This window comes from Chionomys nivalis, chromosome X, assembly GCF_950005125.1.
Source record: "Chionomys nivalis chromosome X, mChiNiv1.1, whole genome shotgun sequence".
Classification (NCBI taxonomy): domain Eukaryota; kingdom Metazoa; phylum Chordata; class Mammalia; order Rodentia; family Cricetidae; genus Chionomys; species Chionomys nivalis.
In genome coordinates this window covers 88,184,614-88,256,702 of record NC_080112.1, presented here as the reverse complement: position 1 = coordinate 88,256,702, position 72,089 = coordinate 88,184,614, and the positions used below count along the sequence as shown (strand labels likewise).

General features: G+C 37.4%; 1 pseudogene; it reads left to right on the top strand.

The window, feature by feature from the left end:
* Positions 1-59,562: 59,562 nt before the first annotated feature.
* On the top strand, positions 59,563-60,120 carry LOC130868516 (DNA oxidative demethylase ALKBH2-like; annotated as a pseudogene).
* The last annotated feature ends 11,969 nt before the right edge of the window (positions 60,121-72,089 follow it).

Genomic DNA, 72,089 nt, shown 5'->3' with positions numbered 1-72,089 from the left:
ATTATTAGAGATGGGTTGATTGGGATATCAGAATCAGCCAGTAAGGGCTAGAGCTAATGGGCCAAGCAGTGTTTAAAAGAATACAGTTTGTGTGTTGTTATTTTGGGGCATAAGCTAGCCAGGCGGCCCAGGAGCTGGGGCAGCAGGAACGCAGCCCGGAGCTCCCACTACAGAATGGAGCCCACGTGGATAACTGCATCCACAGAAAGCCTGAGAAAGCTTGGGAAAGAATAGAGTAAAGCATGTTTTCTTGGTAGCAGCAATTTCTCAGGTCTGCCCTGCTTGGGAGAGGCAAGCAAGAACTCTCATCTAAGAGAGGCTTCCTGACTCAGCTTTAGCTGCAAAACCCTACAGCTCATTAAGAGGCCCTGCCACAAAACACTTAAATGGTATTGATAAAAGCTGACTGAATGCTTGTTTGTTTTCAGCCGTAGCAGGAAAAAAAAGTTGTGCTGTTTTAAAATGCTGGCTTTCTGGGCCGTCCTGCCAGGGCAAACTCTGACTCTTTGAGGCAGGAGGGCCAGCTACAGAGAGAGTACTTGAGTGTTGTCTGTGGATATACTGTTGAAGCTTGCTTGCTGGCAGGGACCTTGAAATGCCATAGAGTTGTGGCAATAAAGATGGCTACAGCCAGTACCGCAGCCATGAGGCTGGAAAGATAAGGAATGGGCTGGATCCAGCTGCCAAAGCCATGGCTTTAATCCTGCCCATATTGCTGAGTAATTTAAAGGCTCGTGTGGTCAAAAAAAGAGAGATATACAGTAAAGAGATTGAAAGACAAAGAAAATTTCTAAATGATTTACAGTGTGTTTAAAAAATATATGCAAGCTAAAAGTTAAAATTTTTAAAAGTAAAAAAGGAAGAAAGAGAGTAGTTGGGTGTGGTAGTACACACCTTTAATCCCAACACTTGGGAAGCAGAGGGAGATTGACCTCTGTGACTTCAAGGTGTGGTAGCACACACCTTTAATCCCAGTGCCTAAAAGGCAGAGACAAACAGATCTCTGTGAGTTCAAGGTGTAGTAGCATATACCTTTAATCCCAATGCCTGGGAGGCAGAGACAGGTGGATCTCTGAGAGGTCAAGGACAGCCTGGTCTACAGAGTTATTTCAGGTCAAAGATACGAGAACCTGTCTCAAAAAGCAAAAAATAAAAGTAAAAATAAACAAAATAGAGGTCAAAATAAAGTGCACAAAGATGGAAAATACACAGAGAATCTTGATACTGTATGCTATTATGCTCTCTTTGAATTGTTTAAATGCTGAGGAAGGAGCAACAGCTACTAAAAGATATTTGTTTATAAATGCTGCTGAACTAATCCAACATAGATATTTGGAAAATACCTTGACTTCAGAATTTGGATCTAAGGATATGATACTTTGGAAAAGAGTTTCTTCTTTTGTTTTCACAGAGGATGAAACCCTGTGGATTGTTTCTATCCCGATATGGTATGATAGACCACGCCCTCCTGAAAGGTTGCTGTGAACACCTTCAAAAAATTGCTTCGCTCAACTGCCAACTGAGATGAAACTAGCACACAGGTTATACCATGAAAGACCTAAATAACAGTGCCCCCATTCAACAGGAAGCAGTTTGGAGAGAAATGACTGCGCCCATATTCCCAAATATTGTTTATAAATGTTCTTTTACATTTAAAGGGGGATATGATATAGGTATGAATAATTTACATTGATATGGATTTTGCTTTAGTGATTTAAATTTAAGGTGAATTTTGTTATATGTATATGTGTTTCTGATATTGATTAAGGTATTGTGATTGTGTAGTTTATTTCAAAATGTAATGTATATAGGTTGTTAATGGATAATCATTAATAATAGTCAAGTTTGTAATCATGTTAGTTAGATTTTCTAGATGTACATAGATATATTTTAGATAGGCATTCTTCATATCTTTCAAAGATTATAGAATATGGCATTTTAAGTGTTTTAATAACTTAGGGTTTTTCATGACAATGAGACACGTCTGCTCCTGGCAGCACCAATCTACTTCAAGAAGAAAGAAGATGGGCATCGAAGAGGCACCTTATGGAGTTTGATAGCCATTTGGGCAAGAAACTGCTCTTGCCTGGACTATTGTATAAACTGGACACAGAGAACCCATAGAGAGAGGACTACTGAACTTGCCTAAAGGTGAGATGATCTTTCAGGGTTCCTAATTCATGAAAGAGTCTGCGAGACATTCTGCAGGACACAGCAGATAGTGACTGAACTGCCTTTGAAATTTCCTGCTTCATGGAAATGTCTGCTGGAAACTATGGGCCTATAGGCTGAAGATGGATGCCCCAACGGTTCAGAGAAACTTTGGGTGACTGTCAAGGCAGCGAGATGTCTCTGTCATTTCTAGAGTTTGAAAGTTGCTTATTTTTTGTTTGCTTGGGTAATATTGTATCCTTCTCAAGTCTTTGATGGAGTTGAAGAATAGATAGTTAGTTATAGTTATAGTTTTCCTTAGTTATGATAAAGATAAAATAGATGTAAATATTGTAATTTTTAGTTGATAACTGTTTTGTTATATGTAATTTTGCTATGTTAAAGTTAAAGCCTTCCTCTTTTTTTGTTTAAACAGAAAAAGGGGAAATGATGGAGGAAGGTCATTGGTTAAAAAATAAAGAAACTGCTTGGCCCTCATAGGTTAGAACATAGGTGGGTGGAGTAAACAGAACAGAGGAAGTGAGCTCAGATGCCATGCTACCCTCTCCTGGGCAGATGCAGGGCAGCTCCTCTCAGAGGCAGACACAATGAAGCAAGCCGCCACGTCAGACATGCTGAATCTTTCCTGGTAAGACTGGTGCTACACAGATTATTAGAGATGGGTTGATCGGGATATGAGGATTAGCCAGTAAGGGCTAGAGCTAATGGGCCAAGCAGTGTTTAAAAGAATACAGTTTGTGTGTTGTTATTTTGGGGCATAAGCTAGCCAGGTGGCCCAGGAGCTGGGGCAGCAGGAACGCAGCCCGGAACTCCCACTACAGAATGGTGCCCAACGTGGGGCTTGAACCCACGACCCTGAGATTAAGAGTCTCATGCTCTACCGACTTATCAAAACTGATCTCCTCAAAGTTTGCAGTGACCTCAGCAATAGTAGCCACAATGACCGAGTCAGTTTCAAGTCCTGTGATTCCTTCCTTGATCAGTAAGTGTATTTGGCATATTCCATCTTCCACTTCTTTTTGAAAGCATTCTTTACCTTAAGTCTAGATATCAGGAATTTTAGTCACCCTGGGAAATTTTGTCACTCTCCCTTACCTTTCTGTCTCGGCATCTCTTATTTTCCTTAACCTTTTAATGTTGGATAGGTCAACATTTTCATGTTTTCTGAGTTCTAAAAGGAGAGATCATCGAATCTGAGTTGTTGACAAAAAATTTACCAATTTTTAAGTTCTTGAGAGGTCTACATTCCCCCAAATAATACATATTAATTGTTCACAAGTAACTTCATTTTGCAAACTCTGAGTGGGTTCTAACACTTACAGTAGCCTAAGAAGTGATGCTTTAAATCCTTAGAGCAGAGCTGGAGACTATTTTATATAAATTAGAGTGGAGCACAAGAATGAACATTCTGCCATTATAACACTCATTTTATTTGTTCTGCCAAGATCATTCCAGACAGACGTGCATATGTACATTATTACTATGTGAAAGTTTTGATTATAAAAAACAATACTTGCTGCAATTCGATGTCTCCTTGATATCAGAGTAGTCCTCATTGCACCTGTGGCTATCTACATAAGACTGGACTAGCCAACATTCCATCATGCTTGAGAGAGGTGTTCAGGGGGCCCTACCCCTCCCAGAGGGAATACTTGCAATTAATGGTCTCTGGACTACAGAGTGTCTCTTTCTTCAGTGCCATAATGACTAATAAGTTGTCTATGCTCCAGTAAATCACCTCCCACCCATACTGATGCAAGCATCTTTAATTAAACTCAGTGGGTCACACACAAAGGGAGGACATAACAGAAAGGATGGATGCTTTTCAAAAAGAAGAGCTTTCAGCCTTGGTGCAGCGGGGGGGGGGTATCATTGGTCCTGCCTCAACACAATGTGCCAGGATTTGTTGACTCCTCATGGGAGGCCTTACCATTGGAGTGGATGGATGGGGTGAGTTGGAGGAAAGGAGGGAGAGGAAACTGTGGTTGGTATGCAGAATGAATAAAAATTTTAAAATAAAAATTAAAAATAAATAAAACCCACAGCTTTTTGCAACAAAAAATAAAAGGAAAGCTTTGTGAGAGGTGTAACAAAAGAAGGGTATTGGAAGCAAAAACATTATCAAATATATGGCCTGGATCTTACTGTACAACCCAGGATGACCTCAAACAGAACAGTAGTCCGCTGGCCACAGCTTTCTACACTGCAATGGCAAGAATGAACCAACTGCATTTAAGTGTTGCTGTTATGACAGCAGTGGGATCCTAGTGGGTCCCATTGCAGATGAGCACTGCATAGATGAGGGAGAGACAAATGAGAGTTTAAGTGTGAAATTTATTGAGATAAAGGATAGAAAGGAAAGAGAGAATGAGAGAGAAACAGAGAGACAGAGAGGGGGGAAGACAGAAAGCTGTCTTCTCAGAGAGAATGGCAGAAAGGAAGAGAGAAGGGAATGGGTGGAGCTTATCTCTTAAAGGGACCTTTGCACCTGCATACAAACTAGGACCCTGCCCTGGCTAGAGTACAGCCTGGGTACATCCTGCCAGATGACAGAGCAGGCCAGAATTCTCACATTTAGCATTTTTTCAGTGTTTCACTAAACTTTATAGTCCAAAAGATTTTTAAACTAGCAGACTATAAGTCTCTGCAGATACACCAAACAAAGAACAAAACTGTTTCATTTCACTGCATAAAATGATAAATGTACATACCATATTCATCTTTATGGGTCTCCCCAGGTGTCCACGGGGATGTCTCCGTCTAAGTCCTTGGGCAGCAGAGGAGAGGGTGGTTAACTGACCTTGCCCCACTATCACACTGATGATTATCTCGAATATCACCATAGAAGCTTCATCTGGCGAAGGATGGTGATAGAGACAGAGACCATCATCAGAGCAACGGACTGAGCTCCCAAGGTCCAGTTGAAGAGCAGAAGGAGGGAGAAGATGAGCAAGTAAGTCAGGACCATGAGAGATTGATCCACCCACTGAGACAGTGTGCCTGTTCTAATGGGAGCTCACCAAACCCAGCTGTACGGGGACCGAAAGAGTATGTGATCAAACTGGACTCTGAATGCAGCTGACAATGGGGGCTGACTGAGAAACCATTGATAAAGGCACTGGGACTTGTTTCTACTACATGTACTGTTTTTTTGGGACCCTAGTCTATTTGGACGTAAAGCTTCCTAGGCCTAGATGTAGGGGTGGAGGGTCTTGGACTTCCCACAGTGCAAGGTTCCCTGCCCTCTCTTAAGGAGGGAGGGGAAGGGAGGAGAGTGAATGGGGGAGTGGGAGAGGAATGGGAGGAGGGAAGGAAGTGTAATTTTTTGAATGGAAAAATAAAAAAAATATAAAACAATCAAACAAACAAAAAACCAAAACATGATAAATGTATCTATTGTTAGTTTTTAAAATATATTTGATTGAAAATTTTATACATAATTACTGTTATGTCCAGATTACAGACCCCCCCTAAAAAGAACAGCATGGAATCTGCACTCATGCATAAAAGGAAAACCTAGAAACACAGCCTGCTACTACACAGAGAGGACCAAGAGGTGAGTGACCAGCCACTGGTGGGAGACATCACTTTCTAGGCCCTCCATACTGGGTCAAAACCCTGGCCATCCCCCTCACTAGCCTCAGCTTCTCAATGGAGAAAACAAGATATCCTATGAAAAAATCAGATTTAAATAATACTTATCTACAAAACCATCCCTACAGAAAGTACTAGAAGAAAAACTACAATCCAAGGAAGCTAATTGCACCCACAAAAAGATAGGCAACAGGTAACTTCACACCAATAAAACCCAAAGAAGGGAAATACACATACTACCACAGAAAATAACAGGAATTAGCAATCACTGGTCATTAATATCTCCTAATATCAATGGACTCAATTCACTTATAAAAAGACACAGGCTAAGAGAGTCAATACAAAAGCAGGATCCATCCTTCTGTTATATACAAGAAACACACCTCAACCTCAAAAGCAGACATTACCTCATAGTAAAAGGGTTGGGAAAAAAATTCCAACCAAATGGACCTAAGAAATAAGTGGGTGCAGCTAATCTAATATCTAACAAAATAGACTCCAAACTAAAATCAATCAGAAGAGATGGGGAAGGAGACTTTATACTCATAACAGGAACAAACTATCAAGATGAAGTCTCAATCCTGAAAAATCTATGCCCCTAATACAAGAGCAATCACATATGTAAAAGAAACATTACTAAAGATTAAATCACACAACAAACCCCACAGACTAATAGTAGGAGACTTCAACACTCTACTCTCCCCAATGGACAGGTCAACAAGAAAGAAAACTAGAAAAGAAATAAGAGAAGTAACTGATGTCATGATTCAGATGGAATTAACAGACATCTACAGAACATTCCAGCCTAATGCAAAAGAATATACCTTCCTCTCAGTACCTCATGGAACCATCTCTAAAAATAAACACATACTCAGTAACAAAGCAAACATCAACAGACACAAAAATAATTGGAGTAATCCCCTGGATCTTATCAGATCACAAGGGTTTAAAATCAGAATTCAACAGCAACACTAATTTCAGAAAGCCCACAAACAAATGGAAATTAAACAGTGCTTTATTTAACCACCCCTGGGACAAGGAAGAAATAAAGAAAGAAATTTAAAACTTCCTGGAATTCAACAAAAATGAAGGCACAATGTATCCAAATCTATGGGACACTTTGATAGCAGTGCTAAAAGGAAAGTTCGTAGCACTAAGTGCTTACATAAAGAAAGTGGAGAAAGTTCACACTAGTAACTTAATAGCACAATTGAAAGCTCTAGAACAAAAAGAAGCAGACTCACCCAGGAGAAATAGAGGACAGGAAATAATCAAATTGAGGGCTGAAATCAATAAAATAGAAACAAAGGAAACAATACAAAGAACCAATGAAAAAAGAACTGGTTCTTCGAGAAAATCAACCAGATAGACAAACCCTTATCCAAACTAATCAAAATGCAAAGAGAGAACATCCAAATTAACAATCTCATAAGGAAAAATGGGGAATATAACAACAGACACTGAGGAAATCATTAAGTCATACTACATAAATCTGTACTCCACAAAATTAAAAAATGTAAAAGAAATGGACAATTTTCTGGATAGGAACCACATACCAAAATTATATCAAGACAAGGTAAATAATTTAAATAGACCTCTAACCTGCAAGGAAATAGAAGCTGTCATCAAAAGCCTCCCCACAAAAGAAAAAGTGGAGTGGATGGTTTTAGTGCACAATTTTACCAGAACTTCCAAGAAGAGCTAATACCTATACTTCTCAAAGTGTTCCACATGACAGAAATAGAAGGAACCCTGCCAAACTCTTTGTATGAAGCTACAGTTACTCTGATACCAAAACCACACAAAGACTCAACTGAGAAAGAGAATTACAGACCAATTTCACTCATGAACATAGATGCAAAAATACTCAATAGAATATTGGTAAACCAAATACAAGAACACATTTTTAAAAATACACCATGATCAAGTCGGCTTCATCCCAGAGGTGCAGGGATGGTTCAACATATGAAAATCTATCAATGTAATCTACCATATAAATAAACTGGAAGGAAAAAAACACATAATGATCTCATTATATGCTAAAAAAAAGCATTTAACAAAATCCAACACCCCTAAATGAGAAAGTTCTTGGAGAGATCAGGGATACAAGGAACATACTTAAATATAATAAAAAGCAATATACAACAAGCCAACAGCCAGCATGAAATTAAATGGAGATGAACTCAAAGTGATTGCACTAAAATCAGGAACAAGATAAGGCTGTCTATCTATATCTCTTCAACATAGTTCTCGAAGTTCTGGCTGTAGCAATAAGAAAACAAAAGGAGATCAACGGGATTCAAATTGGAAAGAAAGAAGTCCAACTTTTGTTATTTGCAGAACATAAGTGACCCCTAAAATTCTACTAGGGTACTTCTACAACTGATAAATGCCTTCAGTAATGAAGCAGGATACAAGATCAGCTAAAAAAACAACAACAACAACAACAACAACTCAGTAGCACTCCTATATACAAATGATAAAGAAGTTAAGAAAGAAATCAGAGAAATATCACCCTTCATAATAGCCACAAATAACATAAAATAACTTGAGATAACACTAACCAAAGTATTCAACAAGAACTTTAACTCTCTGAAGAAAGAAACTGAAGAAGATACCAGAAAATGGAAAAATCTCCCATGTTCTTGGATAGGTAGGATCGGCATAATAAAAATGGCAATCTTATCAAAAGCAATCTATAGATTCAATGCAACCTCAAACTATCCCAACACAATTCTCCACAGATCTTGAAAGAACAATACTCAACTTCATATGGAAAAACAAAAAATCCAGGATAGCCATAACAATTCTGTACAACAAAGGAATTTGCAGAGGCATCATGATTCCTGATATCAAGTTCTATTATAGAGCTACAGTAATGAAAACAGCTTGGTATTGGCATAAAAACAGAGGGGATGATCAATGGAATTGAATCAAAGACCTGGATATTAATCTACATACCTATGAATACTTGATTTTTGACAAACAAGCTAAAATTAGACATTCCAAACATTCCTGGTTAATTTTAAATTTAAATTATATTTTGTTTACATAATTTTTAAGCTGTAAAAATTTCACTTTATAGTCAAATTTTTCCATTGTTTGTCTTTCAGATGTAGGTGTTTCAATGAAAGTCATCTAGCTTAAAAAAATGTCTTGAAAATGTACTTTGTTGAAATTCATTCTCAAATTTTTAAGTTATAGGATTTTAAAACATGAACCTTAGGTTTAATTAATCTTTCTGACAAAATAACACAGTACTGTCTCTAAAAGTATAATGTGCACCATAAAACTGTCTTGAATAAAAGATTATAAACCTTCTTTTAATTGTGCATTTTTAAACTCACCATTCACCATAACCATGTGGGAAGCTTTTAAAAACTAGAGTTTCTCATTGTCAATTTTGAATATTTGAATTTAGTTAGTTTGGAAGTTGCTTATTTCTTATTTGCTTAAGTAATATTATGTCCTTCTGGAGTCTTTGATGGAGTTGAAGAATGGTTAGTTATAGCTATAGTTTTCCTTTGTTATGATAAAAGATAAAATAGATATAAATATTGTAACTGTAATTCTTACTTGATAACTGTTTTGTTATATGTAATTTTGCTATGTTAAAGTTAAAGCCTTCATTTCTGTTTAAACAGAAAAGGGGGAAATGATGTGGGAGAGTCTTCTGTTTTGTGTTGATTTCATTGGTTAATAAAGAAACTGCCTTGGCCATTTGATAGGTCAGCCCTTAGGTGGGTGGAGTAGATAGTACAGAATGCTGGGAGGAAGAGGAAATTGAGGCAATCGCCATGCCTTTCCTCTCTGAGACAGACACCATAGATTCAGCCACCAGGTCAAACATGCTGAATCTTTCCCAGTAAGCCACCACCTCATGGTGCTACACACATTAATAGAAATGAGTTAATCAAGATGTGAGAGTTAGCCAATAAGAGGCTGAAACTAATGAGCCAGGCAGTGTTTAAAAGAATACAGTTTGTGTGTTGTTATTTCAGGATATAAGCTAGCCAGGTGACCGGGAGCCAGGCAGCAGGAACACAGCCCGCCACTCCTTTCTACACTGGTATATCAGCGGCTATTGGCTGAAGGAGCGGAAGAAGCTCTAGCAAAAAAGCAGTTTCTTTATTCATTAACCAATGAAAGCAACACATGAACAGAAAAACCTCCTACACCACTCCCACTCTTCAACTGGACTCTGAGAGCTCAGTCCAGTGCTCCTATGCAGGTGTCTGCCTCTGTCTATATCAGTTGCTGGATGAAGGTTCTAAAGTCATGTTTAAGATATTCATCAGTCTGACTTTAGTGCAAGTCAAGATTGGACCCTCTCTCCTTTATTGCTTAGGGTCTTAGCTGGGGTCATCCCTGAGGATTTCTGGGAATTTCTCTAGAGCCAGGCTTCTTACTAACCCTATAATGGCTCCCTCAATCAAGGTATCTCTTTCCTTGTTCTGATCTCTGTCCTTCCTCCTTCTCAACTATCCCATTCCTGATGTGGGAGAATTGTCTGTAGTCTGTCAATCATGTTTTAAATAAATGCTGATTGGCCAGGCAGGGAATATAGGTGGGAAAACCAGACAGGAAGTAGAGTTGATGCAATGAGAACAGGAGAATTCTGGCAAGGAGGAAGCTGATTCCTCCCTTTCCTGCCCAAAACACCAAGAAGCAAGATGTAACCTACCCAGCTGATAAAGGTACTGAGCCATGTGGCTAACATAGATAAGAACAATTGGTTAATATAAGCTACAAGAGATAATAAGAAGAATGAGCTGATGTTCCAATCAGTTTTATAACATATAGAGATCTTTGTGTGATTTTCTTTGGGGCTTGCTGGCTGTGGGGAACTGGGCAGGACAGAAAACCCCAACTAGCAGGACCCTCATATTACAGAATGGTGCCCACATGGATAACTGCATCCACAGAAAGCCTGAGAAAGCTTGGGAAAGACTAGAGTAAAGCATTTCAGTTTTCAGCCATAGCAGGAAAAAAGCTGCACTGTTTTAAAATGCCGGATTTCTGGGCTGTCATGCCAGGGAAAACTCTGACTCTTTCAAGCAGGCAGTCCTGACTAGGAGCTTTTGAATGTTGTTTATGGATACACTGTTGCAGCTTGCTTTCTGGCAAGGACCTTGAAATGCCATAGGAGCTTTTGAGTGTTGTTTATGGACACCTTGTTGCAGCTTGCTTGCTGGCAGAGACCTTGAAATGCCATAGAGTTGTGGCAATAAACATGGCTCAGGCCAGTAACTCAGCCATGATTGCTTAGCAAATTAAAGGCTCATGTGGTCAGAAAAAGAGAGATATACAGTAAAGAGAGATTCAAAGAGGAAGAAAACCTCTAAATGTTTTACAGTGTGTTAAAAAAATATATACAGGCTAAAGGTTAAAGTTCTCAAAGTAAAAAAATAAAAAGAGTAGCCGGTTGTGGTGGCACATGCAGTTAGGATTTGTCTGGGAGGCAGAGACAGACAAATCTCTGTGAGTTTGTGAGTTCAAGGATAGCCTGGTTTACAGAGGGAGTTCTAGGACAAAGATACATAGAGAACCTGTCCCAAAAAGCCAAAAGTTAAAAGTAAAAATAAAAGAAATAGAGGTTAAAATAAAGCCACGTAAAGATGGAAAATACACAGAGAATCTTGATACTGTATGCTATTATGCTCTCTTTAAATTGTTTGAATGCTGAGGAAGGAGCAATAGCTGCTAAAAGATATTACTTATAAATGCTGCAGAATTAATCCAAGATAGGTATTTTGAAAATACCTTGGCTTCAAAATTGAAGTCAAAAAGTATGTTGCTTTGGAGAAGAGATTTTGCTTTTTGTTTCCACAGAAAATGAGAGGCTCTGGATTTATTCAGAGTTAAGAAAAATCAGTTTTGATCAAGGAAGACCACCTGAGAAATCTCCCACAGGAATGGATGGCCCAGATATCAGAGTTCTACATCCAAAACAGATTCAGGACTGCTGCCTGAGGTGATCAAGACTCACAGGATACTCCAATCAGGACTTGATGATAATTTTCTTTAGGTCCTCATAAGATTATTAGCGCCCCTTGCCAGCAGGGAGTAGCCTGGAATACTATGCCCACATTCCCCAAAAATGGACTATAGATATTTTCCTTTTTTTTTTAAAGAGGGGGAAGTGGTGCAGGAGAATTGTCTGTAATCTGTCAATCATGTTTTAAATAAACACTGATTGGCCAGGCAGGAAGTATAGGCGGGAAAGCAAGACAGGAAGTTTAGGTGATGCAATGAGAACAGGAGAATTCTGGGAAGGAGGAAGCTGATTCCTCCCAGTCCTGCGCAGACCACCGAGGAAGCAGGATGTGACCTGCCAGCTGAAAAAGGTACCAAGCCATATGGCAAAAATAGATCAGAATAATGGGTTAATATAAGTCACAAGAGCTAATAAGAAGCCTGAGCTAATGGGCCAGTTTTATAACCTCATGGAGATCTCTGTGTAATTTTCTTTGGGGCTAAACAGCTGTGGGAACCGGGCAGGACAGAAACCCCCAACAAGCAGATCCCTTCATGTTACACATTGCCTCAAGTTCTCTTCAGCCATGCCACTCTTCTTTTCTCTTTCCCTTCCAACCTCCCTTCACTCCCCAACCCAATGCTCCCAATACTGTTAGGCGATCTTGTCTGTTTCTACTTTCCAGATAGATCCATATATGTTTGCCTTAGGGTTCACCTTATTACTTAGCTTTTCAAGGATCATGAACTATAGGCTCAATGTCCTTTGTTTATAGCAAGTATCTATTTATGAGTACATACTATATTCATCTTTTGGGGTCTGAGTTACCTCACTCAGGAGAGTATTTTCTAATTCCATCAATTTGCATACAAATTCCAAGATGTCATCATTTTTTACTGCTGAGTAGTACTCTAATATGTAAATGTGCCACATTTTCTTGATCCATTCTTTGGTTGTGGGACATCTAGGTTGTTTTCCAGGTTCTGACTATTACAAATAATGCAGCTATAAACATAGTTGAACCAATGTCCTTGTAGTATGAATGAGCATCTTTCGGGTATATGCCCAAGAATGGTATTACTGGGTCTTGAGGTAGTTTGATTCCCAATTTTCTCAGAAATACTGATTTCCAAAGTGGTGGTACAAATTTGCATTTCCACTAGCAATAGAGGAGTATTCCATTTATTCCACATCCTCTCAGGCATAAGCTATCATTGGTGTTTTTTATCTTAGTCAGTCTTATAGGTGTAAGATGGTATCTCAGAGTTGTTTTGATTTGCATTACCCTGATGGCTAAGGTTGTTGTACATTTCCTTAAGTTTGTTTTGACCATTTGACAGTCTTCTGTTAAGAATTCTCTGTTTAGTTCTGTACCCCACTTTTTAAAATAGGGTTATTTAGAATTTCGATGTCAAATTTCTTGAATTCTTTACATATTTTGGAGATCAGTCCTTTGTCTGATGTGCGGTTGGTGAGGATATTATCCCATTCAGTAAGCTGTCTTTTTGTCTTATTGACTGTGTTCTTTGCTTTATAGATGCTTCTCAGATTCAGGAGGTCTCATTCGTTTATTGTTGTTCTCAGTGTCTGGTGCTACTGGGGTTATATTTAGGAAGTGGTTTACTGTGCCCATGCTTTGAAGACTACTTCCCACTTTATCTTCTGTCAGGTTCAATGTGGTCATATTTATACTGAGGTCTTTAATCCGTTTGGACTTGAGTTTTGTACATGGAGATAAGACAGATATGGATCTATTTTCATTCTTCTATATGTTGACATCCAATTATGCTAGCACCATTTATTGAAGATGCTTCCTTTTTCATTGTATAATTTTAGCTTCTCTGTCAAAAATCAGGTGTTCATAGGTGTGTGGATTAATATCTAGGTCTTCGATTTGATTGGTCAACCTTTCTGTTTTTATGCTAGTACCAAACTGTTTTCATTTTTGTAGCTCTATAATAAAACTTGATGTCAGTTTCTTTATTGTACAGATTTTTTTGATATACTGTTTGTTTTTTTTCCATATGAAGTTGAGTATTATTCTTCCAAGATCTGTGAAGAATTATGTTGGAATATTGATCGGGATTGCGTTGAATCTATAGATTGCTTTTGGTAGTATTGCCATATTTATGTTGATCCTACCTATCCAAGAACATGGGAGATTTTTCCATTTTCTGGTATTATCTTCAATTTCTTTTTTCAGAGCTGGCTGGGGTGGGGAGGGGCTTCAGGGTTTTGTCCCACTGTGGTTGTCCAAGAGACAGGTGTGTCCCACCAAGAAGCTGTTCACTCACCTCTTAAGTCTCCTCCACATATTTTCTTTAGAACTATATTTACGTGGTTATGCATTCTGACTCCTTTTATTGGTATCAAACTTTTCATGATTCCTGCCATTTGGGCATTCTGCCCTACATCGTAATGTTTATGACCCATTGATAAGGAATGAGGTAGTAGATGTGTGTGATGTTCTGCATCAGCAAGATACTATTTAGATGATTTTGTTTATAGTGTCAACAAGCAAAGGTCTATAAGGAAAGTAAAAAACATAGCCATAAGAATAATATTTATAGAAAATATGAATCACATAAAAGTACTTGAGTTGTCTTTATGAATTTTATTAAAATGCTATTCAGAAGCACAAAAGCTATGGATAATTAAAGACTTGGACAATAATTGCTAGACTACATCAAAGGGTTTAACAATTAACAAATCAATCTAGTTATTTTCATTGCATATAGCGTTCTAGTACTTCAGAAAACCAATGCTTTAATCCTTTTCACTACAAAAGTGGCACTGTTTGGATTGTGAAATCTTTGAAAGAATTTTGTGAATTGATTGTACTCATACAAGTTATGCCTAGCAAAGACACTTATAGTAATAATCTAATAAAATGACTTTCAATACACATTATTTCTTAGTATTTTGACTTTATTCTTTTTATCACAGTTTTCTTTTTTATTTTGCTTTTATCTTGGTTTGTTTTGTTTTTGAGGCTGGATCACATGTAACTGAGAGTGATGTGGAAGTCCATGTGGATCCAAGGATGGCCTTGAACCCCTCACCCTACTGTCAGCACCTTCCAAGGACTGAGAGTGCAGGTATGTATCTCCATATCTCACTTTAAATATTTCTGTAATTGTTTAAATAATATGCTTTTATATTTCAGCAAACTCATGCTTGAAAATCTCTATATATTAAGAAATTGTTACAAAGGAATTGTGTCATTTTCATCGTTTACATACCAGTTTGAAATATACTTGAGATGAATCTAGTTTGTTAGCAAATCACTTCATTTCCTCTCATTTTCTACTATCCTTGGGGATGCACAAAAGAAGTTGAAGAAAATTTAAGCTCCTTTTAGAACACCATTTTGGAGAAAATTCATATCAAAGTTTGGGTAGCCAATAGAAATTTGTAGAACATCAAATTTTCACTTGCCACTCAAAGAACTGGAGTGCATTCTTAGTAGGGTAAGCCTGCAGTAATTGTCCCTCAGGGTCACTGATTTAGTAGCAGCTTACGTATCATGCCCACAAAAATGTTACTAGAGATCTCTCAAAGAGTTATTCAGGCTGAAATACAAGCAAGTGAGTTTCCATATATTTATGCTTCTGAATCTTTATTTCACAACAACGCAGTACCTCAAGGCTAGTCAAGACTCAGATGGTAGAGATAATTTATTTCATGTCTTGGTGGTACTGAAAAGTGTTCAAACATGAGTCCAGATGACTTTCTGACCCCAAATGTGGAGTTGAAGATAACTGCATAGTCTAAACACATGAATGCCTAATCAGGTGACATAAAAATTAAAAATGATTACTCTGACTAACAAAATCAGAATGTTTTTGTCATGAAAGCAAACAACAACTAGTAAGGGGTTCACCTGAGTCTTTAAACTGGCAGACATTTCAATTGTGCCTTCTTTAGAACCTGGTATCAGGAACACAAAACAAACTAAGGTCTGGGCCATCAAATCCTACCAGAATCTCTCCAAATCAAACAACAACTAGAGTTTCCTTCACAAATTATACCAACTCAGAAGTTCTATTGTTCCTGAATTTATCAAACTGTATTTATAGGCAACCTGATACCCAACTATCAGAGAAACTGGGAAAGAACTATGAACTGGAAATCACCCTGCATTTCAACCATCATCACCATCACCTATTGTTGGGCACTTATAATATCAGTCATATGATGGCAAATAATGACCATCAACTTGACTTGGAGACAAATCTCTAAGTATATGTGTGAGGTAGTTTTTAGATTGGAAAACTGAGATGGAATTACCCACCCTGAATGTGGGTGACATTGCCCAATGCATTTGGAGTCCTGGAATGATATAAGAAGAAAATTGAGAACCAGCATTACATTCATGTCTCTGTTTCATGACTGCACATGTAATGTGTCTCTCTTAATCCCTTCTTCCCTACTAGTTCCCCCTCCCATTTTGATTTCTTTCTGTGTATGTTTTATGACCCATTGAATTTACTTACAGTTGCCTTATTTGGGTACTGACATTCTCAATGCCAAGTTCTTAAAGGAGAAAATATAAAGATCTCCTAATATTGACAAATTCTCCTAAAAACTAGACCTTATTTACTTATTTATTTTTGTTTGAACTTTTAATTCTAAACCAGAAACCAAGAAAGGAAGAGTACAAGGAAAAGTGATTCAATGTATTGTGTCATTACAGAAAAATTTATTTTCTTTGCTGAATTCTTTTGAGAATTATTCTAGTACTTGGATTACCCTATTCCCCAATAAAAGTCAACTTCACTTCCCTGAAAGAAATGACCGTGACTATTTAGGAATGAAGTTCACTAAGGCCTTAGTTTAGATTGGCTTGTCCCGTGTGTTTGTACTTTCCAAAACTGTTTGACATATAATCTTACTTTGAAGAATAGTTTGTAAGAATAAGTAGACAGTATTGTCAGGCACTAAATTAGATAAGAACTTGCTGGAACAGTATATACTCTAGGTTCTATGCATTCAACATTTGCTCATCACTTAAGTTAATTATTCTAAGTCCTCTACCTTTTCACTCTATTGTTGAGTGGCAGGAAACAATTTCTCTGACAAAACTGGTTACAGCTCTGCTTATCAGTCCCAGGCACCTTTCTACTGATTGTTTCAAGACAAAATTATTTCTTTACTATGTGAATACATTCTCCATTAAATGGAAATTAGGGAAATTGCCATTCAGAAGTCTAGAAGGAATTGATTTCACTCTTTATCCTCCAAAAAATCCCAGGCAAGCAGCATGCTTCAAGGGCCATATCTTTAGATACAATGAGAAAAAGCAATGGAAACAGTCCAGAGCAGTGAATCTCAAATGCCTATGTACAACCTGTTCTGGATCAGTGCTTTCATGACCACAGGAGAATTTGTTTTTAAAAGAACCAGTATAGCTGGAATCCTGTTCCCTATACTAATCACTCATTCCAGTAGATAGTCATTTACTAGGGTTGGTGTTTATGATTCAGTAATCTCCTGTTTCTGGTACTAAGTCAAACACGAGCAAGAACATTCCAGTATATTTCATACAGTGGTCAGATCATCTTAGTTTATTTTACAGTCATTGTCAGGGTCAAAGCAAAGTTAATTTTCCATATATAGGATAAATGCTTTAAAAAACATTCAAGTAATGAAAGAATGTATCATACTGACTTAAAACATCAATAATTCAAGGTATTATTTGGGTGTGAATTTATGGAAACAGTATATCATTTATTTTTAAAATTGTGGTCAATATAAAGCTATTCTAAAATAAGTAGGTTTATTTTAAAATTGGAGTTGTGAATAGAATAGCATAGAGATTATTAAATACCTAAACTAACATTAATCACTTTAAATTTCCCAAATCATATATGATAATTGGACTGTTTTCCAAATGAGGATGGAAAAAGAACTCAAATGACCTGACTGATTCTGTAGTCAATCAATTCCAGAACAGACCTTTTCTCAAACTCCAATCCAATTTCTTTTCTTATTAATGTTTTCATTGAGTATGCCATATTGGTGCCAATAAATAAGTCATTATTGATATAATATTATTAACTAGGGTTATATTTTTTCAAATTTCCTTGCATTTTCCTTAATACTTTCTAATACCTTTTCTCTGTTATAATTTAAAGATTAAATTTAGTCATCATATCTTTTTTGAACACAATTTGATTTGATTACATCTCCAAAGATGAAATTCCTAATTAATGTCATAATTATAAGTTCTTCTTGGACATGAGTTGAGGAAGCCAATAATAACCCCACCACAAAGCCTGTATTTTTAAGATGTATGTAGTCATTCTAGCTTTTATTTTCATAGTCTCTTCTTTCAACATATTTATGTCTGTGAGTCTAAGGTGTCTTGTAGAGGAATACCATAGGATCATGTTTCTTTTATCATTTGTTAATATCAGCCACTTAAATGAGTTTACAGCCCCTATGCACTTAAATTGCTGATAACTTAGCCTATACATGTACCAGTCTACAATTGGTTTTCTCATTCTTATTTTCTCCTCTGATCTATTCCTCCAGTATCATTGTTTCTGATTACATAGGTACATTTTTTTAAATGACATCTTAATTAATGTGCTTCTTTTACTTTAATTTACTTTAGCTATTTTCTTCATAGTAACCTGGAGGAATACAATCAATTGATTACTATTTTATTATTATCTAAATCTAATTGATTTAGATTAATCTGTTATTAATCTGTTTTGATTAATACCACTTTCATTTCAATAGTAAACAAAATGTTCCTCATATTGAGTTTCATTACTTCTCTTCTCTATGCTGTAATTGTCAAATTGCATTCATATAAATTCAATGGCCAAAATATAAGATTTTATAATTATATTTTTATAATATAATTAACTTAAATTATATTTAACTTAATTCATAAAAATACTGCGAATAGAAACAACAAAATTTATTTTAATTTCATTTACATTTACCCTTACTGCCATTATGTTTATCTCTTTCTGTGTGGCTTTGAGCTACTGTTAGTTCTGTTCTAAAGATGTCTTTTATTATTTTGTATAGAAAAGTATGCAAGGGAATATTAATCTTGAATTTTTCTACATTTGGTAATATCTTAATTACTGTTTTACTTTTTACTTGCTTTTTGAAAAAGTTTTCTCAGTTATGGTATTCTTCCTGGATTTTTTTTAATAACTCTATGACATATGACTTCTTCTTGGCCTCCATTTTTTACCTTGGAAAATTGGTTAATTCTTATGAGGATCTCTTTCTTCTATATCACTTCTTTTCATAATTTTCAAGATTTGATCCCTTTGTTTTTCAACAGTTTGACTGTTTTATGTGTTAGCCTCTTTATGTTTATCCTCTTAGCTGGTTGAGACTTTTGGATTAGTAGCTAAATGTCTTTTATCAAAGTTGTAGTGTTTGCAACAATGATTTCCTTGAGTATCTTCCCTTTGTTCTTCTCCCTGTTTCTTACATGCAGATATTCCTGGTAAGGTTACACAGGTTGATATAGAAGCATTCATATTTCTCTGCTTTATCTTCTGTGTTTCAACCCAACAAATGTTTTTTTAAATAGTTTCATTTCAGTTTGTTTGTTTGCTTATGCATGTGAATGTGTTTGCATGCCAGGACATGTACCTGTACTTTAGAGGACAACTTGTAGGAGTTGTTCCCTCCTTCCACCATGTGGGTCCCAGGGATTGAACTTGGGTTATTATGCTTGGCAGCAAGTATGTTTAATGGATGAACCATCTTGCTAGCCCTACTTCACTCCTTCATTCATGGCTTTCATTGTTATTTTACCATCTGAATTTAGTCTTGAGTTCTTTATGTTGAGAGGGGTCATGAGCAAAGACAACTATCCTTCATTGGCTGACATAAAATCAGGTGAGTTGTTTTAGTTGCAGTGGAGGGCAAATGAACACAGTGAGATGGTGAGAAGATGAGTCCAAAATGCATGAAATTTATCATTTAACATATCAGAAAGGATAAAGGCACTAGAGGAAAGTAACAGATAGTCTGGCCATTGCAGAAATTTCAACCAGAAAATAAGGTACAAAGAACCTATGAGTGTATGGCTTTATGCATTGTCCCTTACTTTTTCTTATTTCTTATAGTGATTTGGATTCTCTAATTTAAAGTAAACAGATGAAATAGAGTATCTGACTTACATGAGTCTAGTATCAACCATTAGATTTTATATCATCAGCAGCTGTGTGATATGTTAAATTTTGGATGAGGGAAAACAGGTCACATAATATCATCCACTTGGCAAGAAGTTTGAATTAGCCTGAAGACAATGAGGTATAACTAGATTTTTAGACAAATTATATGAGGTCTAAAAGAAGATGTGCAAACAACAACTCTACTAGGCAAACTTAAGACATCATTATATTCTTAAATACTTTCATCGCTCCCCTCACCACATATGCTGTTACGTCTTTTTCATGAATTATTCCAATTATTAGAATTTTAAAGTTCCAATTTTCAAATTTTCTGTTTTTTTTTCTCTGTATTAATGTTCTCTATTTGGTGTATCACCATTCTCACAATATTCTGTAATCCTTTATACATGCTTTCATTTAGTATTTTGAAACTATTTTAAAGTAACTTACAACTGGGACTGGAGAGAAAACTCAGGACAGCGAAGAGCTTTTACTTCTCTTGCAAGAGGACCTGTTTGATTCTCAGTACTAATACCGAGCAGCTCACAACCGCCTACCAGCAGTAATTCAAGTTCCAAGGAGATCTGACACCTCTAACTCCTACTAACTGCTGCACTTCACATGTTCATACATACCCATGAATAACTCACACACGTGGACATAATTCAAATAATAAAAATAAATTCTTGAACAACAACTAAACAGGCAACTGGGTATAATGGTGACCACCTGCAATCTCAGCATTTGGAAAGCTGAAGAAGAAGGATCATGGGTTCCAAGCCAGGTATAATGACCCAGAAATTTCAAGAGACTATATGCGAAAGCCCAGTTTTGTTTTGTTTTAAAAAGGTAATTACAAAACACACTAATGAGATAACTCTGGGTGCTGGGAACTGAAATCTCATCCTCTGCAGCAATAATACATACTCCTAACAATAGAGCCATGTCTCTTGCCCCTCTATTGGATATTTTTAAAATTTTATGTGTGATTCAAAATACAATCCAAGAAAGCTAACTGCACCCCAAAACACAGGCAACAGATAATCCCATGCCAACAAAACCCAAAGAAGGGAAACACACATACTACCACTGAAAAATAACAGGACTTAACAATCATTAGGCATTAATATCATACAAATTGTCAAATGTGTAAATCAGAACTCCTCGATATTTTCCACTACTCTTTTGTTTTATTACTTTCCTAGATTCTGTAAAATCTTTATTTTGGCATCTATGGCTACCACAAATGTCTACTTATGAATAATAGTTTAGAAGAATGGGTAGAACTAATAGATTGGATAGACTCTGTATCTACAATAACTTAGTTGATTGAATAGAATTTTCCCTAAATTTCTGATAGTATTTTAATTGCCTAAGACAGTCATGAAATAATTAAATCAGAAGAAATTAAATACTAAATAGGTGAGAAGCAGATAGCAAATGACAACATAAATTTAAATCAACAGAAGAATCATTTTCTTTATAAAAAATAGACTTTTCCATGCAGAGCATTCACAGTTTGCCCTGTCTCATTTCCCCCTAGTTCCTTCTCACCTCCCCATTCTTAAAGCTCTACACATTCTTTCTCTCTTTAGACAGCAAACTGGCAGGTAAAAACTGAATAAAATAAAACAAAGAAAAAAAACAGAAATACATATATATTCAAGCTCTCACACACTCTGTCGTCTCTATCACTCTCTCTCTCTCACACATACACAAACACATCATAAAGTCACAACACTGAAAAGCATCACATACAAGCAAAAGACGGTAAGGTTAAAAAAAATGCCCAAACAAAACAAGATGAGACAAAAATTATTCAAATTGCCTTTGAGTTCATTTTATTTTTAGCAATCTAGGGCTGGGTATGGGGCCATCTCAGACTGCATCTGAGCTCCTCCTGTCTCCTCCTGACTTATATTCCTATCTTTGTCCAGCCATATCACTCCTATCTCCAGCTCCCTAGTGCTGGGATTAAAGGCATGGGATTCTAGAGTACTGGAATCATCTTTGTGTGACCTCTGTTTCTCTTTTAGACAAATTCAATCTTGTGTAGCCCAGGGTAGCCTTGGACTCACAGAGATCTATCTGCCTCTGTCTCCTGAGTGCTGAGATTAAAGGTGTGTGCCATCACTGCCTGGCCACTAGCGGCTTAACTTGACTCTCTCTTCAAGCAAGCTTTTTTTGTTAGATTACAAACAAAATATCACCACATTGTTCCACAAACGAGAGAAAAAAAACTAACATTTCTGGGCCTGAGTTACCTGTCTTAAAATTATTGTTTCCAGTGTCATCCATTTACTTCTAAATTTCAGTTTCACTTTTTTTTTTCTGAGACAGGGTATTTTTTGGTAGCTTTGGAGCCTGTCCTTGGAACTAGCTCATGTAGACCAAGCTGGCCTCGAACTCACAGAGATCCACCTGCCTCTGCTTCCCAAGTGCTGGGATTAAAGGCGTGTGCCACCACCACCCAGCAATTTCACTTTTCTTAATAGAAATTCATATTTCATATGTTGAGAAATCCATGTAGTCCAACAATGACTTTCCCCTGACACAAGGATCTAGTAGTTGTTCAGTCCATATGGTTATAAACCTCTGCAGTGTTAATCTGGTGCAGGAGTCCCAGGGAAGTCCCAGAGAGCTATCAGTTCTCCTGTTTAAGTTGGAATCCTGAAGAAGCAGGTTCTAACACCAGTGAAGGAATGACACAAGAACAAGGGAGATGGACATGAGATTCTATCACTGTTGAGGAGGCTTGGAAATAGTTTTGGGGAAAGGAAGTGTCAATTGTCTCGAAGAGTATAGCCCGCGAAAATCAACTCCTCCCCAGTGGAAGGTCATATGCCCAAGAGTATCTGGACAGTACACATTGACCTTCATAACATTCTCCATTTCCAACCATTTTCTTTTTCCTTATGGTTAAAAGAAATCCCATGTACCACATTATATTTCTTTTTTAATTTAAAACTGACATCTTTCATTCAATATTTCAATCCTTATTTATTTACTGATTGACATCTAGGAAGAATCTATTTCCTTGCTGCTGTGAAGACATTTGTGAAAAGCATGGATGTTCAAGTATCTCTGTGTTAGGATGCAGTGGACTGTCAGCATATGGCAGCAGTGTTACAGTTTTAAAAGTCTGAAATCCAACAGTTCATCATTTGATGCTATATAAAAGTAAGTTTGAAATCAACAACAAAAAGATATCTAAAACAGTAATTGCTGACATATGGTATTTAAATAAGAACTTTGATTCTGAAGATTTCAAGCTCATTTTTAAACAAATCATAGAATTCTTTAGATAATAACAACCAAAGCAAAACAGTTCTGCAAACCCATGTATTGCATAATCCAAGTTAAATTATTTGAAAATTATGCACAGATGTGTGAAGTCTAAGAGAGGTGAGATCTAGAAGTCTCTCAATGTTAGAGAAATTAAGAAATACTGATTCCCACAGGCAGCCTGGACAAGAAAGATGTTGAAAAATTATATATCTAACATTAATTTATTGTGGATTGCTGCATGTTCTCCTCATGTTTCAACAAAATTTTAACACTTAGATAAATCAAGACATGTTTGGTATTCGTGAGCTGATAAAAATCACAAATTATACTGAACTAAACAGTTTGTAAGGCACAACCCTAAAACAGCATTATCATGTATGGCCTGGGAAACAGATGAAAACAAAGATAAATTATTTATGTTTCAGAGCTACTAGGTAATAGTCCACATACCATTCTGCTTACTCAGCCATCTTATCCTGCTTTCTTAGTGAAACATATCAGGTACGGACTATATAAGATGAAGTCCATGTGTGTGTACATGTGGAAAAGATAAAATTTATCTGCAGTTCACTGGTCATAAGTAATAGGATAATGCTTCTCACATAGTTTCAAAGCACAACCCTTCATTTAGACATGGGGCTGAACAAGTTATACTGCAGAGTCGTTTTATAAAAACAGTTCTTAGGACAGAAAGATTTTTACAATGCCTCATAAAAACAGTTCTTCCAACAATACTTTACACATCACATGCAATGTTCACTCTAATTCACAGGCTGACTGTAGACAGAAGTTTCTGTCCCACCTGATCCTGCAGCCGTTCAGTTCCAAATAACCACACTAAGGCTATATTAGTTACAAACTGTTTGACCTATCAGCTCAGGCTTATTATTAATTAGCTCTTACAACTTAAATTTACACATAATTCTTGTATATGTTTAGCCACAAGGCTTGGTACCTTTTCTGAGCAAGGCATTCTTATGCTTCCTCTCCGTCTGGCTGGTGACTGTGTTTCTGCCTTTCCTCTTCCCAGAATTCTCCTAGTCTGGTCATCCCACCTATACTTCCTGTCTGGCCACTCATCATTTTATTAATGCAATATGAGTAACAAACCATTACCGTGTACAAGAACATTATTCCACTGTAACTAACTATGGAATGGACAAATAATGTGGTGTTTCTTTTTCTTTTCTTTTCTTTTTTTTTTTGTTGTTGTTCATTTCTTTGTTTGGTTTTTCAGTACAGGGTTCTTCTTTGTAGTACTGGTTGTCTCTGTAGATGATGCTAATACTGAACTCACAGAGATCTGCTTGCGTCTACCTCTAAAGAGCTAGGACTAAAGGCATGTGAGACCACTGCCTGTGGTCTTCACATACTCTCTTCCACTACAAGTTGCTCCCTCTCCAAAGTTTTCTGATTTATTGTAGTGGGAGCTGCAGGCTGTGTTCCTGCCGCCCCAGCTTCTGGTTGCCTGGCTAGCTTATGCCCCGAAATAACAACACAAACTGTATTATTTTAAACACTGCTTGGCCCATTATATCTAGCCTCTTCTCGGCTAACTCTCGCAACTGGACTAGCCCATTTCTAATAATGTGTGTAGCACCCCAAGGTGCGTTTACTGGGAAGATTCTAGCCTACGTCCATCCTGGGTTGGAGCTTTATCGCATCTACCCTGGAGAGCAGAGGCATGGAGTCTGTCTCTGAGAGGAACTGCCCTGCATCTGCTCACTTCCTGTTGCTCCCAGCATTCTGTTCTGTTTACTCCACCCACCTATGTTCTAACCTATGAAGGCCAAGCAGTTTCTTTATTATTTAACCAATGACCTTCCTCCATCAATTTATACTGTTGAGGCAATAAAAGCTTTCTTATAAATAAGTATAGCAAGAAGAAGAGATCAAAGAAATCTGGCTTCCACGGGGCAAATTGTACCTCCAACTTTAGCCCTAAAATCTTTCACATCAGGGACTCAATCCCATTTGACCTTCAACACAGGACACAATGCAAAGCTCACAGATCATGGTAAACATGACCCAAATGGACACATATATATCACAACTCTTGTATCTATGGCTCAGGGAACAACTGAAAGGGAGTAGACAAATTGCAAGAGCAAGAATACCGGGAACTCTTCTATAAAACAGCCTCTCCTGGAAATAACATGAACAATAGTAACAACAATAGACTAACATTGATAAAAGTAATTTCACAGCATCCACCCCCAGATAAAGAACTATAGGCAACCAATGACTATGGAGAAAAGGAGATTTAGCCTCTCTCAGATATGAGGCACATCGTTGGTTATCCAATACAAAGGCACTTCACAATGTTGTGATGACTATGATGCCTCCTGATCCAGAGAATAAATTGATTACTTAGAGATCTCTAAAGACTGGATTACTAACAAAATTTTTCTCCAAGTATCTGGTTAGATATTAGCAAAATGCAAGTCGGAGAACTGCCAAATAACTGTACTTGGTGATCAGGGGTTAAAAGGCATACATTGCTGACACCCAGTGGAAAGCAGGTATAAAACAAGTTATTCCAAACCTCAGAGAGCTCTCTTACTACTACAGTTCATTTCATTTGCTTTCTTCCTATATTTTCTAATTTTATGTTTTATACACACAATACTCATCTAAAGAATGTTTAAAAGTATAAAAATTTCTTAGAAAATATGGCTCATTAGCCTTTCAACAAGAAGAAGCAGGGTTTGACCCAGACACTGGGGGTGGTAGAAAGGGGGGGTTATCAATTTTTTAGTGCAATTTTCAGCATAACTGAGGTTATAATAATAGTGTTATAGAAGTAATCTCTCTCACACACACACTGCAAGGTCATTTGTCTCCACCATGAAAAGCTATATTCATGTAATTATTGAAAGAATGAAAGAAGCAAAAGCAGGGAAGCAAGTAATTTTCCAATAGAACTGTATTTTGTGTTTTTTGTGGTGCATTAATCTTCCCAGACATTTTAAATGCCTTAAGAAACTTGAATGCAGAACAAGTTCTTGCCTTCTCTTCATTCTTTTTTACTGCTAAGATTAGCTTCCAAGAGTGTAACAGAATCAATATTCTTTTGCCTTAATTGTCTAACTACTAAAAGCACAGTAAGTCATAAAAACTCTTAAAGTGACAACTGGAGGTCACTGACACCATCACCATGAATCTTCTTGTCAAAGGTTTGAGCAAAACCTTTGCTGTGTTTAATGTCAAAGTGGCAGCTGCTCTGGGAAATTTGTCAACTGAAAACCAAAACCATGCTACAGGACAGCTGGAGGAAATATGTATTTGCGCTGGGAGTGAGCCAGGAGAAACAAGAAGTGTGGCTTTGAAGTTTCAATTTTAAGTTAATGGCAGAGTGATCACAGCCCTTAGCATGGTGGTTCTTTACATGCTTGATTTTTACAAGGCAGTGAAATTTTATAAAACAGCCAGCATTCTAGAATAGCTGTGGCACAGTTTTTCCAAGCACAAATTGTTCCTGAATCTTATGAATTGCTATAATTCTTTCAATCAAAATGTAAGATTCAAGTAATTGAGATAGTCAACATTTTATTTGGAAATGGGACTATTTTGGCTAACTGTAGGCTATGAAGGTATTCTGAGATTATTTAAGGTATTCCAGTTGAAGCTATAATGAAATGCTTGGTAAGTTAAATGTACTAACATGAAATGTTTTTTTTGGGTTTATTGGGTATGCTTTCTATCCCTTTTTGTAAATAGAGGAGCACCTGTATGGAGAATTCCAAAATAACACAGCAAAGCATTATGCCACATCCTTTCATTCTATTTTGGTTTTATATTTTGTTGTTTTTCACTGGTCTCTAATGTGTACTTCTCCTGCTTGTACTTTTATAGTGCTGGGTTACATGTGTGTGACACTGTCTCATTATGTTGTTCCTTAAAAGAGTACATTTTAATAATAAAAAAAAAACGGAGAAGTAATCTGTGTGCAAAGAGAATTCTGTTACAAGAAATTACAATGACAATTATCCTATCTTATTTTTTCCACTTACACTGTTTTGGGAAAAACACAATCAAGTACCATTAACTAGAGATCTACTCTCTAGAACATATTGTTAAATCTTTCCCTCTAACACTAGGAGGGAAATGTGGTTTCTATTTGAGAGGTTGTTTACTTCACCCACTGTGTATTTCAAAGAATAGGGAAAGAATTCTATGGAAATTGGAATATATTTATGTAGAAAATCTTTATTAATTACAATGAGATATGAAATTGAACAGCACGTCTTATTTGTCAAAATCCAGGAATTTTTTTTATTACTTAAAAAAAATACCAATCCAAGTTTCCACTTCCTCCCCTCCCCCCACTCCCCTCCCACTCTTTCCACACACACTCCTCCCCCATCCCCTCCAATCTTAAGAGAGGGCAAGGCACCCTGCCCTGTGGAAAGTCCAAGGCCCTTCTCACTACATCTAGGTTGAGCAAGGTATACATCCAAAGAGAATAGGATCCCCAAAAGCCAGTACATGCAGTAGAGACAAAAGCCAGGAATAGTACATTCATTAATTAATAGAACTGTATGAAATAAAAACTAATGATACTACCCCTATTATGTTTGTTAAAAACTGAGAAGCACAGTGTTTGAGCACATTCTCTAAAGTTACATATTCAACAAGGAGCCATGAAAGTATCTAAATGTAAGGAATGTGAAATCATAAATCACAATGTTAAGCAAAAATACTCTAACCTTAGTTTTGAGTAGTTCTTTTTTTCTTATTTTCACAGATAAAAAATACAAAACAGAGGGGAAAATTAAGCAGCTTTGGAAGAGTACTGCTAATTCATATTAGTTACATTGGAATTTAGTCCTCATCAAAGAACATATACCACATGTTTATAGAATAGGACACTGTTCAATCTCTAGCAAAAGCAGTGGAATGTGTGGGAGCTGTTCTCCATGGAGGATCACTTGCCAACCATGGAGGAAACCCTGGGCTCAGGCTACAGTACAGCCAAACAAACAACATATACATCTAATGACTTCATAAGCTTTTTCAAGGGATACAGAAATAGAATATCCCATTTTGTTTCTCGTTATTATGTAGAAAAACACGTCATAGTAATATATTGTAGGAGAGGGAGGGGAGAAACAGATAGAGTGAGGGGGAAAGAAAAAGAAAGAAGGAAAGGAAGAAAGGAAGAACTACATATCTGTACCACATCTTAGATTTGCTGTAAAGAAAACTCCAAGGATATTTGTTTTATTTATTTATTTATTTATTTATTTATTTATTTATTTATTTAAGATTTCTGCCTTCTCCCCGCCACCACCTCCCATTTCCCTCCCCCTCCCCCATCAAGTCCCCCTCCCTCATCATCCCTAAGAGTAATCCGCGTTTCCTGCCCTGTGGGAAGTCCAAGGACCACCCACCTCCATCCAGGTCCAGTAAGGTGAGCATCCAAACTGCCTAGGCTCCCACAAAGCCAGTACGTGCAGTAGGATCAAAAACCCATTGCCTTTGTTCTTGAGTTCTCAGTAGTCCTCATTGTCCATTATGTTCAGCAAGTCCTTGTGCAACCACTTTGGAAAACAGTGTCGCGGTTTCTCAGGAATTTTGGGATCCACCTACCCCTGGACCCAGCAATACCACTCTTGGGAATATACCCAAGAAATGCCCTATCATACAACAAAAGTATATGCTCAACTATGTTCATAGCAGCATTGTTTGTAATAGCCAGAACCTGGAAACAACCTAGATGCCCTTCAATGGAAAAATGGATGAAGAAAGTATGGAATATATACATATTAGAGTACTACTCAGCAGTAAAAAACAATGACTTCCTGAATTTTGCAGGCAAATGGACGGAAATAGAAAACACTATCCTGAGTGAGGTGAGCCAGACCCAAAAAGAGGAACATGGGATGTACTCACTCATATTTGGTTTCTAGCCATGAATAGGGAACGTTGAGCCTATTTTGCGTGGTCCTAGAGAAGCTAATTTAGAAGGTGAATCCAAGGATATTTGTATTTAGCAACTTCACGGTGTTTTGGGTTATCCAGGGCTGTGGAGCTGACCCTCTTGGGATCACCAAAAAGACTCTCTTCTGTCACTTACAACTCTTCTCTTTTCCAGATACTGTGAACTCCTACTAACTTTTGTTTCAAACAAAATCTCCCCAACCACAACAAAAAGTGGACAATATAAAGGCAAGATGGAATGAACCATGTAAAAACTTGCTAGGGTATATTGATATTGTTTTCAAGTGAACAATTATGTCTGAGGTCATAGCTCACTGGTAAAGGACTTATTAGCATGTGCAAGACCAGGGGTTCAATCCCCTTAACCACAGAAGCAAAATAAACACTTTCCAATTTTGACTATGAATTACTTTTACCAAAAAAGCAGAAATTTTTCAAAACCAGGTTCTAAAATGTGCTGAATTATTAACTCTAAGAAAAGCTTTTATCTATCTATCTATCTATCTATCTATCTATCTATCTATCTATCTATCTATCTTATCTATTCATTTATTTTGACAGTGGGTCTTCTTATATTGCCCAGGGCGGCCTGAACTTTATAAATCTGCCACAGTTTCTTGGAAAAATCGGATTATAGATAATAATATAAAGCTAAAAAAATCAGCAATTTTATTTATCTAATTTTACAATATCTTCATGGGTTCTGATAAAAAATCATCCACAGAACACAACAAGAGATCCACTGCATCCTAAAATTTGGTAGATATACTCCACCAATAAATTGCAGACTTGTTCCCAATTCAACCTTAATGGCTCTGCCCTTAAGACAACGATAATTTAATAAGAACAAGGGCTAGCACGCATTAATCACCATGAGCAAGGTACGGTACAAAGTAATTTACATTCACATCTGCAGCAAATCAGTGAAATGGATGCTCTATTTAGGTTCATGCCATTGAGGTGCAGAGAGGTTAGCTCATTTTATCATGTTAGTAAAATTCAGAAGGTGTAGACTAAGAATTTAAGTACAAGCTTAGTTTGGTGAATTGAAAGTCAATCATTTGTTTATACTAGCATGCTATCTATTAGTTAGAGATTCATGGAACCTTTGTGAAATCCTAGGTTTTGTCTTTCTTAGCATGGATCACACGGCCAAAAGGGAAAATAAGCTGAGGATGTAGGAAACTGAACAAACAAGAGAAATGAGACTGTTTCTGCCTGAAGTTTCATAGACTGGCTAAAAGAGATGAAGTGTGGGTGAGATAAAGCTAAATATTCACCATCCACTATCCAGGTAACCACGGTTAAGGAAGAAGAGGAATAAAACACCTCTTATTGTTTACAATTGGAAAAAGAGTACCCTATAGTAGACATATTCAGTTGAATTTAAACTCCTTTTAAATCCCTAAAGAAGAATTTACTATCTCTCATCTCAGCCTATTTTGTGTTATGCCACATAATACCATAGGCAGGGTAATTGACTATCAACTTACTGATTAAGTATTATAGGCTAGGAAGTTCAACATGCAGCATCTGGCATCTGGCAACAGACTTTTTAAGGTGCCTTCATGTGACAGAAGATGAATAAAGAAGAGGAAGCTGAGCCTACCACTTTATATGAAACCAATTCCACATGTTATTGTTGAGCCCTTGTTTCTTAATTATCTCTCTCTTTTTTGTTGTTTCTTGTTTTTGTTTATATGTTTGTTTTTTTTTGTTTTAGATTATTTTTTTTTAGACAGGGTTTCTCTGTGGCTTTAGAGCCTTTTCTGAAGCTAGCTCTTATAGATCAGGCTGGCCTCGAACTCACAAAGACCTGCCTGCCTCTGCCTCCTGAGTGCTAGGATTAAAGGCATGTGCACCACCGCCAGGCCTTAATCATTAATCTTTCACACCATTACACAGGTGTTTAAAACTCAGCATGAGTTTTTGAGAACACAAACACTCAAACCTAAGCACCCTTCAAAGAATGTTACTCTCCCCTAATTATCATATATAAGAAAATTTAAGTTATACACCATAGTTTAGTAGACAAGGGTAGAAGTATGGTAGCAACATGCTTGGATTCTTTTTAACATAACAGTGTGACTATGGTTTAGTCTTCGTGTGCCATATATATATATATATATATATATATATATATATATATATATATATGAATAATTGGGGTGGAGCAATAACTCAGAGGGTAAAGTGCTTGCATGCAAGTGTGAGGACCTGAGTTTGGATCCTCAGAGCTTGCGTAAAAGCCAAATGCAATGAGGTGTGCCTGCAATCCTAGTGATTTTGTGGTAAGATAGGAGGTGGGGACAGGAGGATCTAAGGAAGCTGTGGGGCACATAGCCTACTATGTATCAGTAAACATCAAAGAAATACGCATCAAACAAGAGGAAAGGTTTGGGCTGACAACTGAAGCTGTCCTTTCACATCCACATGTTTCCTGTGCTTCCCACGTGCCCATTTTCACACGTGAACATATATGGAAGCAGGAGGAGAAGAAGAAAGAAAATGAAATAAAAAAGAAATAATAGTTACTCCTCTTTTAATTACAAGGAGTAAAAAAGTAATATAAATAAAGTTATTCGAAAAGTTTCTGGCAAACAGTACCAACTTTTTACATCTTTTAAACTTCTGTGTCTGCATTACTTATATTTTGGAAGAAAACTTTATAGTAAAGAACAATAAATTTATAACTAGTTCCTTGTAGTCACCATATAAAAATGATTTATTTAAGACCATTAATAAAATAATTCTAACATTTTCTCTAGTGAGTCCTTTATGAATTGGTGCATTATAATTGATATTAATTTCAGATATGATGTTATTATATATTTGTATGCCCAAGGATGGTACCTTGTATTGTTTAGACATTTGTTATATCTTTAGTTTTTAAAAATAGAGAAAAGCACTTAACATGTAATTTCTACGCATTTTAGAACTTTTAATTTTTGTAATAAATTTTCTAGTCAGGCAGATAAATGTAAGTAACATATTTGGGTATATACTGTACTATCTACATATTACAAATCTACCAAATCTTCAAAGTCAAGAAGCAAATTTTTGCTCTTACTACAGTAAGATTTTTGCTTGTTTTATTTTCCGAGACAGAATTTCTTTGCACAACAGCCTTGACTGGCCTGGAACTCACTCGTAGACCAGGCTGGTTTCAAACTCAGCTTACCTCTGCCTACTGTGTGCTTGGATCAAAGGCATGCGTCGCCATACCCAATTTACAATAGAATTTTCAATGTAAGGAACATTAAGGATACATTTTTTTCCATGGAGAAGATCCACTTCAATTTTCTCCTTGATGTTTTCTTTCACAAAACTAGTGGACTGAGCTCTGCTGCCATCAAAATGAGCTCATCCATGAGAAAACTAAAATCATCACAGGGGGGAATCAAAAAAAATTACAATGAATAGCTTAACAAATGTTTTAGATTTTCAGGGGAAGCACTGTGTTTAACAAAAACACATTTCTTGGGTTGTTTTTTGGTATCTTTGAAGATAAGGAATCTATACTCTAAAAGAAAACACTATTAATTAGGAAAGAGTGTGACCATGAACAGGTCACTGACATTTTCCAGTAGTCGAGCTTCTTATACTTAAAAGTTTAAAAATAAAAGTACACTTCTCACAAGGGTATGGTAAACATTAAATAATTTAGCTACTTTGTACATATCAGACACATATGAAATGTCCATTATAGCATAGCTATAGTTCTCCTTAATAAAAATAGAAAAAGATGCAGATGAAAAGAGCAGACTCAACATGGTTTTAAAACAGAGGAACACTGTTTTCAGAATATACACCTTTAGAACACAGGCTCTAATTTCAGACATGCTGTTGCTCAAGATGTGATTGGAACTGAACTTTTAGATTTTTCCCTTAGAGTCTGTAAACTAAAAGCACAATAAAATAATTTTGTTGAGAACTGCAAAATTATTTTGCTATTAATCAGTCAGAACACTCACTAATAATCTGGTCTTGGCTACACATTGTTTCTGGAAGTTTCCCCAACTCAGAAGACAAGATTTTCCCACCTGCAGATTATTAAAACTTTGCATGACTCTAAGCAAACTGCCACTCCCCTTTACTGCATTTCTCTGCCAAATTGCAAGGCCTTGTTAGGTGACATCCCTTTCAAAGAAGTGGCACAATTCAGTTTGACCTGATTTTAAGGTTAAATGTTTTGGTGGATGAAAACAAAAGAGTACATGATGTGATCTGCCTTGGAGCTAGGATATCTTGCACATCCCTAAGGATAGTCATTATTCTGCTAATGCAGAAGATGCAGTTTGCTAACTGATGTTCTTTGTGACTGAGAGTGGAAATACCCAAACACAATACCAAGAAGGAAAGAAAGCATGGAACACGTATAGAAAATGACAGTTGACTCGATTTGAAGCAAATGTCTTTGCTGAGCATGGTAGAGAAAAAAAATAGGGAAATGGGCCAATCTCTTATTATGGAAGGCTTTTAATGGAGGTTAAGAAATATGACACTAAGTATTTTAAGAAGATAAATAATGTTACTTTGAAAACTTTATCTGTCACTGAATGCCGGGCTCAAGTTATACCTCCTGGTCCATGGTAGCTGAAAAGTACCTTTCTACATGATCTTGCTGCTATGGATGGGGCTACTGTATCTTCTGGGCATTCTATGCCACAGTCTATTTAAATACTTTTTTTCTGGAACTGGAGAGATGTCTCAATGGTTAAGAGCACTGACTGTTCTTCCAGAGGACCTGAGTTCAATTCTCAGCACGTAGCTTGGGTGGCTAACAATTACCTGGAACTCCAACTTCAAGGAATTCAGTACCTCTGACCTCCAAGGGTACTTGTACCCATATGCACATACTCATACACATATTCATAATTACGAATAATAAAAACAAAGTATTAAATACCTTTTGCCACCATAGGCTCAAATAAACATTTCATCCTTAGGCTATCTTTGTCAACTAATTTGGTTACAGCAACATAAAATAAACTGATTTAGAAAGTCAGGCTTTAGAGTGATAAGAATGATCATATTGTGCTTGGAACCAATTTGCAGAAGGAATGAGAAAGAGTTTGGACATAGGGGCTAGAGCAGCACTAGAATATTGTAATTTCTGTTAGATAGGCACTGTGGTCACAGTTCAAACCAAAATGTTGATAGATGAAAAGATGAAAAAGACTGCTTATGAAGTTTCAGATAAGAGGAATAAAGACTATATTGGGGATTGGTTTAAAGGCCATACTTGGTGCATTCTGGTAACGAGCATGCTGACATTTCCTGAGGCCTGAAAATCTGGGTAAAGCAGAATGCAAAGTAAGGGTTGATTTATTTGGTGGAGGGAATATTGTGACAGCATAACAGGTAGACTATGACATGGTTATTGCTCACTACTTTTATCCATGTTTACACACAAAATTGGGAGAAAAGGGTGAAGTGAAAAGATGTGGAAAAATAAAATTTGGAAAGGGAATGATTGTAGTTGTAGATAAGTCAATTGTACGTAAAATAGTTATAATTATTAAAGAAATTGACTTAATAAAAAAGCAATACATTTCCTACAGGGACAAAGAAAAGGTACCTTGACAGAAGGACCCCACCCTCAAGGTTGCCAAGACAAACTCATTGCAAAATGTTTCACCCTTAAGGATAGTGCCTGAAAAAATGGAGCAACAAGAATGACATACCAGAAAACATATTTACCCAGGGAAGTATATTTCTGGGTGCAGATACTCAGACACATGGAGGTCACTGTAGATATGCCCCAATGGGACCTGGCTATTTGTTAGATGACAACAGAATATGGCATCATCTATTTGGTGCTAATTTTGTACACTGACAAAATTCGTCATGGTTTGTGATATATTTCAGCAAAATGAAAAAAAAAAACACAGAAAAAAATTCTGTGAGATTAACCAATTTATAGCAATGTTAGTTTTCATGTAGACAGCCTCAGAGTGAGTGGCATAGGAAGTTTTGAGGATGAAGCCTAAATTGCAGTGGATATGAGATGTTAAGAGCATCAAATGTCTGTCAGGACAAGTTGTTGAGAGTAAGAGGATTGGCCAAAAAGAAAGTACATGTATGTTGCAGGAGACAACGTCATTAGGTAGGGAACCACAAGTGCCTAGAGTCTCAAGTAATGCTCTTATGTGGTCTGGAGGCAATACATGGAGATTTGGAGTTAATGTTTGTTCTGCTAGGTTTTAGTCTATTTCCTTGTGTTATCCTTTTGGAACTGGAATATTTATACTGTTGTATAAATATCCATATTGTTGTATGTTAAAATAATGTGATTTTATTTTATTTTTTTTTAAATTAGGGGCTATCAGCTATGTGTTTGCAATCTCAGAAAAGACTTTTGATTTGTAAATTGTGCTGGAACTGTTAATATTATGGTGATCCTTGAAGTTAGACTAAAGGAGCCTATGAGGGCCAGGGAAAGAAAGTTATCCCTCCTGGGCTCCCTGCAGAGACTCTACTCCCAGCAGACTGCCTCTCTCTTCCTACCCCACCCAGCTTGCATCCAGAACCCTTCTTCCTTCTGCCCCCTTCCATCTTTGGGCACATAACACCACCTAGCTCAGCCTGTCTGGGCGCTGGGGGCGAATCCTCAGGGTAAACAGCCGGGCGGGAGTTCCTTTGTTTCACTGGCCTGCCTGTACCAAGCAAGGTAGGTGCTTTGTTTACGAACTACCCAACCAGCACGGATATCTGAGCTCGGTACCAGGAGAGCCATCATTGGGCACGGAGATCTGATCTCGGCACCAGGAGAGCCATCATTGGGCACGGAGATCTGATATTGTCACCAGGAGAGCCATCACTGGAACACCAGGAGAACCATCACTGGGGAGTACCATCACTGGGAAGGTACAACAGTAGGCAAGGAGACCTGATCCTGTAAAAGAAGATCCATAGGAAAGCATTCGGAGGAAGAGATGGGCAGGCGCCAATGCAAGAATTCACCCAACAATCTGAAAAATAATATGAAACCACCAGAACCCAGCGACCTCACAACAGAAGGACATGAACACCTTAATCATGAAGAAGTAGAAAAAATTGACTTTATGAAAGTGATTGACACCCTTAAACAGCATTTAAAAAATGCCCTTATAGAAATGGATGAGAAGTATAACAGAAAGTTTGAAGAATTGAGTAAATCAGTGAATGATACCCTAGGAAACCAAGGAAAAACAATAAAACAGATAATGGAAACAGTTCAAGTCTTGAAAACTGAAATGGAGGCAAAGAAGAAAACACAAACAGAAGGCTGGCTGGACATGGAAAATCTAGGTAAACGAATAGAGACTACAGAAAAAAGCATAACCAACAGAATACAAGAGATAGAAGAAAGAATCTCAGATTCTGAAGATACCATAGAGAAAATAAACACGCTGATCAAAGAAAACAGCAAGGCCAACAAACTCTCATCACAAAGTATTTAGGAAATATGGGACACAATAAAAAGACCAAACCTAAGAATAATAGGAGTAGAAGAAGGGGAAGAAGTGCAGCTCAATGGTCCAGAAAATATATTTAATAAAATTATAGAAGAAAACTTTCCCAACCTAAAGAAAGATATACCTACGAAGGTTCAAGAAGCATACAGAACACCGAATAGGCTGGATCCAAAAAAAAAAAAAATCCCCTCACAATATAATAATCAAAACACAAAGCATACAGAACAAAGAAAGAATATTAAGAGCTGCAAAGGAAAAAGGCCAAGTTACTTATAAAGGTAAACCTATCAGACTTACACCTGACTTCTCTATGGAAACCATGAAAGCCAGAAGGTCCTGGATAGATGTACTGCAGAAACTAAGAGACCATGGATGCAAGCCCAGACTACTATACCCAGCCAAGCTTTCGTTCACTATAAATGGAGAAAACAAAATTTTCCAGGATAAAAACAAATTTAAACAATACGTAGCCACAAATCCAGCCTTACAGAAAGTAATAGAAGGAAAATCACTAACCAAGGAGTCCAACAATGACCACAATATCTCAGACAACTAGAGACCCTTCACCAGCGCAACTCGAAGAAGGGAAACACACAAAATTTACTACTAAAAAAATGACCGGAGTTAACAACCACTGGTCATTAATATCACTTAATGTCAATGGACTCAACTCACCTATAAAAAGGCACAGACTAAGAGATTGGATACGAAAACAGGATCCAACATTCTGCTGTTTACAAGAAACACACCTCAACCACAAAGACAGGCACCTACTCAGAGTAAAAGGTTGGGATAAGGCTTATCAAGTAAATGGATGTAAGAAACAAGCAGGTGTGGCCATACTAATTTCTAACAAAGTTGACTTCAAACTAAAATCAATCAGAAGAGATGAAGAGGGACATTTTCTACTCATAACAGGAACAATTCATCAGGATGAAGTCTCAATCCTGAATATCTATGCCCCTAATATAAAAGCACCCACGTACGTAAAAGAAACATTGCTAAAACTGAAGGCAGCCATCAAACCGCACACATTAATAGTAGGAGACTTTAACACTCCTCTCTCACCAGTGGACAGGTCAATTAGACAGAAACCTAACAGAGAAATAAGAGAATTAATGGAGGTAATGAATCAAATGGTCTTAACAGACATCTATAGAATATTCCACCCAAATAGGAAAGAATATACCTTCTTCTCTGCAGCTCATGGAACCTTCTCGAAAATGGACCACATACTCGGTAACAAAGCAAACATCCACAGTTACAAAAAAATATCTGTAACCACCTGTATCTTATCAGATCACCATGTATTAAAGCTAGAATTCAACAACAATGCTACCCCCAGAAAGCCTACAAACTCATGGAAACTGAACAGTCAACTACTGAACCATACCTGGATTAAGGAAGAAATAAAGAAAGAAATTAAAGTCTTCCTTGAATTCAATGAAAATTAAGAAACAACATACTCAAACCTATGGGACACTATGAAAGCAGTCCTGAGAGGAAAGTTCATAGCACTAAGTGCCCACTTAAAGTAAACAGAGAAAGCACACATTGGAGACTTAACAGCCCACCTGAAAGCTCTAGAAAAAAAAGAAGCAGACTCACCTAGAAGGGGTAGAAGACTGGAAATAATCAAACTGAGGGCTGAAATCAACAAAATAGAAACAAAAAACAATTGAAAGAATCAATGAAAAAAAAAGCTGTTTCCTGGAGAAAATCAACATGATTGATAAACCCCTATCCAAACTAATCAAACGGCAGAGAGAGAATTTGGAAATTAATAAAATCAGAAATTAAAAGGGGGACATAACCACAGACACAGAGGAAGTTCAGAGAATCATTAGATCTTACTACAAACCTGTACGCCACAAAACTGGAAAATGTTAAAGAAATGGACACTTTTTTAGATGAATACCATATACCAAAGTTAAACCAGGACCAGGTAAACAACCTAAATAGACCTGTGAGTCGTGAAGAATTAGAAGCTGTTATCAAAAACCTCCCTTCCAAAAAAAGTCCAGGACCAGATGGTTTCAATGCGGAATTCTACCAGAACTTCCAAGAAGACCTAATACCTATACTCCTTAATGTATTTCACAATATAGAAACAGAAGAGTTATTGCCAAATTGCTTCTATGATGCTACAGTAACTCTGATACCAAAACCACACAAAGACTCAACCAAGAAAGAAAATTACAGGCCAATCTCACTCATGACCATCAACGCAAAAATCCTCACCAAAATGCTGGCAAACCGAATCCAAGAACACATTAGAAAAATTATCTATTATAATCAAGTAGGCTTCATCCCAGAGATGCAGGGCTGGTTTAACATACACAAATCTATCAATGTAATCCATCATATAAATAAACTGAAAGAAAAAAACCATATGATCATTTCATTAGATGCTGAAAAAGCATTTGACAAAATTCAACATCCCTTTATGATAAAAGTCTTGGAGAGATTAGGGATACCAGGGTCATACCTAAAAATAATTAAAGCTATTTACAGCAAGCCGATAGCTAACATCAAATTAAATAGAGAGAAACTTAAAGCCATCCCACTAAAATCAGGAACACGCCAAGGCTGTCCACTCTCCCCATACCTCTTCACTATAGTTCTTGAAGTCTTAGCAATAGCAATAAGACAACATAAGGGGATCAAGGGGATTCGAATTGGAAAGGAAGAAGTTAAACTTGCGTTATATGCAGATGATATGATAGTGTACTTAAGCGACCCCAAAAACTCCGAAAAAGAACTTCTACAGCTGATAAATACCTTTAGTAATGTGGCAGGATACAAGATCAACTCCAAAAAATCAGTCGCCCTCTTATACACAAAGGATATGGAAGCACAGAGGGAAATAAGAGAATAATCACCTTTCACGATAGCCACAAACTGCATAAAATATCTTGGGGTAACTCTAACCAAGGAAGTGAAAGATCTATTTGACAAGAACTTTAAGTCTTTGAAGAAAGAAATTGAAGAGGATACCAGAAAATGGAAGGATCTCCCTTGCTCTTGGATTGGGAGGATCAACATAGTAAAAATGGCAATTCTACCAAAGGCAATCTATAGATTCAATGCAATCCCCATCAAGGTTCCATCAAAATTCTTCACAGATCTTGATAGGACAATAATCAACTTTATATGGAAAAACAAAAAACCCAGGATAGCCAAAACAATCTTATACAATAAAGGAACTTCTGGAGGCATTACCATCCCTGACTTCAAACTCTATTACAGAGCTACAGTAATGAAAACAGCATGGTACTGGCATAAAAACAGAGAAGTCAACAAATGGAATCGTATAGAAGACCCGGATTTTAACCCACAAACCTATGAACACCTCATTTTCGATAAAGGAGCTAAAAGTGTACAATGGAAGAAAGAAAGCATCTTCAACAAATGGTGCTGGCACAACTGGATGTCAACCTGTAGAAGAATGAAAATAGACCTATATCTATCACCATGCACAAAACTCAAGTCCAAATGGATCAAAGACCTCAATATCAACCTGAACACACTGAACCTAATAGAAGAGAAAATGGGAAGTACCCTACAACATATGGGCACAGGAGATCGCTTCCTATGTATAATCCCAACAGCACAGACATTAAGGGCAACATTGAATAAATGGGACCTCCTGAAACTAAGAAGCTTCTGTAAAGCAAAGGACACTGTCACTAAGACAAAAGGCACCCTACTGACTGGGAGAAGATCTTCACCAACCCCGCAACAGACAAAGGTCTGATCTCCAAAATATATAAAGAACTCAAGAAACTAGACGTTAAAATGATAATTAACCCAATTAAAAAATGGGGCACTGAACTGAACAGAGAATTCTCAACAGAAGAAGTTTGAATGGCCAAAAGATACTTAAGGTCATGCTCAACCTCCTTAGCGATCAGAGAAATGCAAATCAAAACAACTTTGAGATATCATCTTACACATGTCAGAATGACTAAAATCAAAAACACCAAGGATAGCCTTTGCTGGAGAGGTTGTGGAGAAAGGGGTACTCTCATCCATTGCTGTTGGGACTGTAAACTTGTGCAACCACTTTGGAAATCAGTGTGGTGGTTTCTCAGAAAAATTGGGATCAGCCTACCCCTGGACCCAGCAATACCATTCTTGGGAATATACCCAAGAGATCCCTTATCATATGACAAAAGCATTTGTTCAACTATGTTCATAGCAGCATTATTTGTAATAGCCAGAACCTGGAAGCATCCTAGATGTCCTTCAATGGAAGAATGGATAAAGAAAGTGTGGAATATATACACATTAGAGTACTACTCTGCAGTAAAAAACAATGACTTCTTGAATTTTGCATGCAAATGGCTGGAAATAGAAAATACTATCCTGAGTGAGGTAACCCAGACCCAAAAAGAAGATCATGGGATGTACTCACTCATAATTGGTTTCTAGCCATGGATAGGGGGCCACTGAGTCTATAATTTGTGGTCCTAAAGAAGCTAAACAAGAGGGCAAACCCAACTAAAAACATATAGTTATCCTCCTGGCTATGGGAAATAGACAAGATTGCCGGGCAAAAAATTGGAATCTTGGGGGTAGGGTGGGATGGGGGTAAGGGGAGATGGAGAGAGAAAAGTGTGAAGGAGAGGATGAGGGGAACTTGGGGAAACGGGATGATTGGGGATATAGGAAGTTTGGATAGGGGAGCAGGGAAACTCATATCTTAGTTAAGGGAGCCACCTAAGGGTTGGCAAGAGACTTGAACTTTGAGTGGCTACCAGATGCCCAGGGCAATGTCCCCAGTTATTTCCTTGGGCACCCGAGGATAGGGAACCTGAAATGAACCTATTCTATAGCCATACTGATGAATATCTTGCATATCCCCATAGAACCTTCATCTAGCGATGGATGGAGATAGATACAGAGACCCACACTGGAGCACCGGACTGAGCTCCCAAGGTCCTAATGAGGAGCAGAAGGAGGGAGAACATGTACAACGAAGTCAGGACCACGAGGGGGGCACCCACCCACTGAGACAGTGGGACCGATCTATTGGGAGCTCACCAAGGCCAGCTGGACTGTGACTGAAAAAGCATGGGATAAAACCGGACTCTCTGAACATGGCAGACAATGAGAGTTGATGAGAGGCCAAGGACAATGTCAAGGGGTTTTGATCCTACTTCAGGTTCTGGCTTTGTGGGAGCCTAGAAAGTTTGGATGTTCACCTTCCTAGATCTGGATGGAGGGGGGAGGACCTTGGACTTTCCACAGAGCAGGGAACCCTGACTGCTCCTGGGACTGGAGAGGGAAGAGAAGAGGAGTGGGGTAGGGGGAGAGGGGTGGGAGGAGGGGGAGGGAAATGGGAGGCGGGGAGGAGGCAGAAAATTTTTTTTCAATAAAAAAAAATAAAAAAAATTAGGGGCTAAAAAAAAAATTAGGGGCTATCAGCTACGTGTTTGCAATCTCAGAAAAGACTTTTGATTTGTAAATTGTGCTGGAACTGTTAAGATTATGGTGTTCCTTGAAGTTAGACTAAAGGAGCCTATGAGGGCCAGGGAAAGAAAGTTATTGTTCGAATCTAAATTGTCTCCAATAACCTCAATTTATCATATGTATTCTCCAGATTGTGATGCTATTTTAAATACTGTGAAATCTTTAAGAGGTACACTCTAGTGGGCAAAAGACGGTTACTAAGGACAAGACTTCAAAGTGTATATCTGCTCTCCAGCCAACAGGGAGAGAACCATTTTCACCACTATACCTTCTTAGTCAGGATGAACTGAAATCTGTATGAAAACATGAGTCCAAATAAAATATCTTCCTTTAAGATGTTTTCCTTAATTATTTTCATCACAAAAACATTAAAATAACTTATATAGTAGCCATGTGCTCCATATAATAGGAGTCTGGGTTTGTTCCATCAAATTGATTCAGCCAGAGTGTTTGTTCCCAGGATCATGTTAATAAGGTGTCTGGGTCTACCTCAATCCACTGGCAGTATTTTAGGAACCATACGCTTTAGGTGCTCACAAGGTGATACTAAACAACATACTATCAGAGTATTTGGGACAAATATTTGACTTAGCTTGTTCTCTGGTACTGAGACAATGAGATCAGACCAGGAATAGCTTCCTGGCAAACTTGGACTTAGGTCCGTATCTAATACAGAAATTGTAGAAGTGATGACAGACTATTATCATTAAGATTAATGGTAAGCTTCTTTCACTACCAAATAGTGTGTCAAAAGTCAAAATATCTTTTTATGGGGCCAGTAAGTTGGTTTATTAGGAAGAGGTTCATGCAGACGTGATGACCTCAGTTCAATCCCTGGATCCCACAAGGTACGAGGAGAGAACTGACTTCCAAAAAATGTTCTCTGATTTCTGTATTGAACCATAGCCCATATGCACCTGCACTCATACACATACATGCAAATGCAAATGCACATATACTCCTTCAAATGGACAACCAAGACTAAAGTAAAATTTAAAAATAAATTTTTTCTTAAGTCATATAAGAATCACAAAGAAAAAGTAAAAAAAAATATAACAAAAATAGTGGAGCAAAACACACAGAAATAGAGGAAGGCTATTGTAAGAATTGTCAGAAATTGAAACTCTAATAACGCTTGAAAACAAGGGAATCAAAGTCACACTACAGGGATGGGGAGATACATCAGTTGGCAAAGTAGTTGCAATGAAAGTGTGAGAATCTGTTTTCAATCACCAGCGTACAGGTACAAAAGTTGTACATAGCAGCATGTGTCTGTAATCTCAGAGCCAGCTAATTAGAAGTAGTAGGATCTCTGAGGCTGGCTAAGCAGACCATCTAGCTGAATCAGAAAGTTTCATATTCAGAAACAGAGCTCTTCTTTGAAAATAAGGTAGAGAGGAAATCAGGAAGTCACTCAACACTGACCTTTGGTCTTCACATACACTAGAATACATATGAATGTGCATCTGAACACACATGTGCATACACTCAAACCCACAATGCAATATCACTTCACTCCAGTGAGGATTGCTATTATTATAAAGACAAAATTGATCATACAGATATATCAAATAAAGAAACTGTTTGCACACGGCTGGAGGAAATGTGAATTTGATAGTCATTGTGAAAAACAGTATTGATGTTTTTAAAAATATAAAATATAGACACCACATGAGGCAGCAAAACACTACTAGGTATGTATTCGAAGGAAATGAAATCAGCATATTGAATATACAATCATACTCTAAGGTTTACTGTGTACTATTCAAAATAGTTAGGAAGTTTGAAACAACTTATGTGTCTAATATATTAGTAGATAAAGAAAATAAGACACATATACAAAATAGAATAGCATTCAATCACAATGAAGAATGAAATAATCTTATCTGTGATAATATGGGCAGAACTGTAGACAATTATGGTAACTGAATTAAGTCTGACACAGGCAAATACTACATAATCTCACTCATATGGCAAATTTAAAATAGTTGACCTCGTAGAAGCTGAGAGTATAATAGTGGTTACAAGAACATGTGGAGAGGAGAGATAGAAGTTTTTCGGTTCTTTGGCACAGTAGAGGCACTATAAATGGCAATATCGTACAGCACATATAAAAACGTCTAGATAAAAGGATTTTGAATATGTCTACCACAAATGAAAGGTCAGTGTTTGAGAACAGAGATAAAATTACGCTGATTTGAACATCACACTGACTTGAGTTTGATGCCTAGTACACATATGTTGGAAGATTAATTATTACATAGTACTTGATAAATGTACTTTTTCCATCTGATGCTACCAAAAAGTAAATTTAGCTGGGTATGTGGCAGACATCAATAATCCCAGTACTTCAGCTGCAGAGAAAGAAGATAACAGGTTCAAGGTCAGCCTGATCTAGATAGTGAGTTCTAGGCCAATCAGTGCTACAAAATGAAACTGTGCCTCAAAGGGCCAGACTACAAATTAATTTAATTTAAATTTATAAAATGATAGAACCAACACTGCCCAGCTAGATAAGGATGTTTTAGTTGTCTCTTTTGAACTGTGTCTGTAAAGGAAATTCCCACCTCAAAGCATGTATATTTCTCAACAGATGGTTGATGCTTTATGCAAGTGAGATCAACAGCAAGCTATTGGTTATTCACAGTCCAAAAGAGGAGAGCACTACAATTACAAAAGACCATTTGAAGTTCATAGTAACAAACATAGTAAACACAACATGCTATAGAACCAAGCTTTATGGTATCAAAAGGATGAAGAGACTGCTGGTTTCTGTAAAGGAAATGACTGACTTGCTTTGATCCTGTAAACTCTGTAAACTGGGGGGGCGGCACTAAACTTCACTCATGTAGGATCAGCAGGATCTGTGCTTGGTCCTTTTTACCATGGAATTTTAAACCCCCATGGAAAAGAATAGAGAGGGAAATGCACTCAGGCCAGTAGAGGATTTTCTGGTTCTAACAGAAGTCAAGTCAACAAATATTAGATCATAATTTTAGGCCTTTGTACTACAACTGGACACAAGACTGAGCTTTGAAAAACTTGTGTTTGCATGTACCAGCAGCAATCAAATGATAATGTTTCAAAATACATATCATTTGCAGTGACACTGAAAATAAGAAATTTACACAAGCAAGATGGCTCAGCAAGTAAGGGTGCTTGCTCCTAAGCCTGATACCTGAGTTCAGTTCCAGGAACCTGCATGGTAGAAGAAGAAATTGTCTTCTTAGAACTATCCTTTTATGTCCACAAGTATGTCACAGGGCGAGCATGCACACACACACACCAAATTTTTCAAAAACCTATAAAATATTATGAAAAGCTGACCAAGACTGAGTATAGCAGTACATCCTTATATTTTCAGTATTAAAAAGGGATAAGACAGAAAGAAGATTTTTTTGAGGTCAGGAAGGCGCGCGTATAGCATGTTCAGGACCAGTCTAGGATAAATAATGAATACTTTGTCTCAAATCCAAAATTAACTACATAACTTATTATTCGAGTGTTACCCTGTTAAGGAATAGAAAGTTTTACTATAATAATGGCACTGTGTCCCACAAAGTGATCTCAATAAAAGTCTCAGTAAATTTTTTTTTTGTAGAAATTGGCAAACTAGTACTCAAGAAGAAATAGAACAAAGCTGGACTTCGCACAAATTAGATAGCCAAACTTATAAAACTACAGTTATTAAGACAGAGTGCTATTGTTCGGATGGCAAAATGCACCAATGGAATTGAATAGAGTCCAAAACAGATTCACATTCTAGTTCCTTAATTATGACAATGATTATAATGAAGAGAAACTTCTTTCAACCCCGAGTATGCACGTCTTTGAATGTGTTTGTGTACATGTACACAGACATATACACACAGAAAGTAGCAGAGCATGAAAATCAAGGGGGATTGGGAGACAGAGGCAGGTGGATCTCCGTGAGTTCAAGACCAGCCTGGTCTGCTAACTCCAGGACAGACTCCAAAGCTACAGAGAAACCCTGTCTTGAAAAACCAAAAAAAGGAAAGAAAAAGAGAGAGAGAGAGAGAGAGAGAGAGAGAGAGAGAGAGAGAGAGAGAGAGAGAGAAAGAAAATCAAGGGGGAAACAATTTGCTTTATTAGAGAAACAAGTCTATTCTAGATATAGTGTAGGTTTAAATGTAAAAACATGAAAGTGTATAGAGTAAGTAACATTAAATAAATCTGCATAACCTAGAATAAGAAAAGGTATTTTGTTAATTATTTTTGCATCATATAACAAATAAATCAAAATACCTCAAAAAAATCAACTTAAAGGATGGTTAGATTTATTTTAGCACAAGATTTAAAGGTTTACTATTATAGTTATTTTGTTTCATTGTTTCTTGTGCCAAAATGAAGAACATGTAGGGGATGGAAGTTTCTAACCTCATAGTAACCAGAAAGCACAGAAGCAGGGGAACAGGGGAATCCTCAATCACGTCTATTAATCCAGGAGTCACAACTTACCAAGATTTCCATCATCTTCCAATAGTACATTGAGCTGTGATTTCATCAATAGACTATCCATTGATGAGGTTAGCACCTTCATGACTTCCCAAAGACTTTAACTCTGAATAGTACTACAGTGGTGTGTTAGTTACTGTTTATAATTCTATGAAGAGACACCATGACCAAGAAGACTCTTAAATATGAAAGCCTTCAATTAGGGACTTCTAGAGTTTTATGAAGTTAGTCCATAATCACCAAATAGAGAAATAGATAAACATGGTGCTGGAGCATAACCGAGTGTTTTCTATCCTGATACGAATCAGGTAGGGAAATAAGGAGACACTGGGTTTGGCATATGCTTTTGAAATTTCAAAACACACCCCCATGGTCACACCTCCTCCAACAAGAATACAACCAATCCCACAAGGCCATGCCTCCTAATCCTCAAAAAGTGATAACTATAAAACTATCAGAAAGGTAAAAGCTGCCCACGACCCAGCTCCCCAGCCTCCCCTCCCCAAGCCTGCCCTGCTGTCTGCTAGGTCCTTTGCTCAAGAACAGTTTCCCCACTCCTACACTAAGGCTACCCACCCAGAGCGGTGAGTGCCTGCCTACAGGGCAGGCCTCAAGGTCCCTCCCACAAGAGCACAGGCACCTTCAGCTTGTGCCGCAGGGTCTCCTGTGCTCTACTGGACCCTGCCCTGCCTGCCAGGTTCTTCCTTTTGTCCCTGGCTCATTGGGCTACCAGGCGTCCCTGTTTAGGTGCTGAGAAGTTCCATCTGGACGGGTGAGTGTGTGCTATCCAGGGGCGGATTGTCCCAGAAGAGAGCACAACCCCCCCTCCCAGCTCCTGCTGCAGTGCTGTCTTTCTTACACACGACCCAGCCCCCCAGCATCCCCCCAGGCCTTCTTTGTCTGCTAGGTCCTTTGCTCAGGAACAGTTTCCTGCTCCTACACAAGGGTACCCACCCAGAACAGTGAGTGCCTGCCTACAGGGCAGGCCTCACAGTCCCCCACAAGGGAGCTCGGGCACCTTCAGCTTGTGCTGCAGAATCTACTGTGTTCTACTCGACCCCGCCCTCCCCCCAACTTTGCCCTTTTGTCCACGGGTCATTGAACTAACAGGCATCCCTGTTTAGGTGCTGAGGAGTTCCATCTGGATGGGAATGGTTCCTGCTTCTACACTGAGGAGATACACCCAGAGAGTCAATCACAGCAAAGACTGGACCAAGACACCAGGCTTCTCCTGCCTCCGTTTGAAGGAAGAGATGGGCAGGTGCCAATGCAAGAATTCCTCCAACAACCTGAAAAACAACATGACATCACCAGAATCCAGGGATCCCGAAATAAGAAGAATTGTACACCCTACTCCAAAAGAAATAGAAGAAATTGACTCAAAAGTGAATTATATGAAAATAATAGAGGACCTTAAACAGGAGGTAAAAAACTGCCATAAAAAATAGAGATTACAAACAAAAAGGTAGAGTAAATGAATAAATCTCTCAAAGATACCCAAGAAAACCAAGAGAAACAAGAAAAAGCAATCAAACAGGTAAGGGAAACAGCTCAAGACTTGAAGTATGAAATGGAAGTAATGAAGAAAACACAAACCAAGGGAAGGATGGAGATGGAAAATCTGTGTAAATGAACAGGAACTACAGAGACAAGGACTACCAACAGATTACAAGAGATAGAAGAAAGAATATCAGACACTGAAGATACCATAGAGAAAATAAACACACTGCTCAAAGAAAACAGCAAAACCAACAAATTCTCATCACAAAACATTCAGGAAATCTGGGACACAATAAAAAGACCAAACCTAAGAATAATAGGGGTAGAAGAAAGAGAGGTAGAGCTCAACGGTACAAAAAAATATATTTAATAAAATTATAGAAGAAACTTTCCCAACCTAAAGAAAGATATTACTTTGAAGGTTCAAGAATCATACAGAACACCGAATAGACTGGATAAAAAAAAATCTCCTCACCATATAATAATCAAAACACAAAACATACAGAATAAAGAAAGAATAATAAGACCTGCAAAGGAAAAAAGGTCAAGTTACTTATAAAGGTAAACCTATCAGACTTACACCTGACTTCTCTATGGAAACCATGAAAGCCAGAAGGTCCTGGGTAGATGTACTGCAGAAACTAAGAGACCATGGATACAAGCCCAGACTACTATACCCAGCCAAGCTTTCATTCACTATAAATGGAGAAAACAAAATTTTCCAGGATAAAAACAAATTTAAACAATACGTAGCCACAAATCCAGCCTTACAGAAAGTAAGAGAAGGAAAATCACAACCCAAGGAGTCCAACAATGCCCACAATAACTCAGACATCTAATGACCCTTCACCAGCACAACTCGAAGAAGGGAAACACACAAACTCCATTACCAAAAAAAAAAAAAAAAAAAGAAAAGAAAAATTGACCGGAGTTAGCAACCACTGGTCATTAATATCACTTAATATCAATGGAATCATTTCACCTATAAAAAGGCACAGGCTAAGAGATTGGATACAAAAACAGGATCTAACATTCTGCTGCTTATAAGAAACACACCTTAACCACAAAGACAGACATCTACTTAGAGTAAAGGGCTGGGAAAAGATTTATCAAGCAAACGGACCTAAGAAACAAGCAGGTGTGGCCATACTAATTTCTAACAAAGTTGACTGCAAACTAAAATCAATCAGAAGAGATGAAGAGGGACATTTTATACTCATAACAGGAACAGTTCATCAGGATGAAGTCTCAATCCTGAATATGTATGACCCTAATATAAAAGCACCCACTTATGTAAAAGAAACATTACTAAAATTTAAGGCAGTCATCAAACCACACACATGAAGAGTAGGAGACTTTAACACTCCTCTCTCACCAATGGACAGGTCAATCAGACAGAAACATAACAGAAAAATAAGAGGATTAAGGGAGGTAATGAATCAAATGGACTTAACAGACACCTATAGAACACTCCACTCAAATAGGAAAGAATATACCTTCTTCTCTGCAGCTCATGGAACCTTCTCAAAAATTGACCACATAATCGGTAACAAAGCAAACTTCCACAGTTACAAAAAATATTATTAAACACCTGTGTCTTATCAGATCACCATGGATTAAAGCTAGAATTCAACAACAATGCTACCCCAGAAGCCTAAAAACTCATGGAAACTGGACAGTCAACTGCTGAACCACACCTGGATCAAGGAAGAAATAAAGAAAGAAATTAAAGTCTTTCTTGAATTCAATGAAAATAAAGACTCAACATACTCAAACCTATGGGACACTATGAAAGCAATGCTAAGAGGAAAGTTCCTAGCACTAAGTGTCCACTTAAAGAAAACGGAGAAAGCACATATTGGAGACTTAATAGCCCACCTGAAAGCTCTAAAAAAAAAACTTAGGAGGAGTAGAAGGCCGGAAATAATCAAACTGAGGGCTGAAATCAACAAAATAGAAACACAGAAAACAATCCAAAGAATCAATGAAACAAAAAGCTGGTTCTTGGAGAAAATCAACAAGATTGATAAACCCCTATTCAAACTAATCAAACGGCGGAGAGAGAATATGGAAATTAACAAGATCAGAAATGAAAAGGAAGACATAACCACAGACACAGAGGAAATTCAGAGAATCATTAGATCTTACTACAAAATCCTGTATGCCACAAAATTGGAAAATGTAAAAGAAATGGACACGTTTTTAGATAAGTAGCATATATCAAAGTTAAACCATGACCAGGTGAACAATCTAAATAGACCAGTTAGTCAAGAAGAATTAGAAGTTATTATCAAAAACCTCCCTTCCAAAAAAAGTCCAGGACCAGATGGTTTCAATGCAGAATTCTTCCAGAACTTCCAAGAAGACCTAATACCTATAATCCTTAATGTATTTCACAATATAGAAACAGAAAAGTCATCGCCAAATTCCTTTTATGAAGCTACAGTTACCCTGATACCAAAACCACACAAAGACTCAACCAAGAAAGAGAACTACAGGCCAGTCTCACTCATGAACATGGATGCGAAAATCTTCAATAAAATACTGGCAAACCAAATCCAAGAATACATTAGAAAAATTATCCATTATGATCAAGTAGGCTTCATCCCAGGGATGCAGGGCTGGTTCAACATACTAAAATCTATCAATGTAATCCATCATATAAATAACTGAAAGAAAAAAAATATGATCATTTCATTAGATGCTGAAAAAGCATTTGACAAAATTCAACAACCCTTTATGATAAAAGTCTTGGAGAGATTAGGGATACAATGGTCATACCTAACTATAATAAAAGCTATTTACAGAAAGCCGACGGCTAACATCAAATTAAATGAAGCGAAACTCAAAACCATACCACTAAAATCGGGTGCTTGAAGTTCTAGCAATAGAAATAAGACAACATAAGGGGATCAAAGGGATTCGAATTGGAAAGGAAGAAGTTAAACTTTCATAATTTGCAGATGATATGATAGTGTACATAAGCGACCCCAGAAACTCCAGCAAAGAACTCCTACAGCTGATAAACATCTTTAGTCGTGTGGCAGGATACAAGATCAATTCGAAAAAATCAGTGGCCCTCCTATATACAAATGATAAGGAAGCAGAGAGGGAAATCAGAGAAGCATCACTTTTCACGGTAGCCACAAATAGCATAAAATATCTTGGGTAACTCTAACCAAGGAAGTGAAAGTTCTATTTGACAAGAACTTTAAGTCTTTGAAGAAAGAAACTGAGGAGGATACCAGAAAATGGAATGATCTCCCTTGTTCTTGGATTGGGAGGATCAACATAGTAAAAATGTCATTTCTACCAGGGGCAATTTATAGATTCAATGCAATCCCCATTAAAATCCCATCAAAATTGTTCACAGATATTGAGAGGACAATAATCAACTTTATATAGAAAAACAAAAAGCCCAGGATAGCCAAAACAATCTTATACAATAAAGGAACTTCTGGAGGCATTACCATCCCTGACTTCAAACTCTATTACAGAGCTTCAGTATTGAAAACAGCTTGGTATTGGCATACAAACAGAGAAGTCAATCAATGGAATCAAGTAGAAGACCCGGATTTTAACCCACAAACTTATGAACATCTGATTTTTGATAAAGGAGCTAAAAATATACAATGGAAGAAAGAGAGAATCTTCAAATTGTGCTGACAGAACTGGTTGTCAACCTGTAGAAGACTGAAAATAGATCCATATCTATCACCATGCACAAAACTCAAGTCCAAATGGATTAAAGACCTCAATATCAGCTTGAACACACTGAACCTGATAGAAGAGAAATTGGGAAGTACCCTACAACATATGGGCACAGGAGATCACTTCCTACATATATCCCCAGCAGCACAGACGTTAAGGGCCTCATTGAATAAATGGGACCTCCTGAAACTGAGAAGCTTCTGTAAAGCAAAGGACATTGTCACTAAGACAAAAAGGCAACCCACTGACTGGGAGAAGATCTTCACCAACCCTGCAACAGACACAAGTCTAATCTCCAAAATATATAAAGAACTCAAGAAACTAGACTTTAAAATGCTAATTAACCTAATTAAAAAATGGGGCACTGAATTGAACAGAGAATTCTCAACAGAAGAAATTCAAATGGCCAAAAGACACTTAAGGTCATGCTCAACCTCCTTAGGGATAAGGGAAATGCAAATTAAAACAACATTGAGATACCATCTTACACCTGTCAGAATGGCTAAAATCAAGAACACTAATGATAGCCTTTGCTGGAGAGGTTGTGGAGTATGGGATACACTCTTCCATTGCTGGTGGGAATGCAAACTTGTGCAACCACTTTGGAAATCAGTTTGGCATTTTCTCAGGAAATTCGGGGTCAACCTATCCCAAGACACAGTAATACCATTTTTGGGAATATACCCAAGAGATGCCCTATCATATGACAAAAGCATTTGTTTGACTATATTCCTAGCAGCATTATTTGTAATAGCCAGAACCTGGAAACAACCTAGATGCCCTTCAATGGAAGAATGGATGAAGAAAGTGTGGAATATATACATATTAGAGTACTACTCAGCGGTAAGAAATAATGACTTCTCGAATTTTGCATGCAAATGGATGGAAATATAAAACACTATCCTGAGTGAGGTCAGCCAGACCCAAAAAGATGAACATGGGATGTACTCACTCATAATTGGTTTCTAGCCATAAATATAGCCTATGATTTGTGATCCTAGAGAAGCTAAATAAGAAGGTGAACACAAAGAAAAAGATATAGTTATCCTCCTAGATATGGGAAGTAGACAAGCTTGCCGGGCAAAAACTGGGAACTTGGGAGTGAGGTGGGATGGGGGTAAGGGGAAATGGGGTGAGAATCTTGAGAAGGGGAGGATGGTGGGAGCTTGAGGGAATGGGATGGCTGGGATAAAGGAAGGGTGGATATGGGAGCAGAGAAGTATATATTCTAATTAAGGGAACCATCGTAGTGTTGGCAAGAGACTTGACTCCAGAAAGGCTTGCAGGTGTCCAGGGAGAAGTCCCCAGCTAGTACCTTGGGCAAATGAGGAGAGAGAACCTGAAATGACCCTGTCCTATAGCCATACTGATGAATATCTTACATATCACCTTAGAACCTTCATCTGACGAGGGATGGAGATAGAGACAGAGACCCACATTGGAACACCAGACTGAGCTCCCAAGGTCCAAATGAGGAGCAGGAGGAGGGAGAACATGAGCAAGGAAGTCAGGACTGCGAAGGGTGCATCTACCCACTGTGACAGTGGAGCTGATCTATTGGGAGCTCAGGAAGGCCAGCTGGACTGGGACTGAATAAGCATGGGATGAAACCGGACTCTCTCAACAAGGCAGACATTGAAGGCTGATGAGAATCCAAGGACAATGGCACTAGGTTTCGATCCTACTGCATGAACTGGCTTTGTGGGAGTCTAGCCTGTTTGGATGCTCACCTTCCTGGACCTGGATAGAAGTGGGAAGACCTTGGATTTCCTGCAAGGCAGGGTATCTGGACTGTTCTTCAGTCTTGAGAGGGAGGGGGAATGGAGTGGGGGGAGGAGGAGTGGAGTGGGGAGAGGGGGAGGGGAGTGGGGGAAGGGGGAGAGGAGTGGTAGGAGGGGGAGGGAAATGGGAAATCGGGAGAAGGTGGAAATATTTTTCAACAACAACAAATAAATAAATAAATAAATAAATAAATAAATAAATAAATACTCCTATAAATGAACAAAGACCAAAATTAAAAATATTAATAAATGGAGTTGTCATCCAAAAAAAAGGAACTTAAAAGCTGAAAAGACTAATAAAATCAAATGCAAATGTCAATGTAGAGTAACTAAATCTCTTATAATGTGTTGGTGGAAATATTAAATGTTACGAATTTTGAAAAAATGATGAGTTACTTACACAAAGGTAAACATACATATAGATTGTGACTCTACAATCTGCTCCAAGGTATTTACTTTAAAAACAAAATGTAGATTCATAAATGCCATTGATTACTGAGGATGTAAGAGATTGAGTACAAGAAATCATAAGGAAACCTTTGAGGATAATGAAGATAGTTGTATCCTAATGGGGATGCCATTTACATGGCTAGAAAAAAATCAAGGGACGGATCTAAGACTGTGAAACTAAGGCTGTTGGCTTCAGATTCATGGCCATCCTCCTGTCTCAGTCTCCCAAGCGCCAAGATTACAAGAATGTACTACTTTGCCTGGCACTGGGTGGACATATTTTAAGCCTTATCTAAATGTACTTTGTTTGCAAAGGGATAAGAATTAAATTTTATGAAGCTGATTTTTAAAGGCAAATGACAGTGTTAAAGAAGATTAAAATAAGTAATAAAAATTCGATGTTAAATGCTCTTTAATCATCAATAAAATATTCAGTACACGAGAATAAAACATATTTCAATAATAAAAGTATAATTATGACTGTTCATCAAAGATACTGGTAAGTGCAAAATGGTTCGCACCTGCCCCTCAGCTGCTGAGAAGACTAGAGTCCAGGAGTTCAGAACCAGCCTCTGGAGTATTGCAAACCTCACCCCTTTAAATAGAGATAATTAAGGGACTAAAAATACCAAAGACAGATCGTTAGAAAAATTATTATAAAACATAATTAGATGGTAAGATCATGAAAATTTATCTTCTCTGTAAAGCAATAAAGAAACTGCCAAACATAAGGATCAGCATTTTCAGAACTCTTGCAAAATAACAGACATGCAGCCATCTGAGAGATTTTTCAAGTTGATTCTTGTGAAAAGTATTTTCACTTACAGTGTTCTTATCCCTTTCTTTCTGGCTTTGATACCTTTGAAGATTAATAGCTAGCTGTCATATGGGAAAGCAGCAGCCAAGCAAACACTGGAAAGACAGCATAGGATTAAACGTACTTCAAAGCCTCATTCCCAGAGAAATGCCATGGCTTTACATGACTGCTAGTTCTCCAGAACACTCAATTGAAAACTATATTTATTGGATAAGATTCAGGGCTTGCCCAAAGCTAAAAAAGACTTTTCCCCCAAGAAAGTCTAATGAAAGCATCCAGGGCTAGTTTGAATTTTAGACTCTATGAGGAGGTTGAGAAGTGTTGGCACAAATGTTAAACTGAAAAGCAGAAACCTAAAAAGGACAATCCGAGGAATGTGTTACCCATAAGGGATTTGCGAGGCTCTAGCATATTCGTTAGAGTTGAGAAAGCAAGTGTTGTCAGTTGTCTGGGTATTGTAAGTGTTCCAACAAAATGCTTACAGAGATTCTTAGTAAAAACTGTCAGAATAATTGGTTCCAGGAATTTGAGGAATGGTGGAGGTGGGTCTTGTATTTATCTGTTGTTTTCATTGGTTAATTAATAAAGAAAACTGCTAGGCCGATTTGATAGGCCAACCCTTAGGTGGAGTAAACAGAACAGAATGCTGGGAGAAAGAAGCCGAGTCAGTGAGTCGCCATGATTCCCTCATTCCAGACAGATGCAGGTTAAGATCTTCTCTGGTAAGCCAACTCATGGTGCTACACAGAATATTACAAATGGGTTAGATCAATATGTAAGAGCTAGCCAATAAGAGGCTGGAACTAATGGGCCAGGCAGTGTTAAAAAGAATACAGTTTCCGTGTAATTATTTCGGAGCATAAGCTAGCCATGCAGGCATCCGGGTGCCGGGATGCAGCCCCGCCGCTCTTATCACAACAGAGGAAATTTCTGTGTGTTTGTCAGTTTCTAGCTAAATGAGAGGAGACATTAGAGGTTACACACAGCAAAGAATACACACAGCAGAAATAATCATCAGCGATGTTAAAAATAAAAACAAACAAATACTTGGGCTGGGCAACCATATAACTTCTGGTGCTGACACATTAATTAATATTACTGAAAATGTCCAGTTTGGGTCTAAGAATACAGGAGATATGCAAAGAAGTGACAACAAAAGATGTATAGCTCATACACAAGAAAAAAGAAATTACGGAAACTATTTCTAAAGAAGTTAAATGTTAAACATACTCAATAAAATTTTTACAATAATCTACTTCAAATGTGGTCAAAGAATTCAAGGAATTAGATATAAATTATCTTAAAGAAATTAAGAGTATAAGATCCTTCAGAAATCAGGCAATAAGAAAATTCAGTACTCTAAATGAAAAAGCTACAAGAGTTAGCACAACAACAGATGTGAGCTAACAAAGAATAAACAAAAATGTAAAACAACACGGGAAGACAAATATTTCTGATTTCAAAACTTGCTATAAACCCATGCAGACTAACACAATGTACTACTAGTACAGCTTACTATTCCATGCGATGTGGCTGCCAAAACAGAAGTAGATCTCACATTTATCATCTGATGATTTTCCACAAAAAATTCAAGACAATCCAATGGGAGAAAGAATAGTCTTATCAACAAAGGATGCTGTGAAAATTGTTTCAATGGGAAAAGAATAAACTTCTACGTTCATACACAAAAAACCAGGTCAAAATCAGTTAATGATCTCACACCAGAGCCAAAACTAAAGTTTCTTAAAAGAAAATATTAAAATCGAACTCTGTGACCTTAAAAATGACATAAAATTCTCAAGTAATACAAAACTAATTATGAATTGATTTTATCATGTTGAAGATGTCTCTCTTCCAAAAGGCATTATCAAGGAAATGAAATGAAAACTCATAGAGAAAGAAAACTTTTATTAATACTGTGTATTTTGTTTGAACTTCTATTTTCAGTGCCATTGGATACATAATTAGGTGTATATATTGGAATATGTAAACCAAACTTATGGTCCTATAGCAAAATGAATATTCCCTTAATTTAAAAATGGGCAAAGAAGATCTGGAATAGTCTAAAAAGAACCTGAGGAAATGTGCAGCATTAGTAGGCATTAGAAAATGCAAATTAACTTACAGGCCCATAGTATCCTTTTCCACAATGCAGGAAATTTCAGACAGGTCTGCCTATATTGCCAGTTTGCCAATCACTTTCTTCTGTATCCTGCAGAATGTCTAGCAGACTCTTCATGAAGCATGAACCCCGAAGGATCATCTCACCTTTAGGCTAGATCAGCAGTCATTTCTCTTCATGTCCTTCATGTTCAGGCAAGAGCAGTTTCTTGCCCAAATGGCTAACTAACTCCATAAGAAGCCTCTTCGATGTCCATCTTCCTCTTGAAGTAGCTTGTGCTGCCAGGAGCAGATATGTCTCACTGTCATGAACAGTCTTAAGTCCTTAAACATTTTAAATGCCATATTCTGAAGGTCTCTGAAAGATGTGAACAATATCTATCTAACTGAAATATATCTCTATAAATCTAGAAAATCTAACTAATGTGACTACAATTTTGACTATATGAAGATGGATGCTCCAATGGTACAGAAAAACTTTGGGTGACTGTCCAGGCTAGTTGTCTCTGTCAATTCTAGAATTTTGGAAGTTGCTTGCAATGTACTTCCTGTTTACTTAGGTAATATCATATATTTCTGGAGTCTTTGATGGAGTTGAAGAATTTATAGTTATAGTTTTCCTTAGTTATGATAAAACATAAAATAAATATAAACATCGTAACTGTAATTCTTGCTTGATAACTGTTTTGTTATATGTAATTTTACTATATTAAAGTTAAAACCTTCCTTCTTATTTAAACAGAAAAGGAAAGGTGATGTGGGAGTCCCCTCTGTGTGCTGTGATTACCATTAATGAATAAAGAAACTGCAGTGGCCTGTTGATAGGGCAGAACTTAGGTAGGCAGGGAAAACTAAACAGAATTCTGGGAGGAAGAAGGCAGAGTCAGATAGATGCCATGGAACTGCCAGAGTCAGACATGCGAAACTTTGCCAGTAAGCCACTAACACGTGGTGATATACAGATTAATAAAAATGGGTTAGATTAATATAAGAGCCAATAAGAAGCTAGACCTAATGGACCAAGCCGTGTTATAATTAACAATAAAAAAGAAAATGCAAATTAAAACACAAATTATTTCATATTAACTAAGGCTATCTCCATTCATACAATAACATGTAACAATTTCTAGTAAGGATTTGAGAGAGTTAAAGCTTTGGGGAAATTTCATATATGAGCATTAAATTCACATCATTTTTCACCATGCTCCTTCTCCTTTCCCCAATTCTATACACATTATCACTGATAATATAAAAGAATTCAATGGTTTCTCAGAAAAAAATAGTTAACACATGACTTAATAATTGTAGTCTTATGTGCATTGCAAACAAACATTCAAGTGAAAGCTTGTTTATAGAAATCATAGTTATTTCTAATAAACAATGACTGAAGATGACTCAAATATAATTGATGAGAAGATGAAGACAACTTAGAAAAATAATAGAATATTAATTACTTTAAAAAGAATGAAGTTCTGATTCATACCACAACTCAGATGAATCTTGAAATTTTTATTGTAAATGAAAGATTTCAGGCCCAAAAGACCACGTTGTATGATGTAAAATGTCTATAATAGAAAAATCACAGGAATAGAGTGTAGATTAATAGGTGTATGGGGCAGAAGGAAAAGAAATGGCTGCTAATTTATAAAAGTTTACTTTTGGTTATAAAATGTTATATTGCAATTGTTTACTATTGAGGACATGTGCCAAAGGCTATTGAAAGATCCACTTTAAATCAGTGATCTTTATCTGTGCTATTTTAGTAAATGTTTGAGACTTTTTACTTCATGTTCTTAAGTAATTTGCCATAATATGTGTCTGTACATCACATATATGCAGTATCCATCAAATCCAGAAGAAGTCACTGGATCCCCTGGCACTGGACCTAAAAATGGCTGTGAATTACCAGGTTGGTACTGGGAAATGAACCCCAGTTCTTTGTAAAAGCAATCAGTGCCCTTAACCTCTGATCATCTCTCCAGCTCTTTATGAAAACATCATTGGTATAATTTCAATGTTTAATGATATTTAAAGTTAGTTGTAAAATAAAGAAACTTTAAAAGTCATACAATAAATCATCTTATACCAGTAAGATTGATGACTGAGTTGTTAATTACAGTATATACAAAACTATAACTTGCCAAAATGATTAAATATGATACAGAAACACTGGAGAGTTTTATAATTATCAAAAATTTGGAAACACTATTTTAAATTCTTTTTATAAGGTAAACACTGGACTTAGATTACCTTTGATGTCTAATGTCCCAATAACCAGGGAAAGATTACTGAAGTGAATGTGATATTTACAGAGACCAAAAAAAACAAATAATTTATTTTTGTCCTTAAAATAAGACAACTTGACTGAGATACTTTATAGACAAATATCATGAATGACTACAGATTTAAGTAGCAAATAGCAGGTTTGAGAGACAGCTTAGTGCCTAAGATAGCTAGTTGCTCTTCCAGAGGACCAGACTTTAAATTCTAGCACCCACATGGAAGTTTACAGTCACAAGTATCTCCAGTCCCAGGGATCTAACCCTCTCTTCTGGCCGCCAAGGGCACAAGACACCCACTTAATGCACAGAAACAAAAGCAGACAAAACACCTCTTCACATAATACAAATAAAAACATAAAACTTGGGCAAACGAGATCTTCAGAGAGTTTGAGCAAGAAGTGGAGGATTTTACTGGTGCACTGGCCAAGGTCCAAGTATTTGGAAAGTGGCACAGCGTTCCCAGGGAGCAGGCAACCTACGAAGACGCTGAACTGACATACATCTTCTCTGGTCTTACACTGACACAAAAGCCCTGGATTCCAGTTCTAGAGCGTGTTTGAGATCGGATCTTCGGGGTGACAGGGCAGACTTTCAACTTTGTGATCATTAACAGGTATAAAGATGGTTACGACCACATCAGGGAACACAGAGATGATGAAAGAGAACTGACTCCTGGGAGTCCCATCACATCGGTCTCCTTTGGGGCCTGCAGAGACTTCCTCTTCCGGCACAAAGACTCTGGAGGGAAGAGACCCCGGCAGGCAGTGGAAGTAGTCAAGCTGCAGCTGGCCCATGGAAACCTACTGATGATGAACCACCCCACCAGTACCCACTGGTACCACAGTGTCCCCATCCGCAAGAAGGTCTTGGCTCCTCGGGTCAACTTGACTTTTCGGAAAATTTTACCTACTAAGAAATAAAACATTATCTATTTATAAAAAAACAACAAAAAACCATAAAACTTGAGAAAAAGCAAACAGAAACCAGTGACACATAAAAATAAAAATACTATAAAAATACTAGAGTAAGATTTATCTTAGCAAAGCAAACCTGGGTTAATATGAGCAAACCCACAAATGCAGTTTATGTTTTCAATACCTTAAGAACAAAACACAAATAAAAGTCATTTCATCAAATATGTTTAATTTAAAATCTTACTGAGGAGACAGGATGCTTATGAGACCTCAACTGTGCATAAAGAACTATATGCAATTAAAGAATGCTGAAATAAAGAGAAATAGTCTTCCCCAGGGAAGAGCATGCCAATTGTCTATTCAATACCAAATAGCCAGACCTGAAAACATAAACATTATTAACATTATGCAGACTTAGCAGGCTGTATTTAGAAATATATATGTATACAGATATACCTGTAACAACAATTAATATAAAATAGGCCATGAATCTGGGTAAGAACAAGGAGGAATACATGGCAAATTTGTAAGAAGAAAGGGAAGGTAAAATGATGTAATTATATATCAAAAAATGTAAGAAAATCACTTTTAAAATCTTGCCAAATGAAAGAATTTTGCTAACCTAATAAAATTATCTAGCAAACCCTATAAGAAATATCATTCTATGTATTTTAAACCTTAAAATGTTTCCTTTAAAATGAGGAAGAGAGAAGAGATACTACTTCTGCTACTTTCATTCAAAGATACAGTGAGCAAGTCATAGAAATAAAGTCATCAGGTCAAAAAGGAAAAAAAAAGAAAGAGAAGAAGAATGATGCTGCTAGTTCTTTTAGTAACACAGTTTGCTGGTTTGCTGTTGAGAAAGACCTATGCTTTTCTTCCAGAGTGTAGCAATTTCCCAGTAACCTCACACTTGGGTGGAATCTTGAAGTCAAGTTTCAGTAAGAAAATGTGAGTGTAAGTGATTTCTGCCATTTTAGTCACAGTAGTTAAATGGATGTGCTCGCACACTCATTCATGTGGAAGCCAAACCTTAGGACATGCTTGGACTTTAAGAAAAAAAGCACCCTGTGTCCTGAGATCACCAGCTCAAAAGGTAGTCCCTCTGAAAATGTACATTGCACTTTCCGTTTAATGACAAACTACTATTGACTTCAGAAACTCAGATTTATTTGGTATTTCTGACAGAAAACTAGCTCTTAATTAATATGCTTATAAAAGATGAAATTACAAACAAAGAAAATGCAAAGAAGAGACCACAGAAATGGTTCAGTGTTTAAGATCACTTATTTACTCTTGCAGAGGATCAAATTTCACTTCTCAGAACCTATACAGAGGCTTCCAACATTCTGTAACTCCAGTTACAGATCCGACATCTCTTCTAATCTCTGCGGGCACGACATGCATTTAAGTGTGCAGCACAGGCAGACAAGTATGTACCTTATGATCAAGCTATACAGTTCTTTGGCATACGAGCATAGGACATGATATCCTACTCCAGATACTTGTTCAGTCCTGTTCATTGATAATCTATTCACATTACTTAGAACAAGGAAATAACCTAAATAGCTTTCAATTGATGAATGGGTAATGACAATGTGGTACATCTACATTATGAAATATTAGTCATATGTAAAAAATTAAATCTGGAGAGAAAATGATAGAACCAGAAAATATTATATTAAGTAAGTTAACCCAGACACAGAAAGTTGACTAGCCCCTGCTCTCATTCTTCTGTGATTCCTAGCTCTAAAATTTCAGATGTGACTATAAAACCTGTAGCAAATTTAGAAACTAGGAAAGTTAAGTGATACCATAGAGGGGAGAAGCATGGGGAGGAGCACTACAGTGAAAATAACAGTATACAAACGATATGATGGGAAATGAGGAAATCAGGGAGGCCTTCACTGGAATGGAAAGAGGGTACTCAATAGAAATAAGGATGAAGGAGAAGAGGGAAAAATAACAGCAAGGATGCTTGAAAAAAGCCATAATGTGCTGGCTAGTTATATGTCAAATTTATACAATCTAGCATCATCAGAGAAGGGGGATCCTCAACTGGGAAAATACCTCCATAAGATTGTACTGTAGGCAAGCCTATAGGACATTTTCTTAATTAATGATTAATGGGAAAGGACCCAGTAAATTTTGGGATGTGCCATCCCTGGACTGGTGGTCCCAAGTTCTATAAAAATGTAGACTGAGCAGGCCATGGGAAGAAAGCCATTAAGCAGCACACCTCCATGGCCAGTACAACAGCTCTTGCCTCCAGTTTCCTGCCCTGTTTGAGTTCCTGTTATGACTTCCTTTGATGATGAACAGTGATAAGGAAGTATAAGCCAAATAAACCCTTTCCTTCTCAACTTGTTTCTTGGTCATAGTGTTTCATCACAGCAAAAGAAACCCTAACTAAGACAATGATTATTTACCTAAAATTGTGTGTGTGTATACTTCTGTAGTTTAAATGAAAATTTCTCCAAACAGATTGTCAATATTTCTCTCATCATAGATTGTCTAGCAAAATCCCAAGTACCAAGGATGAAACACTCCCTTTTGAGTTCTTGGTAAGGGGAGTCCAAGAGAATTCCAAAACAATATGGGATATTGACATTGACGTTGGTTGTCTCACAGAAGTTGAAGGCAAGTCCCTCTTGTTGAAAACACTATGTTCTGTGCTCAACTATGTTTATAGCAGCATTGTTTGTCATAGCCAGAACCTCAAAACAACCTAAATGCCCCTCCACTGAAGAATGGATAAGGAAAGTGTGGTACATTTACACAATGGAATACTACACAGCAGAAAAAATAACATCTTAAACTTTGCAGGCAAATGGATGGAGCTAGAAAACATCATTTTGAGTGAGGTAACCCAGACACAGAAAGACAATTATCACACGTACTCACTCATAAGTGGTTTAAAAACATAAAGTAAATAAAACCAGCCCACAAATCGCAATCACAGAGAATTTAGACAACAATGAGGACCCTAAGAGAGACATACATGAAACTCATCTACATGGGATTTAGAAAACAAGGTCTCCTGAGTAAATTGGGAGCATAGGACCATCAGAGAGGGTTGAAGGAAGGAAGGAGGGAGGAGAGACGCAGGGAGGGGAGAGGCAGGGAGGGGAGCAGAGAGAAATATAGATATCAATAAAAATAAATAAAGAGAACACTATGTCCTTAAGACACAGGACTTGAATGATCCTAGCAGGATCATATCTGAAAGCCTGCATGCTGAGGACTAGTTCTCATAGTACCAGAAGCTGCCCTGCAAGCAGACAAGGGAGGGAGACAACAAACACAGCTGCCCAGCTGTGACACCTAAGCACCACCATGACTAGTTTGGCAAAATATTGCTAAGTAAGTATTGAGGAATAATCTCTTTGGACACTGTGAAGAAGAATGTTTGCCAAGGTGCCTTCTGATTGCTTTAATAAAGAGCCGAATGGATAATAGCTAGGCAGAAATAGGTTAGGCAGGACTTCCAGGCAGAGAGAGAGAGAGAGAGAGAGAGAGAGAGAGAGAGAGAGAGAGAGAGAAATGAATCTAGGCATGTGACAAATACTAGGAGACATGGAGAAAAAACAGGAGGTATAAGATGAAAGAAGTAAAAAACCATGAAACAAAACATAGATTAATGTAAATTAAATTGTTTAAATCAAGTCATAAGAGCTAGTGGGACAAGCCTAAGCTATAGGCTGATGCTTCATAATGAATAATAAGTCTCCATGTCAGTTTGGTTTTGTTTGTTTGTTTGTTTATTTGTTTGTTTGTTTTTGTGAGCGGGAGGTCCAAAGAAATATCTACCTACAAGTATGTAGCAATAGCACTTACATCTTGGCTGTAACCAACAGCTCTCTAATTAGATTTAAGTCCTGCTCAACAGGAGGGAAATCATTCCTGGGACTCGAAAGCTAAGAAACTACCTGGGCACTTGAGGTCATGCACCATAGAGGAGAATATACTACTACGACTTTAGTAAATCAATATAATTCCTAAGTAAATTCTAATTATTACAAATAAGTGTAACTCTTTATTTATGGCTAGAAACCAAATATGAGTGAGTACATCCCATGTTCCTCTTTTTTGGGTCTGGCTTAACTCACTCAGGATAGTGTTTTCAATTTCCATCCATTTGTATGCAAAATTCAAGAAGTCATTGTTTTTTACTGCTGAGTAGTACTCTAATATGTATATATTCCATACTTTCTTCATCCATTCTTCCATTGAAGGGCATCTAGGTTGTTTCCAGGTTCTGGCTATTACAAACAATGCTGCTATGAACATAGTTGAGCATATACTTTTGTTGTATGATAGGGCATCTCTTGGGTATATTCCCAAGAGTGGTATTGCTGGGTCCAGGGGTAGGTTGATCCCGAATTTCCTGAGAAACCGCCATATTGTTTTCCAGAGTGGTTGCACAAGTTTGCATTCCCACCAGCAATGGATGAGTGTGCCCTTTTCTCCACAACCTCTCCAGCAGAGGCTATCATTGGTGTTTTTGATTAGAGAAGCTAAATAAGAAGGTGAACCCAAAGAAAAACATTTAAGCATCCTCCTGAATATTAACCTTCATCAGGCGATGAAAGAAGACAGAGACAGAGACCAACATTGGAGCACTGGACTGAAGTCTCACGATCCAAAGGAGGAGCAGAAGGAGAGAGAGCACGAGCAAGGAACTCAGGACCACGAGGGGTGCACCCACACACTGAGGCAATGGGGATGTTCTATCGGGAACTCACCAAGGCCAGCTGGCCGGGGTCTGAAAAAGCATGGGACAAAACTGGACTCGCTGAACATAGCGGACAATGAGGACTACTGAGATCTGAAGAACAATGGCAATGGGTTTTTGATCCTATTGCACATAATGGCTTTGTGGGAGCCTAGGTAGTTTGGATGCTCACCTTAATAGACCTGGATGGAGGTGGATGGTCCTTGGACCTCCCACAGGGCAGGGAAACCTGATTGCTCTTTGGGCTGAGGAGGGAGGAAGACTTGATTGGGGGAGGGGGGGTAAATGAGAGGTGGTGGCGGGGAAGAGGCAGAAATCTTTAATAAATAAATAAATTAATTAATTAATTAATTTAATTAAATAAGTGTAACTCTCATCCTTCATCAAAAAAGCTTCTCCTTGCAAGAGAGAGAGAGAGAGAGAGAGAGCGAGAGAGAGAGAGACCATTACAGAAAACCACAGCTACTCAAATTTAGTGAACAAGTGATTGTGGGATGTCTAGCCCCAATATATACATCTACAGCACAACTCCTGCTCCATAGGCTTAGAGAGCATCATCCAGAGGAGGAGGAAAGATTGTAGGAGTCAGAAAACCAGGAAATCTGCTGTGAGACTTAGTGTGCCTTCTCGAAAAGAAAGGGATGCTTCACCATTGATACTTCAACAATATGGCTTCCTAAATAAGACCTGAACAAGGACAATACCAATCAGTATGCTAACTTGAAAAAGAGAACTATCATAGGGTTCCACCCTAAACAAAGAGCCACAGCCTGCTAAAAATCATGCTGAGAGAATTTGTTTTCCCTGGGATGACCCTTTTAATTGATGGTCAATATTAAATGGAGAGCTCTGAAACCATATGCATAAACAAGCAACATTAAATGGACTTGGAAGATTGCATTTATATATTTATGTGTCTGTGAGTGCAGGCTTGTAACAATAATAATTAAGGAAAAGAGACCATAAATTTGAGAGGCAGTCACGAGGAGAGGACATGGAAGGAAAGAAAACAGAAAAGAAAGAATGTGATTTTATTTTCATTTCTATGTTAAAACTTAAGATATAAAGAAATATTTAATACATAATGCAAAGAATGAGCATCTTAAAAAATATTTAGCATATCGAACAACATATAATTAATTAAAAAATAATTTATATAATAGCAAAAATCACAATAAGATAATAGATTTCAGTATTGAAAATTTAAGTTCCTTAAAATAAAGTTATTAATGTAGGAGAGCAGTTTTACAGGCAATTATAAATTTTTATTCAAATATAGTCATCAAGTCATATGTAAATGGAGATAAATTTCTCTGGATAGAATCCTTGTGTCAATATATTATTTCTTACAAAATTATTATAAAGATTTAATGATTCTAATAGAAATCCCAACAGAGAAATTTGACAAGTTAAATCTAAAATTTATAGGTTACAGTAAAGATCCAAGAATAGGTAAGAAACTCCTGAAGAACAACGAAGAGGAAAAGGGAAACAGGGCACAGAAAAAGATAAGAAAACTTGCTCTATCTGATCTCAGGACTGACAAATCCATAGAAATGAAGGCTGTGTGGTTTTACTACACACACACAAAGCAATGAAACAGAACTGAGGTCCCAGTCATGTACTCATAGACTTCAGAGTATAGATTCCATATATACTTTAAAATTTATAACTTGTGGCCTTTTATTTCCATTGACCCTATTATTGAAGATACACATACTTGAGTCTTAGAACATGGCAGAATCAAGTTGGTAATGACCTAAATATTTCATCCCTGGTGGCTGAATTTTATATGCTGGAAGGAGCTATTTATCCTACTGAAAGAAAAAATATAATCATCAATCATACCCATCTATGAGCCCTTTGAGTTACAACAATGATTAGCATAATACATGGTCATTGGTGCAATAGTAACACAAATATTTTTGGTGTAACCAATCACTTTTTTATTGGATTTAAGACCCACTCCAAAAGATAAACCCCATACCTAGCACCATTATTAGACCAAGAATATATAGATAGCAGTCATAGGCCCTAGGTGAGCGCTTACTACTCTTATGCTGCTAAATGGATACAGTATTAAACTGACTCCTAATGACTTATCCTTATTCCCATAAATCAATATATCTCTCATCACCCACCTAAAAATCTTTGATTTGCAGTAAATGGTGATTAGCATAGTGATTCACAACTGGCCAAGGTGCAGAGAATAAGAGACAATAGAATGCTCAGTCCGAAAGGGAACAATTGTACCCCACCCTAACCCTCCCAAGGCTCAGAGATCATTGGGGAAGAGGACAAAGAAAGAGTTTAAGATTCTGAGGTGGTAGATGAATAAAGAAAACATTTGGACACAATAGGGCAGATGTACATATAACAAAACAGAAACTGCAACACTATGAAAAAGAAAACTTGCAAGTCCAATTCAGATCAAATCCCAGAATGGAGGTGGGAGCTGAGCACACAATTCTCCTCTATGTCTACTAGGTATTGAAAACTGCTAGCTACTGGAAATAAAAAGAGACAATTTTGTTTTAAAGAGTGTATGTCTGGGAAGTTGACATCTCTCCAATTGAAGAACACACATTCAAGGTTATCTGGGCACTCAAATTTGGTCTTGAAGAAAGGTTTTGGGGTTTTTTTTTGGTTTATTTTCTTTTTTATTTATTGATTAGTTGGCTGATTTTTATTGAGCTCTACATTTTTTTCTGCTCTCCTCCCTGCTTGTTCCCTCCCCGTCAATCCTCTCCAAAGGTCCCCATGTTCCCAATTTACTCATTTACTCAGGAGATCTTGTCTTTGAAGAAAGTTTTTTTTTTTTTTTAGAAGACAAATAGTTAAGTAGGTAGGAAGTGGGGGAATGAATTGAGAAAGAGTTGGGGGGGGCACTAAAACACATTGTATGGAACTCGGAAAAAAAACAATAAAAACAATTGAAAAAATCGATAAGGTCATTTCCCCAGGGTTATTAGATTATTTTTTTCAACTAGCCCTGTAGGTAATTACAGTTCAGAATGAAAGGACTGTGTCACTGCAGACTTTTCTTAGACCTCCACTCCCCCTACCCCCACCCAGGTAATCCAGTATGATTCCCCTGCTCATGAGAAGCAGTCTTTTTTCACACTGTTGACATTTCTTAGGCCTCCTCAGTTGTTAGCCTTTAAATCCAGCACTTGTGGCTATAAGGCACTTGGTGTTTCAGAAGAAAGCCTGCTCTGTTTGTTTCTCTGTGCCTAATCTTTCTAAATCTAGGAGAGGAAACACAAGCCCTCAGGCAATCTGAGTTCATGTGCATTGTCAAAATTTCCATATTTCTGTAGGTGATTTCCCAGAGTATTTTCTCCAGAAAGTTTTTCAACATGACCTCCTAGATTGCATAACTAATTACAAACACAGAAACAACTAGTCAAAGCTAGTCAGTCTCCTCCAAATGCTGCATTCCAAAACTATAGAGTCACTTGGAAAGATACAAAGAGTTTAATTGTGAAAATCATATATCAACAGCTTTATAGGGTGTGTCAATAACATAATCATTAATGAAGCAGTGATAAATAAATGCTCAGGGTTGCTTTATAAAAGAGTCAAACCATGCATAGGGACAGAGTGTCACCAAATTCATGAAAATATGTTAGAATTGAAAAGTGATCCCACAAGTTAACTTTTCAGCTACATTACAGAGAACAAATGGGGTACAGGTTAGGGCTCAGTGCCAGAGCCTGTGCTCAGCATAAAAAAATGCCCTGGATTTAATCCCCATAACCCAAACTACCAGTCAAACAAACAAAAGACTAATTCTAGAAGAAACATTAACCAAGGTTAATACAAGTTAAGAAAAACATACTAAATTCCCTGCAGGAGGACTGTTCATGCTATTTGAATGTTACAGTATGAGTGAAAGAAACCTACTGCATACTGCTTGAGCTAATGCATCCTAAGTGCATCTGGCCATGGTCCATACTCTTGTACTAACATGGGGCCATTATAGTGTACTTCAAACATGCTTCAAGAAATATGACACTAGTTATATTTTTGCATGTGAAAGATAAGTAGGAAAGACAAATAATCATGTGTGACATGCCCCATAGTAGCAGAAGTAGAAATTTGTCTGGTCAAATGTCACAGCAGTTTGCTAAGGATGGAGCCTTCTCTTCTGCCCTTAGTTTTTCTGAATCCCTGGGAAGAAATGCCATTGCAAACATAATCACAAAACAGTTTCTTAGCGTTCTTCTTCAGTCCTTCTCAAATGAAAGTTTACCTTCCTAGAGCAGTGATTTCCAAAGAGACAAGTGTGATAGCAAGCAACATCTTTTGGACAGGATATGATAGCACTTCAAAGGGCGAGTGGGGAATGTTTTTGAAACACATATATGTCACAGTACAATTGAAAAGGAAAAGATTTTAAATTGCAAAGAGAAATGACATTGTTCACCTAAAGGGTATATTGACTTTAAAAGGTTGAACACATCACCAGCAATAGGAACATGTATGAAGGGAAAATGACTTAGCCTCACATAAGACTGTCTGAAAGAAATTGCATTTTGTTCTATGAAAAACAGGTGATAGACAGCCAAGGCAAAGCAAGAGTAGTTAAAAGATCTCTAATGAACTACAGCTTGTTCTGTGTGATAGAAAGATGGAGTGAAAGATAAAGAAAACAGGAAGGGAAAAAGTGAATTTTAACAGACACGAAGAGACAGAGAACAGGGAGTAAAGTAGAAGCATATGCAAGCTACATAGTGAAAACCTACAGAGGGCCAAAATCAAAAAGAGCCTTTTAGTCTATACAACAAAACTGAACATTACTTTAATAACAATAACAATGCACTAAAAGGTTTAAGCCAGGGATTTAACAGAATAAGATATCATTGTAGAAACCATACTCAGTGGGGGAAATCCACACTTCTTTGCAGACAGAAGCTATTATGATTAAAGATTTCTATTAATTTCTGTTGTCTTAACCATCAGACTGATTCTGATTGCTGAATGATTAATCTATAGGGCTTAAGGAGAGATGCTGACAATCTAAATCACCAGGAATTAAGACACTGGAGTAAATGCAAGCAAATGGACAGTGATTCATAAGAGTCACACAAATTCCTCATGGCAGTTTTGTCAGTTGAGAACAAAGTTCACGAAGAAACTTCAACTGGTTATGTCTGTAAGAAAATCACATCCCTGGGAATACTTTATGTTTAAACAGTCTTGAAGTTTGTAACTCTCCCATTAAAGGAGAGTTGAATTTTCTTTATTCAACTTTATTAAATTCATCTTAATTTATTTCTTCTCTGGAATTAGTTATTTACCAAGAAATGAAGAATTCCCCTTCTTACTGTAAAGCATATGTGAAAGAAATTCATCATTCCAACACTTTAGAAGAGCTGCTAACAATGACAATGTAGCAACTCCAGTGACTCCATGACTAATCCACCAAAATATTATTCACTATAAAATTATTGCTTTTTGTCTGCAAGGTCCCTAGCTATCAAGTGGCTCTGATCCTCTACCAGAAGATCCATCGGAGAGGTGAGTGTATACCTGACCAGCCGGTGAACACCCTGGAAAGGGAGCAAAGACAGCCTTCAACCCCCTAAAATTTATGGTCATTTAGCAGGGACTTCTCTCCCTGGCTATTGCCTTTCTCTTCTTATCACATCCAAGCTTGCTCCCAGGCACCCTTTCCCTGCTGGGGGGGTTACAGGATCCCCAAACTCAGCCTGCTTTTGGGCTGAGAGTCTGGGGACAAAGTGGTGAGTACAACTGCACAGGAGTTCCTTTGTTTCTCTGAGCCTGCACACAGCAAGCCTGTGCTTTTGTCTGTGAGGTCCCTGGCCAGCAAATGTTCCTTATCCTGTACCAGAAGATCCATCGGAGAGCATTTGAAAGAAGAGATGGGCAGGTGTCAATGCAAGAATTCCTCCAACAATCTGAAAAACAACATGATAACACCAGAATCCAGCGAACATACAACAGGAAGACTTGAACACCCTAATCCAGAATAAGTAGAAGAAATAGACATTATGAAAGTGATAGAGTCACTTAAACAGGATGTGAGAAACTCCCTTAAAGAAATGGATGAGAAGAATAACAAAAAGTTTGAAGAAATGAATAAATCTCCAAAAGATACCATTGGAAACCAGAAAAAAAAAACAATCAAACAGGTAATGGGAACAGTTGAAGACTTAAAAAATGAAAAGGAGGCAATGAAGAAAACACAAATCGAGGGATGGCTGGATATGGAAAATCTGGGTAAACAAACAGGGACTACAGAGACAAGCATAACTAACAGAATACAAGAGATAGAAGAAAGAATCTCAGATGTTGAAGACACTATAGAGAAAAGAAATGCACTGATCAAAGAAAACAGCAAATCCAACAAATTCTCATCACAAAACATCCAGGAAATCTGGGACACCATAAAAAGACCAAACCTAAAAATAATAGGTGTAGAAGAAGGAGAAGAATTATAGCTCAAAGTCCCAGAAAATATATCCAACAAAATTATAGAAGAAAACTTTCCCAACCTAAAGAAGGATACTCCTATGAAGGTACAAGAAGCATACAGAACACCAAATAGACTGGATCAAAAAAAAAAATCCCATCGCCATATAATAATCAAAACACAAAACATACAGAATAAAGAAAGAATATTAAGAGCTGCAAAGGAAAAAGGTCAAGTAACTTATAAAGGTAAGCCTATCAGAATTACACCTGACTTCTCTATGGAAATCATGAAAGCCAGAAGGTCTTGGATAGATGCGCTGCAGAAACTAAGAGACCATGGATGCAAGCCCAGACTACTATACCCAGCAAAGTTTTCATTCACCATCAATGGAGAAAACAGGATATTCCAGGATAAAAACAAATTTAAAAGATACATAGCCACAAATCCAGCCTTACAGAAAGTAACTGAAGGAAAATCACAGCCCAAGGAACCTAAAAATGCCCACAATAACTCAGACATCTAACAACCCTTCACCAGCACAACTCAAAGAAGGGAAACACACAAACTCTACCACCAAAATAAAATATAATAAAATAACTGGAATTAACAACCTTGGTCATTAATATCACTTAATATCAATGAACTCATTTCACCTATAAAAAGGCACAGGTTAAGAGATTGGATGCAAAAACAAGACCCAACACTTTGCTCTTTACAAGAAACACACCTCAACCACAAAGACAGACATCTACTCAGGGTAAAGTGTTGGGAAAAGGTTTTTCTATTAAAACAGACCTA